This window comes from Talpa europaea (assembly GCF_964194135.1).
Source record: "Talpa europaea genome assembly, chromosome: 7".
Classification (NCBI taxonomy): domain Eukaryota; kingdom Metazoa; phylum Chordata; class Mammalia; order Eulipotyphla; family Talpidae; genus Talpa; species Talpa europaea.
This window is the reverse complement of record NC_140074.1, coordinates 133,294,504-133,361,115: the sequence shown is the minus strand read 5'-3', so window position 1 is coordinate 133,361,115 and position 66,612 is coordinate 133,294,504. Positions and strand designations below refer to the sequence as shown.

The 66,612-nt window shown below is 61.1% G+C and overlaps 4 protein-coding genes across 8 annotated transcripts in view; 1 reads left to right on the top strand and 3 right to left on the bottom strand.

The window, feature by feature from the left end:
- Window positions 1-12,766, bottom strand: part of LLGL2 (LLGL scribble cell polarity complex component 2) — a gene marked incomplete at its 3' end in the record, with an annotated part of 18,603 nt that extends 5,837 nt beyond the window's left edge. Inside the window, exons 1-9 of the mRNA XM_084238075.1 lie at window positions 12,604-12,766; window positions 5,115-5,212; window positions 3,892-3,973; window positions 3,532-3,647; window positions 2,912-3,070; window positions 1,255-1,417; window positions 1,012-1,144; window positions 699-753; window positions 1-128 (exon numbers count right to left, since the gene is read on the bottom strand). The exon at window positions 1-128 is cut by the window's left edge and continues 27 nt beyond it. Coding sequence (XP_084094201.1) covers window positions 1-128; window positions 699-753; window positions 1,012-1,144; window positions 1,255-1,417; window positions 2,912-3,070; window positions 3,532-3,647; window positions 3,892-3,973; window positions 5,115-5,212; window positions 12,604-12,714 — 1,045 coding nt within the window. The 5' untranslated portion in view covers window positions 12,715-12,766. The remainder of the gene's footprint in view (window positions 129-698; window positions 754-1,011; window positions 1,145-1,254; window positions 1,418-2,911; window positions 3,071-3,531; window positions 3,648-3,891; window positions 3,974-5,114; window positions 5,213-12,603) is intronic.
- An 11,302-nt stretch (window positions 12,767-24,068) lies between these two features.
- Window positions 24,069-30,162, bottom strand: TSEN54 (tRNA splicing endonuclease subunit 54; the record flags this gene model as incomplete). The annotated part of the gene is made up of 11 exons (XM_084236722.1): window positions 24,069-24,317; window positions 24,802-24,918; window positions 25,272-25,332; window positions 25,978-26,621; window positions 26,750-26,851; window positions 28,181-28,233; window positions 29,137-29,235; window positions 29,534-29,617; window positions 29,701-29,764; window positions 29,848-30,012; window positions 30,119-30,162. The coding sequence occupies 11 exons, from the start codon at window positions 30,160-30,162 to the stop codon at window positions 24,167-24,169; spliced, it is 1,584 nt and encodes a 527-aa protein (XP_084092848.1). The 3' UTR covers window positions 24,069-24,166.
- A 3,093-nt stretch (window positions 30,163-33,255) lies between these two features.
- Window positions 33,256-44,292, top strand: CASKIN2 (CASK interacting protein 2; the record flags this gene model as incomplete). The annotated part of the gene is made up of 19 exons (XM_084238924.1): window positions 33,256-33,349; window positions 37,250-37,301; window positions 37,838-37,935; window positions 38,341-38,486; window positions 38,576-38,671; window positions 38,756-38,886; window positions 39,062-39,170; window positions 39,478-39,586; window positions 39,790-39,884; window positions 40,328-40,589; window positions 40,703-40,824; window positions 40,909-40,969; window positions 41,073-41,164; window positions 41,286-41,396; window positions 41,475-41,576; window positions 41,676-41,814; window positions 41,965-43,446; window positions 43,533-43,755; window positions 44,141-44,292. The coding sequence occupies 19 exons, from the start codon at window positions 33,256-33,258 to the stop codon at window positions 44,229-44,231; spliced, it is 3,615 nt and encodes a 1,204-aa protein (XP_084095050.1). The 3' UTR covers window positions 44,232-44,292.
- Window positions 44,293-45,844: 1,552 nt separating this feature from the next.
- On the bottom strand, window positions 45,845-66,193 carry TMEM94 (transmembrane protein 94; the record flags this gene model as incomplete). 5 transcript variants are annotated; one of them, XM_084238247.1, is made up of 31 exons in its annotated part: window positions 45,845-45,917; window positions 46,082-46,252; window positions 46,335-46,428; window positions 46,517-46,611; window positions 46,708-46,856; window positions 47,105-47,186; window positions 47,422-47,507; window positions 47,757-47,834; window positions 48,068-48,257; window positions 48,482-48,590; window positions 48,906-49,005; window positions 49,130-49,245; window positions 49,489-49,627; window positions 49,717-49,898; window positions 50,540-50,757; window positions 50,876-50,978; window positions 51,285-51,458; window positions 52,264-52,579; window positions 53,012-53,221; window positions 53,437-53,601; window positions 53,685-53,789; window positions 54,052-54,108; window positions 54,410-54,526; window positions 54,718-54,804; window positions 54,996-55,098; window positions 55,287-55,438; window positions 55,759-55,961; window positions 56,488-56,624; window positions 56,851-56,978; window positions 57,205-57,324; window positions 66,149-66,193. In XM_084238247.1, 31 exons carry the CDS (start codon window positions 66,170-66,172, stop codon window positions 45,845-45,847), a joined length of 4,083 nt encoding a protein of 1,360 aa, XP_084094373.1. The 5 variants fall into 5 exon arrangements, with proteins under 5 accessions (XP_084094373.1, XP_084094371.1, XP_084094372.1 ...); XM_084238245.1 differs by having other exon boundaries at window positions 53,449-53,601; window positions 66,149-66,172; XM_084238246.1 differs by having other exon boundaries at window positions 53,060-53,221; window positions 53,449-53,601; window positions 66,149-66,172.
- Between the last annotated feature and the right edge of the window lie 419 nt (window positions 66,194-66,612).

Below are 66,612 nucleotides of genomic sequence, written 5' to 3'. Positions count from 1 at the left end.
CAGTGAAGTCGATGACGCGGGAGGTGAAGTCGAAGGCAGTGTGCTGGCTGTCGCGCACCACCGAGATGCAGTGGCGGTCCCCGTAGCTGGCCCGGGGCATGCCGCCCTGGAAGATGGTGAAGGGCAACCTGGCCGGCACAGAAGAGCAGGGGATAGGCTGGGCAGCCATTTGGGGGTTTCTGGGACCAGGATCAGTGGCAGGGCTTGGGCGGGGGGGGGGGGGCTCCCGGGTGAGCGCTCACTCAATTCCCAAGGAGGGGCTGGGCGGACCCCATCTCTTCCCAGTCGCACATCCTGGGATAACTAGGGGGTTGGGGAGGTGGATGCAGGCTGATTCTGCAGTCACTCCTGCCTCTAGGGGAGCACCCAACCCCCCTTTCTGCTCAGATGTTGGGTTTCCCAGTACAATTTTGCTAGAAGAAATGGGTTTGCTATAGAGCTGCAGGGTTTGAAGCCTGCTGACCTTAGTCATCCTTCTCGGAGGGTGAAGGGAAAGGATGGGGGTGCTGTGTCAGGCACTGAGCCGTGACAGGGAGGAATGCCCTCTCCCTCCCCTGGAGCCCGAGACCCCCAACATGGAATGCAAAGGTGCAAAAGCATTCACCAGATGCATCTCCCCCAAACAGAGGCCTGAGGGGCCTGTCCTGCCCTCCCAGAAGGCTCTGCAAAGGGAAAAGGACAGAGCATGGGTAACCTACCCCTGCTTGGTGGTCAGCCAGAAGACTTTGGTAATAGCTTTGCAAGGAAAAGGACCTAAAAAGTAAAGGTATTTGCTTCAACAGGTCTTCCCGCCATCAGAGTCAAGGGCTACCCACAGGCCAGACCCCGGACATGCACATCTCAAGGAGACCTGTGCTTTCCAGTCTTGCTCCGAGCACTTCCGAGCAGGCATCAGAAAGCCTGGGTGACTCTGGACAAGCCCAGACGCAGGAGATGCCCGGGGAGCAGAGAGCTCTGGCCCTGCACATGAAAGGCGGGCCCAGGGAGGACGGCGGGCCTCGGGACACTGACCGTAAGGCACGCAGCTGCGCAGGGGCTCCAGAGGCTGGGCGTCCCTGGACACAGGCCACTGGCAGTAGCTGCCGTCGGAATGGCAGCTGACAATCAGGCGGCCATCCCGCTGCCAGCTCACACTCTCCAGCTGCTGTGGGAGTAGAGGGGTGTGTGGGCTGGGACCAGGGCATGGCTCCTCACCACACCCTGTCTCGGCACAGAAGCCATGTGGGATACTTGAGGTCCAGGAGAGCCACCTACCTGGCTGCTGAGGAAGTGGCAGAGCACGAGGCTGCCCTGCAGGTCCCAGACCACAATGAGGCCCCGGCTGTAGCCGATGAGGATCTGGTTGGGGTCCCGAGGGTGTTCCTGCAGAGCCTCCACCATCTCAAACACCCGCCGGTGGCGGGCCTCCTCGGGCAACCTGGGCGAGGGGCAGACAGTGAGCCCAGCGGGCGTGGCACCATGCAGCAGGGGGCCTGGGACTTGCCAGCAGTGGAAACATGGTCAGGGCGCAGCACCAAGGGCAGGAGGAGAAACGTGTAGTGTGAACCCGGAGATGCAAAACCCACACGGAGAAATGCAGGAGGAACAACTCCAAGGAAAGTGGATGTGGGGGTACCTCGGGGGAGGGATTCCTTGGGGGGAATGACAAACTTTGATCTCACACCTGGCTGGCTGCAGGATTACAAGAATCCCCCCAATGCATGTTCATGCTTAGCGCACGACTGTAAAGAGGTGCTATTTCATGACAGAAATGTTTCAAGATGCACAAAGCAAAACTGTATTAGTAAACCTGGCCTTAAGCCTTGCTTGACTCCCTTTTTGCCTCCTTCTCTGGGCCTGGAATGCTGATGTGAAGTCTGGGGGCAATGCAGCCAGCGGAAGACCATGAGGTGGCAGGCATGGGCCCAAGACCTACCACCAGGGATGGAAACAGAACCAGCCCCTCACCTCCGGCCAGACCAAACCTGTCTGCACGAGCCCCCCACAGACCAAGATTATACCCACATACTGCAGCCGCACCTCTCTGGAGTGAGACCGGAGAGCAGGAGGTCAAGGGGCCTTTAACCTGCCCTGGAAAGGTCTCCTTTTTAAACACCGTTCTATCACCATCTACTACTTATATTATTGGAAATAAATTTCTTTTAATCACAAGTAAACAATGCAGGATAACACATCTTGGAAACATCCAGGCGCAGCAGGAAGAACAGCAGAGGGAAGTGTGGCAGGACAGCCACCCCGCGAATCCGCCCTCCAGGTGCTCCTCAGCGAGACTTGGGTTTGCTCGGCCTCCTCCGTTCACTCACGCAACACTGGAATTGTCCTCTAGACGCCGTTTTACAATTTGCTTCCCTCCCCTGCCTGGCACCTAAACAGACCATGGCCGTTTGCCCCTACGTTTGAGTATCTTCAAAATAGTCTTAACACATGTAAGTGATGTCCTTACGGAGACAGGTGGCTAAACGATGAGGCGGTTTCAATTTTTTTGCCACTTAAAAAAAACCCACGCATGCCTTTCCCCCTTAGGACGGAGGCCCCCAGACTTGCTAGACTGAAAGTTTGGATGTTCTAAAGTTTTTTAGACAAGTGCCAAAGTGAACGAGGACATCGATTGGTAGAAGGGGCTCCCAGAACACTGAGGCTGGGAGAGCCAAGTGAGGGGTTGCGAGAAACAGGGTGACCTTACAAAGAACGTCGGTCTAGGAGGTGTGACGTTACCAGACCTTTGCAGCCACATCTTTTCACCCCTGCGAGTGCTGTGATGCTAACACACTAGGGAGTGAGAGTCCCAATTTGGGGGTCAAGTGGGGGTCTGTGTCCCCACAGATTTCTCAGGAGAGAAACAACAAGCACAGGAGATATTCCTGGGGCCCAAGAGGAAACGGGCCACCCCAGCTGCGGGGGCCGGGCTCACCGCTGCAGCACTGAGTCCGAGCTGATGGCGCGCTCCTCCAGCGTGTGGAAGGTGGGCAGCTGCACCACGAACACGTTGCCGCTCTCGGTGCCCAGGTAGAGCAGCTCTCGGGAGGAGTGTGGCAGGGCCACTGTGATCTGCGTGGCGCTGGGGGCAGCCCTGCGACGGGAGGGACAGCTGCCCGTGAGCTGGCTTCTGCCCGGGCAGGGTGGACCCCATGGAGGGGATCCCTGACTCCTGGCTGCCAGCATCTGCCCCTCGGGAGGCCAGGCCCCGGGCAAGCAGGCCCCTGAGGTGCTCTGATGGGTCCCACGGGGTCTCGGGCCTGTACTGGTCAATCACTTTGTGCCAAGACAGGAGGCAGATGGCCGAGAGCTTGGGCGAGGGACATCCCAGCAGAGGCTGCGGGATGCAGGAGGAACGGGAGTCTGGCCAGGACCCACCCCCTCCGCCCAGAGCACCTGCGGGTGGAGGAACATCGGCTCCAAAACCTGCAGTGCTTCGGGCTCAGCAGACACTTCAAAGTGTGAGGTTGAGTGTTGGGTCCACTTCCGGGGAGGGGCCCTTGGCATTGGGGGCACAGCCAGGCTGAATGGGAGAGGAAGGGACGGAATCCTCACCCGGGGGGGCCTCGCAGCGTGAAGCACTCGTCTTCCTGCAGCTCCGACACCCCACCTCGGACCTTCAGGCTCCACAGGTGCAGGCTGTTGTCATCCAGCAGCGTGATCAGCTGGCACTAGGGAGGGAGCGGGCACACAGGGGAGCTGTCTTCTTAGCCAGGGTGGCCAGCAGCCAACCCCAACACAGGGGCGGCCTGGCTCGGGAGTTCCAGAACCAAAAGTCCCCTGGCTGTTCTCAGGGTGGCTGGTGAACTAAGTGGGGTGGGAAGGTGATCACAGAGCCTCCCACTGGCACAAACCCAGGGTTACCAGATACCTGAGCCCCTTCTGGGAGCGAGAGAAGGCCAGGCGGCCCCTCACCTGGCCAGGCAGGAAGTAGATCTGCACCACGGCGTTGTTCTCCCGGTGCAGCCCCATGAACTCCACCCCTGGGGCGCCGTAGCTATGAGGGCGTTCAGGAAAGGCTGCAAAAGGCAGGACACCGCCCACCCCTTGCCCGCCTGGCCCCACACAAGGAGTGCAAACACCAGGCAGCAGACACGGGCCTGCCCTTCCCACCAGACCCTGGTCTGCAGCTGTGGAGAACAGGGGAAGGCCTGGCCTGTGGGCTCCCACCAGTGAGCTGAGCTCCAAGGTTGGGGCCAGCCCCCCAGGGAGAGCTTCCCAACCAGACGGATGGGGCTGACTCCCCAGAGTGGTGAAGCCTCCTGGCAACTGCAGGCTGCTCACTGCACCCCACCCACCTGAGCTGCATCAGTTACCACACGGTGGCACCTGTGAGAAACCACAGGCCACCCTGGGGGATGGAAGGGGTGGCCAGCAGCCATGACCCATGAGTCTTAGCACCAGGGATTGGTAACCAGGATATGGCCGCAGCCTGGCAATGATTAACTGGTCGAGGGAGGGCTGAGCCCTGGCGGGCCCTGGGCCTTCCTGTGTCTCCACTTCTCCAGCAGAGAGCAACGGAGTGAGTTAGAGTGGCTGGAGGAGGGCTGGCTGGGCTCTCCAAGGGTGATCCCCATCTCCCAGTTCCCCTAGGTTTCACGCTGGGGTTCAGGGCAGATTCAAGGGCGGGCGGCTCCCACACTTGTCACCCAGTCCACGCAAGCTAGAGAACCAAGCAGTGACCTTCCAGCCTGGAACCTGGGGTGGCCTCCGCCCCCATCAGCCAAGTGCTTTGGATAAAAAATGACCCGACCGGAACAGGCATTACCTCAGACCAGGGAAGGGGCATCCCTGCCAACTAGGGATTCACTGCACCCCTCTCTGGTGGTGGGGTATGCGCGTGGTGGGACAGAACCTGGAGGAACAGCCACCCGAGCGCTGCTGCTCCTCCGCCCTGGACAGAGTCCTGGGCCAGTGCACTGACTTGCGGGAAAAAGGTTAAAAAAAAACAAAAAACTCGGGCCCATCCCCTGCCTCCGTGCACTACACTCAGGGCTGACTCTTGAGACTTTTTGGAACATCCCAGGGACAAGAGGGGCCATCTTGGTGAAGGTGAGGACTTTTCTGGAATCTTCTGAATGCCCAGGTGCACGCCCTCCAGGGCCCCAGGGTGGGAGCTGGGAGAACAGGAAGGATACAGTTTGACTGCTCCAGAGCGTGTGCCGATGGCCAGGAGGTGCAGCGTGGGGCTGTAGCCAAGGGCGCTGGGCTGGTGCGGGAAGCCATGCTCTACTGTCTGTGGAGAAGCAGGAGGCCGGGCGTCAGGGTCTGCACGCGCTCCTCCACGGCTGGACAGAGGAGGTGCTGCGCAGCTTCCCGGGGGGGGGGGGGGAGGGAGAGTCCAGTCGTGTTCGGGTTCCTACACGGAAAATCCCAGACCCACAGGGCCCACCCTCAGCCCATCTCTGCCCTGTGCGATCCTTCTCCCTGACACCATGGTGGTCACTCGCCCTATAGGAGCTGGGTCTCTCCACCACACACACACTGTGGGTGCCCCAGCCCAGGGGGCTCTGCACAGTGCGGACAGTGGTCACTCTGAAATCCTGTGGCACCATAGCTCCGGCTGGCCCCTGGGGTCTCACGGAACTCCCAGCAGCCCTGCCCAGGAGCTGTCCTTGGCCCTGCTTCCCTGAAAGTCAGCTTTCTTGTCACTGCATTCGCCACCATCCTCCTGGAGGGGAGTTTCTGGAATGTCGTTGAGGACACAGGCTTTTGCTCATGTTTTATTCCAGAAGTAATACACATTGTAGACAACTTGGAACATATAAAGGAGTTTGAAAAAGCCCCAAACAGCCTTTAAAGGTGTAAAGAGCCTCCCCATGTGGAGTGCGCTGGCCTCTGCGGCTGAAGGCTGTGGGCTAGAGGATCCACGATTGCTCACTGCAAGGAGGAGCAACCCTGGGGCTCCTGTCCCTGCCTGCGACTCTGAGTCTTTCTCCTCAGGCAGAAGTCCCTGGATGGGATGGAATTACAGGTTACAAAGGTATAGATTTAGACGAGCAACCTATCTTGGGGAAGGTTTTCGGTTGTTCCTTAATTCGAGAGCCCTAGCCCCATCTCCACCTCCCACCCCGGGATACTGAACCTACAGAGCTTGATCAGGGCCTGGCAAAGGCTGCCAGCCAGAGGCTGCAAATACTCTTTTTTAAAAAAACCAGGGAGGCTCTGCCTACAGGAAAAACTTGCACCAAAGAGGCTGCCCTGTTAGCCTGTTAGGCCGCTAAAGAGCTAAGTCCTGGTGAAATAACAAATTCTACTGCTCGTACCGTCCCGTCCTGACCGGTGATTCGTGGAAGGAGGCCATGCTGGGGTCAAGGCCAGCAGGGAGCACTCCAAAGAGTGCCTAAGCCAGGGACTTGGGGTCACACAGGTGGGGGCCCCCACCCCCACACCAGGCTCTTTGCCAGGAACATGATCTGCCCCACAAATGACTGTACCTGGAACAGCTGGGAGGGCAGAAGTGGCCCTGCAGGACCCTCCTCCCTGCCAACCCCAACCCAGGTTCTCGATCAAGTATGTAAAAAATGCAGAGCGGGAGAAGCCCTGGAGAGATAGCAGAGTATCTGGAATGTAAACATTTTCCAGGAAAGGAGGCAGGGCTCCCGTGGAGAGTGTGAGACCAGCTTCCCCCAGGCTCTGCTGGACTCACCATTCCCAGGTTGCTGCGGCCTTAGGGAGTCGGCAGCCAGAGCTCAGAAAAGGTGACTGTGTCTTCCCGCCCCAGGAGCAGCTCAGGGCCAAGCCTCTAGAACTTACTGGGAAGTCCGACAGGAGCCGGGTGCGGTAGGGGTACCAGCCCCCCACCCTCCACCCACTGCCCAGCACAACAGCTACCGGTCAGTAGATGCCAAGCACCTCCGTATGGCTAGTGGCACCAAGGAACAGAATGTTTAATTTGTCTAATTCTAATCAGCTTACGGTAAAGAATGGGCGCTCAATTCAGGGACTGCAAGACAGTTCAAGTATGTTCTTGGGTCCAAAGGAACAGAGACTAGAGTCAGGCAGGCCAAGCTTTGGACCTTCCTTTCCAGTCAACCTCCCAGACTCTAAATGCAGGCCACGCCCACCGAGTTGAGGTGGGCTGAGAGTGTGAAATACAGCCAGGATGTCAAAGGCTCAGTATGAAAACACAAACACAAACAAAAAACCCACGCCACTAAAATACCTCTTACACTGGAGCGCATGTCAAAATAATCATTAGAATATTTCTAATAATTACTAGAACATTTTAAATCACACGTGTGGCTGGTCCTAGACACCCGGCTTCAGGGCCTGGGTGGTCAAGTCAGAGGTGAAATCCTTTGTGAGGCCCCTACTGAGCCGCGGCGGGGGGACCTCCCTGTACCTCTTTCGCTCCTGTCCACCTCTATGGCCTGGCTTCCCAGAGAGCGATGGACGTCTCCCCATTCCTCACCTCCTTAGGGTCCTGAGCACCCTGGGCCACCTCTCCTGGCCCCGCCCCCTCCTCCTCCACAGGCTGGTTTGTAAAGGGTCCAGGAAGCTTTAAACCCCTCCTGGCCCGGCACCAGCCCCTCTGAGCCTCCAGCCGCTATCAACTCCTGCACTGAGCAGGCGAATGCCCTGGCTCGAGCTCCCTGCAGCTCAAGACCACCCGACGGGCTGGCCGGCTCGGCCTCCAGGGCCTTGTCCATAAGGTGTGGCTCCTTCTTAGGGTCTCTAGCATTCTCCTGCATCTCTTGGTATCCTCGCCTCTCTGGGGGGACCACGGCTCTCCCTCCAAGCAAAACAAAGGGCGGGGATTTCAGTTGACCCTACCTGGCCAAGGGCCAAGTGAGGGAGCTCAAATGTAAATTGTTAGGTGACAGGGGCTCCCCCAGGTCTGAGCCTCCCCCTAAGAGGATGCATATGAGACCCAGAACTCCTTGAACGAAGCAGTGAGGTAAAGTGAGCGCTCTGGATACAGGCTGGACAAGGTGTGGGAGCCCCGGGTGAGGCAGGGGACATCTTGCTGGAAACGGGGAAGGAAGGGATTTGGCCTAAGGACCCAGGTCAATTAAGGAGACAGGGAGGAGCTAGCTACCAAGGCCTGAGCAGCCGGGGGAAGCCGGAAGGTTCCACAAGGCATCTCCGACCAGTGCTTCCTGTGACCCTAACCTTTCCCTTTCCATTCCCTGGGAGTCCCCCCGCTCACAAACTGCTAAATGCCTTTCAAACTCCTGCTCTGGAGTATAAGGGGCAGGAGGGTGGGCTCAGGGGTGCCCTGCTGTGCAGCTTCCCAGGCACAAGGGACCCCCAGGCTGCCCTCTCAGCCTCGACCCCAGCCACCTCCAGCTCAGGTTCAAGCTACTGGGGTGACCACTGGGGCCATCCGGCCCTCTCTCCTGAGCTCAGCACCCAGTCTACCTGGCCCTGCCCCCACCCTGTTACCTGGCTCAGGTGACCTCTGCCAAGGGAGGAGAGAACAATGTGCTCTTTTGATGAGGAGTTGGGAAAGCAGAGCAGAGATGTGTTGGCGCCACCAAATTGCAATACTAGCCTGGTGTGGCAGAGAAAGCCCTGTCTGTCTCTGCTTGCTCCGGGACCCCATTTCTGGCTCCCAGAAGGGAGAGAGTGAGGCTGTCAGAGAGCACAGGGGCTCTTCAGCCTGCCCCACACAAGAGCAGGCCCCGTCCAAGCTCGAGGCATCCCTGGCACTAGTGGGGTGTGGGAGGACGGGCTGCCCAGGGTCCTGGGGGTGGGGGCCCAGCAGGGCTGGGTCGAGAGGCACTTCCCCATGTGGGGTGTGGTCAGCTCAGATTCCAGTTGGTGGCAGCAACCTGGTCCTCCCTGTGTGGCTGTCACCTGACACCAGGGGCCCCACCACTCAAAAGGCAAGACAAAGCCACTGGGCCTGCACTGGCAGCCAGTCAGGACACTGTTCAGGACCTGAGAGTGGGGAGAGTAGGGAGGGTGGGGGAGGTGGGCCCGGCAGGAAGGTCCAGACACTTCTGAGGCAGTGCGGGCTGCACAGGGTGCCCGGTCCATTTCATCAAGGGAGGATCAGGCCTCCAGGGATTTTCAAGGAAGAGCTTTCACTTTGGGGTGAGCTTGTGTCCCTTCCACAGTCACATCCTATGGGGTGGCCCAATGGGTCACACAGTCCCCTTGGGGGTTCTCAGTGTCCCTGTTGTGTGGCTAACTAGTCTGTGCGCCCCACAAGCTCCAGGACCCACCACACACAGCAGGTGAGTATTCCACAGGTAAAGAAACTGAGGCACTGGAGGTGAAGCAAAAGCCATCACGGGTAGAACCCCAAGTCCTGGTTCCCAGCCTGGTTCCCTTCACCATGAGCTCCTGCAGATTGGGACCAACCCCTCTGGGAGGCATCCTGAGGACCAGGCACAGATGGAGTGCCTGGATGGAGTGACCAGCCCGGATGGAGACCCTGGTGACAGCCACTTTGCATGTGGGAAAACAGGAGCAGGGAGGCTGAGACACGTGTACAGCCGCTCAGGGAGCAAGCAGCACAGCGTGTGTAGACACAGGCCTCTGACTCCGAATCCCCACCTCTGACCACTGCACCCCCAACCCTTGGCTTCTTGGCATGGAGCCCTTAGCGAATGGGGCGGGCAGTTCAGAGCATCCGTCTGCAGACACAGCTCCTTCCCAGGTACCAAAGCCAAAGAAACAGGCCGGGCTGCTCCCAGCCCCTAGGACCCCATCCTGCTCTTTGAGGCACCCGCCTGGTGTGGGTGTTGAGGAGTTTGGCCAGAGGTGCTGGGGGAAGAGGCCCTGGCTTAGAAGCTGGTGTCTGGAAGCTGCTTGGGACAAGCCCGTGAGGGTGCCCAGTCCCGCCCCACAGAGCGCACTTCCGGGACAGAGCTCAAATAGGCCCGGCTCCCTGTCCCCAGCAGCCCCACGGGGCTGCATAAGCCACTGCCCCCAAGAGCCTCCTCGCCCAAGGGGCCCAAGGCTCCCCAAACTCAGCCTTAAGCCAGTTAACGTCCACAGAGCTGTCACTGTGGCCACTTGCCGCGAAAGGCCTTTCGACTGATCCATGACGCCATTTTCTCCTTGCCCTGACTCCTGAGAGCATCTCAGAGACACGGGGCTGGGCCAAAGTGACCAGCTGGTCATGCCAGGCAGTCAGGTGCCAGGGTGCCACACCAACCCCTGGACGAAAGCCCCCTTAGTAAATGGAGACCGTCGTGATGCAGCTCTGTCCCCATCGAATCTCATGACTTTCCCTCATCGCCCCGGCTCCCCATCCCAGCACCCAGCACCATTACCCCCCAAGATGAGACCTCAGTCACCTGGACACTCACCTCCCCTCTGCGCCCTTCACTCCCAGGCTCTCATCCACCTCCCTCCCTAAGTGGTTCTCTGGCAGGTGGTCCCCCAGGGGCCAGAGATGCTACCACCTGGTCAGGTCTCCTAAAGGCTCTGAGGTTACCTGCTTCATTTAAATAAAAGGCCCAGGGCAGCCCTGGTGGTGCAGGGGTTAGTCTCAGCACTATGAAGCTATTGGCAGCCACTGCAGTGGCTGCCCAAGTTCGATCCCTGGCCGGCCACGGAGTTGACCCACAGGGCACGGCAGACCTCTCCTGTCTCCCCGCTGCTCCCCTCAGCAGTGTGTTTCCGTGGATCCGCCTGTTCTGTTCCCCACTGTCTCTGGTGAATCCTCTCACCCCCCACACCTCTGGCCTACACCCCAGCTCTTGTATGCATAAACAAATCTTTAAGAAAATAATAATAAAAAAATAAAAGGCCAAGAGTTACCTTCTGTGAGTCCTCAGTCCCCTGCTGCAAACCCACCAGGGTCTGGCACGGCAGGCCCAGCCTCCCTTTACTCTACAGTTCTGGGGGAGGGAAGCCTGAGGCTGGGAGGCACTGGGAAGGGCGGGCACTGGGAAGGGCGGGCCCACCCTTATCGATCAGGCCTCAGCCTCCAATTGTAACCCTCTGGCACTGTTTGCCCAGAGCCTAGGAGACTGACTTCCCTCCCCACCCCCTCAAGATGTTTTTCTGCCACCTCTCTACTCCCAGGAAATAGAATTTCAGACCCTCCCCCACCCACCACACCAGAAAAGTCCTGGAGGGCAAAGGTCTTATCACCTGAGGTTCCCACAGCCCCAGTGTAGTGGGCAGTGTAGACAGTAGGTGCTCAATGCATGTTACTTGCACGTGAATGGAAGGAGAAAGGATTATCCCAGGAGTCTCTCCTCCCCCTTCCCCCCCAAATTTGGGGACCACCAGTTGGGGGGCATAGAGGTGGGGGACACACATTTCTCTACCTCAGCCCCACCCCAGTCTCACCCCACTACAGTCAGAACTTGGGGCGGGGGTTTGCTCCTCTTTGCTGAGCCTGTCTATCCGGTTTGCAGTGAAATTGGCCACCTTTTCAGGGTGTGAGATCCACATGTCTTGAGGGGCCGTGGAGGTGTACCAGGCTTACCCAGGTCCTGGGGCCTTTGTCCCCCCCCCCCAGGATGCTGAGACCTGCACCCATCAACTTCGGTAGCAAGGGCGGCGGGCCCCAGGGGCTCTGAGATTCACCACTCCAGCATTTTCCGGGGCCCCAAGCCCTGCACGCAGGTCCTCTGCAGTGGGGGTCAGCACTCGGGGCAGCTCAGATCCAGCAGAGCCCTGGCCTCCCCACAGGCCACCACACACAGGCCAAGAAAATCAAGAGGGAAACTGCCCGGGAACCTGGGGACCCCACCCACCTCAAAGAAGCTCTCTTTCTAGGGAGGTGGCCCCTCAAAGCAGCAGGGAATGTTCTCTGCATGTGAATGACCCAACTCCCTGTAATCCTCAGAAGCAGGTGTGGGAGAGTCACTCAGTTCCTGAGCTGCAGAGCCGGGTTTGAACCCCACCATCCTGGAGGGGTCCCCTGACCCCCAGGGGAAGAACATCCTATTTCTCCCCACCCTGTGGCCCACTTGCAGGGCAGAAGGCAGCTGAGGCAAAGAGGCCAAGAGCCTAGATCAAAGCAGAGGTAAGAGGCTAATTACCCCAGAGGCCGCAGACTGCAGAGAGGCCGCAGATTGCCAGGTGGCCAGGGCTAGTGGTAACGCCCGCGCCCTCCCAGTCAGGCCTTCTCGGGCACCGGCCCCTGTGAGGAAGCCTGTGCAGCCTCTGAGATCTTGGGGGGTGCCTCAGGGGCAGGTTTGGGGTTGGAGTGGTCAAATGCAAACCGGGGCCCATTCTCCCACTGCCACCGCTGCCCCCTCACACCTGAAACCCACCAGAGGGAAATCTGTCCTACCTGTGGTCAAAGCCGCCTTTCCTCTGGGCACAAGGTGAGGCCCTCGCAGCCGAGGCTTGTGGCCCAGAGCGCCTGGCATTACAGAACATTACACCCCTGGGGTTCACCGTCCTTTCATCTTTCCATTCCCAAGTCTCAACAACCACGTGAGGTGGGAAGCAGGCAGCTTGTTTTAGCCTCATGCCACAGGTGGGGAAACAGAGGCCTGGAGAGATGGGGTGACTGGCCGAGGGCCCAGAGCCAGAGAGAGACCTGGGGGAAGTCCCAGCTCCCGGGCATCCTGCTGCCCTTTCCCGGGAAAGCCCTCTAGCCATACCCCAGCCCCGAGTCAGACTCCGGGGAGGCGTGGCCCGCAGGGGCCAGGGAACCAGAACCAGGTCCTGCTCCCAGTACCGCTGACCGGCGCAGGCTTCCCTTACCTTGTTGAACTGGAAGAGGTCCCGCTTGAGCCGCTCCCGCACAGGGTCAAGTCCCGACCTCAGGAACCGCCTCATCTTGCTCGGTTTGCAGCCCCCTAGAGAAAGGGGCATGGCTGCTGAGCACCGGGGAGCCCCAAGACTGGCCAGTCTCACCGACCGCCCCCTGCATCTCGGCATCCCCAAGCTCCAGGAGAGCCCTGCGCACCTGGAGGCTCTGGCCGGCGTTGGCCTCATAAGCCGCGGGAGAGGCTGGGGGCGGAAGCCATTTAACCTGGCTTTATAGGAACAAGAGGGCCAGGGGCTCTGAGGTTAATTAGCTTAATTGTTAACCTGTTTTCTGAAAAACCATAAAACTCTGGCTAAACAGAAAGGGAAACTTCACAGGGCTCCTGCAGGGCCAGTTGGAAGGTGGAGAAGCAAAGGCTTCCACCTGGGCTCCCACGTGGCTCCCGGATGGGGGCAGGGGAGAGGCGAGCAGTTCCAGCGCTCACTCGCTCACTGCAGGGAAGGCTGTCAAGGGGCGCCAGGCCTAGGCCACGCCCACCAGCCACAGCCGTCAGGAACCTGAGTGGGAGAGCTGCAGCCGGGGTGCCGGCCCATCCCACCCACACCTGGGGCCCACAGCAGACCTGGATCTGACCCCGCGAAGCTGCTGGGGCCTCTGCCACCACAGCTCTAGCCCCGGGCTTCCAGCTGGTCCCTGCCTCCCCCTCTGGCTATCCCAGTGCCAGCTCCCCTGAACTCTCATGGGGTGTACTCAGAGGTTCCCTTTCCCATGGCCCAAGTGGAATAAAATCAGAAGAAAGCTGCTCCCAATAAGGAAACCCGCTCGAGGCCCCCAAACCACCGCCCACCATAGAATACATTCCCAACCCAAGGGGAAACTATTTCTGGATCATCCTTGGGGGAGGGGAGGGCTCATCTATGCTTCGGCTTCCGGCTTCCAGTAGCACGGCCTCCCGCTGACCAATGGGTCCTGGAAGCGGGGCTCAGATCCAGGCCGCCCTGCGGGACTCACTCTGGGTAGGGGCAGGTAAAGGCAGGCCAGTGACAGGCCTGGGGCGGAGGGGGGCAGGGGCACTGGCCCACCTGGGGGAAGAAGGTGACTGAGCTGAGACCTGAAGGATGTCTGAGGTTTCTGGCATGTGAGTTGGGGTGTAGGGCTGGCCTTGCTGGAAGGGGTCACCCCACCGGGCAGACATCCTGGGGTGATCTTACCCTCTTCCAGGTGGGAAAAGGCAGGGACCAAACCTCAGCTCTGTCACCTTCTGCAGACACCGAAAGGGAGGGGATAGGGTGGATAGCGGCGGTTTGTGCCTTCACGAACGTTTTCGGGGAGTCAGAGCAAAGGGCCCCTCTTCCACACAAAACAGCGGGTAGTCATGGGAACTACCAGGTGGCCATTTGACCTGAGGCCCCGCCATTGGTTGAGGGAATGAACATGGTAAAGTGTGGAGGCTCCTGGGAATGAAAACAAACTCCCTGCAGCCGACCTGGGGGGTGGGGGGGCTCCCGCAACATTCCAGCTGTGGGGGAGGGCAGTGGGCACAAGCTCCAAATCAGCCAGTGGGCTCCTGATGTTCCCTTCCCGGCCTGGTCACTGGGTCAGAGGTCAGAGAAAGGGGGGAGGGGAGGGCAGTCCCAGAGGAGAGGAGATGCCCTGGGCTCTCCCCCCAAGACCTGAGCAGGCAGGGTGGCACAGGCCACCTGCCCTAGGACCCAGGCAGGCTCCAGGGCGACATCGCACAGATGGGATGGGAGGAGACAGCTCCACTCGGGAGGGAGGGGTGGGCACCAAGCACCCCAGTGGCCCTCTGTGCAGCTCTGTGGCCCCAGCTCCAGCCCCTTGCATGGGATTTCTATTACTTCTAAAACATTTTGCCCAAGTAATCCACGCTCATGGTAGAGAAAGCAAACAACTGGGAGAAAATCCTCCCTAAATGCCGCCAGCTGGGGCAGGCCCGCCGGCATGCGTCCTGGCCCTCAGCTCACCTGCTCTTGCATATGTGCGTTTGGCACACCTAGATCTCATCCCGGGCATCTGTTCGCCTTCTAGAATCTTCCCTGGAAGATGAGTGGAAGATGCCATTCTTGGCGGACAAGGAAACAGAGGCTGGCAGCTCATTCAAGGTCAGCACGGGGGACCCAGGACTCAGATCTGAGTCCCAGGCTTGCAAACTCCCAGACCTAAGGGTTCTGGGAGGCAGCAAGGTATGGTTATGGCAGGACAGAGGGTGCCTGATCGCACCCCCGTAGCTAAAGGCTGGCCCCGTGCAGGCTCCCCTCACATATGCCTTCAGCTCAGAGTCAACCAAGCCTGGACACTGTTAGAGGGGTGCCGGTGAGGTCTGGCTGGGTAGGGCTGGTGGGCTTTGCGTGAACCTGTGCTCATTCCCAAGCGGGAGAGGGGCTGAGACCCCGTGACATGAGGTGACAGACGGTCCCCGCACCTGTTCTTCACTCCCGCGACTCCTCAGTATAGCTCCCCAAACAGAAATAAATGCCCAGGTCAAGCTGTGAAAAAGCACCACCCCTTCATGAAGGCGGGTGGGGGGACAGGTCTAGCCAGGCTGGACTCACCTCCAGGCAAACCTTGGCCTCCAATCACCCACACCTGGAGGTGTGGAGGCGGCTCAGCCCACTCCCGAAGGAGCGCAGGGAGGCAGGGCATGTAAGGGAAGGAGCCTAGGGCTGGGTGCCAAGAGCCACCGTACAGCCCCTTCATGCTGGGTGGCCATGACAGCCCCCAGCCCCACGAGCTGGTCTGTAAAGAGGGATGCACGCCTTCCCGAACAGGTCTATTGGGAGGCCTGGGAGCAGAGCCAAGTGCCGGGTGCCTGGCATAGAGCAGGCACTGGCCTAGTATCGGGGACAGCAGTGACAGACAGATAGGATCCCTATTCAGGACACTCTAATGGGGAGGCCAATGACTCACTGGGACACAAGTCCGCTGGCAGGATGGTTTCAGACAGCGATCAGGGCCAGCCAGGAAATAAAGGAAGATGCTAAGATAAAGACCTGAGAAGGGGCCTCCCCAGTGGCGCAGCAGGTTGTGCTCAGAGCTGTGAAGCTGCCCGCAGCCTCCACAGCGCGGGTTCGTATTCCTGGCCGGCCAGGGAGAGTCCCACATGGCGCGGCAGACCTCTCCTGTCTCGCCCACTGCTCCCCTCAGCAGTGCCCTCGGTCCATCTGCCTGTTCTGTTCCCCACTCTGTCTCTGGTGAATCCTCTCACCCTCCAGTGCCTCTGGCCTGTACCCCAGCTCTTTTTTTTTTTTTTGTAAATTGTGATCAAATTAGGACTTTTTAAAATTTTTTACTTTTTAAAGATTTATTTATAAAAGAACTGAGGTATAGTCAGAGGCACGCTGTACCCACAGTTGTATAAAAATAAATCTTAAAAAAAAAAAACTGTGTTTAAAAAAATAAAAAAGACCAGAGAAGAAGGCTGGAAGGCTCGTGAACATTCGTCATGTCCCTTCTGCCCGAGATGCTTTTCCTACAGGTACTCACAGGCCTCCTTCACCTCCCGGGACATCCTCTCCTCCACTCCCCGCTTTGCTGTTCTCCTCACCTCGGTCACAATGGACTAGTGAATGGTTTACCGAGTCATCTTGCTTATTACCTGCACAACCCTCCCCAAAAATATGCTTTCTTCTAACTCAGGGGCTTTCTTCTCCCTTCCCACGGTGGCACCCCAAGTGCACAATGAATGAATGAATGAATGGAGGCGGCAGCATCTTTAGCCAGGGACCTGAATGATAGGGACTGGTCAGACTTGGAAGCTCGGGGCAGGGCAAGTCAAGCAGGGAGGGGACGTGCATATTCTGTGGGGGTGAAGACAGTGGAGGGGCCTTTGGAAGCTACAAGGAGATTTGAGGTGGACTAGAATGGGGGGGGGGGCTTCAGTTTCATTCACTGGGAACCAGATAGCACTGAGCAGGCTCTGAAATACCTTCTTGCCTTGCAAGCATCACATCCAATGTCACCTACCAAAAAGCCATCTCAACCATCCCGGCCGCTTTCACTGTCTTGCCTGGGCACCTACCCTCGCCTTATGTTAAATGGCCCCTAAATCACCATGGCCAAGGGCACCTATCCAGGTCCTCCAAGGTCCTCCCCAGCCTTGCTATCCTGGTCACTAATGTGTTGGGAAAAATCAGATGCAACCTAAATGGCCAACAATGGGGTGTGGGGGGGTACCCCATGGAAGGTTCCAGAACTAATGGCCTGGAACCATATTTACCCTAGGGTGGGGGGGGGGAACCTATTAAAAACATTTACCTAAGTAGACAACACAGGGAAGGGTTATGGGATTAGTGGTGTTTTTCTTTACTTTTGGTTTATCTCCCTCCCAGGTAGGGTAGATAAAAGGGTCAAATGGGGGAAGGGTAGAAGCCCCAGGCACTGGTCAGGAGGCCTGGGGCTCAAAGTAAACAGTCCTATGGAGGAATGGGGTTCCTCTCTAGCCATCTTGTCCTGAATAGGGGAGAACTCCCATCCCTCCATGGACACTATGGGATGCAAAGGCAGGGAGGAGTCGGGCAGGTGGAACCAGCTGTATGACTGTGGGCTTCAGGGCCATGACCTGGCAGGGCCAAGGTGAGGCTTCAGGCGGGAGGGCCAGCGGGAGGGTCTGGCAAACTCGGGTGCTGGGTACTTCAATGCTGCTTCTGCTGGGTGGGACCAGGGGGAGGAGACAAATTCTGGGGCCCCACCAACTGAGAAGTCCCCCAAGTCTATGCCAAGAAGGGTCAGGGGCAAGGTCACTGGGGATATGGGGAGCTTTAAGGGTCCTGGCCTCCTGCACCCGGTCACCATCTAGCTACAGCAGGACTCCTGAGAGGGGGCCTCCTAAAAAGAAACATCTCCGGGGCCTCCCCTGGTGGCGCAGGTGGTTGAGCGCCGAGCTGTGAAGCTGTCCGCAGCCTCTGCAGCACTGGTTTGATCCCAGCCTTGGCTGCCTGTCCCTGCCCTCCACAGGGCAGGCGTGGCAGACCTCTCCTGTTGCACCTGCTGCTCCCCTCAGCAGTGTATTTCGTCAGTCTGCCTGTTCTGTTCCCCGCTCTGTCTCTGGTGGATCCTCTTACCCTCCCACGCATCTGGCCTATACCCCGGTTCTTGTATAAATAAATAAATCTTTAAAATATAAATAAAAAGAAACATCTCCTTCACCGCCCCCCACAACTTCTAAAGATTGCCCAGCCTCAGTCTCCCTTTTTGCCCAGGACATCCTCTGTGGTCTGACCCAGCCCTGCTGTGTTTGCTCACGAGCGTGCAGAGCCGTGGTTTCCACACAGGTCCGCCTTGTGATGGGGATGGGGGGAACCAGCCTCAGAGCTCCCTGTGGGCAGCTTATCAGCAAGATCCTTCCCTTCACCCTATCCCAATCATCCACTACACTGCCCATCAGCAAAGAAAGCTGCATTGAGGAACCATATCCCTATACCTCGATGCCCACATGGTTTGGCAACGGGCTAGCAAATTCACACACTGTCTTTCCTTCCCATTCTGCCCAGACCCTGTGCCCCCTGCATATCAAGAGACCAGTGGCAGAGGCAGAAAAAGAGTAACTGTTGGGGTGGGCTTGTCCTGGCCCTGCCCCAGGCAGCAGCTCTGACTGCTCTTGGCATACCTGCACCGTCTGGGATGCCAGCACTAATGTGTCCCCATGAGGCCAAGGCTTGGCCACACTGATCCTGCCTATCCTGGCCCAGACCCCAGCATGGCCCTGAAGAGCGCAGGCATGTGCATAGATCTGCTGGGAGAGGCCACGCTCAGTGGCAGCACCCAGACTTCTCAGACCCAAGGGAGGCAGTCTGGAGCCACACCGGCCACAGTCCAGCCATGCTCATGTGCTCCAGGAGCCCACCCAGCAGAAAGCGAGTCCCAAGCTCCCTTCACCTTTCCCCTCAGCTCAGGCCCCCACAGCTAACTGCTGCTGAGAAGCTGCCCGCCCTTCCCCAACATCCTGTGTGAGGGCTGAATGTGGCTTTAGCCTCCTGCTGACGGCGAGTTGGCTTTTCTACTTCCTAGCGCGGTGAGTGGTGGGACAGAGCGCTAAGCCACTGGGGCAGCTGCTGACCCCTCGGGCATCTGTCCGTGCCAACTCAGATGCTCTTGGCTGCTTTGCAAGTGCCCACGTTGCCCTGGGAAACCCAATCTCCCAGAGGCACCAGACAGGCCCCTGCCAGCAGCTTGGCAACCAAACCTTGGCTAAAAGAGCACCTCCAGGGAGGGGGCTACAATAAAGAGGGGGTGGGTCCAGAGAAGCCTGTCCCTGCCCTCCATAGGTATGCCAAGGGACCGAGAGCGCCTGGTGCCGCTTTAGCACCTCACGTGCGTGGTCTCATGTAATTCCTGCAACTACCTGGGAAGCACCGGGTTCCGGGAGCTATCAAGGCCATGCAGTTAGTAAGAATCCAGCTGACCCCCATCCTGAACCCCAACCTGACCACAGACCCTCCTGCTCATTCAGGCCTCGCTCCCAGGACCAAGGCCTCCTCGCTCACCTGAAAACTCAAAACTTGAATGGCTGTTCCAAGGAGCTTCAGGACAAAGGGCTGGGCCTGCCCCTTCCATGACCTCATGTTTCACTTAAAGAACCCCCTCACTGCCTGCAAGTCAGGGCTCAAATGTGACCTTGCCAGGCCCCACCCCCTGCCCTACCCGCCCACCACAGGGGTCTCAATCCCCCCCCATTAGTCCTTTGCTATAGTGCCTATGGCCTTTTAACACCTAACTTGTGGGGCCTCCCCTGGCGGTGCATTGGTTGAGCGCTGGGTCGTGAAGCTGCCGCAGCCTCTGCAGCACCGGTTCGATCCCCAGCCCCTGCTGAGGGTCCCACATGGTGCACAGACCTCTCCTGCCGCCCAATGCTCCCCTCAGCAGTGTATTTCATCAGTCTGCCTGCTCTGCTCCCGGCTCTGGCTCTGGTGAATTCTCTCACCCTCCCGCGCTTCTGACTGTACCCAGTGCTTGTATGAATAAATAAATCTTTAAAAAAAAAAAAGATTCTCCCATTTAAAACAAAACAAAACCCCTAACTTATTACCTACACTTGTTTTTTGTGCCCCCCATACCCCGTCCTGGAGAGCACAAGTCCTGCCATGGCAGAAGACTGCTTGGGGTTAGGGTTATGCCTGCGCTACGCTGCGCTGGCAAAGAGGCACTGGTAATACTTGTTGAATGAACAGCTAGGACTGAACCGGATTCAGTCTGATTCAACTGGGCTGAGGGCTTCTCCATTTGGGAACCACTGACCCGAAAGAGCACAGGGTTGCTGTCCCACATGGCCCCTCAGGGAACTTCCCCACCCTGTTAAAGTCTCTGGCCAATCAGGGCCATGAGGATGGCATACCTGGCCTCCTGCTGGGGACACCCCATGGGCCCCGCCTCTGGCTGGGGCTCTGGGACACCAACTCCTTGGCAAGGAGAACCCAAGAACGTGACCATCCAGGCCCAGCTGTGCCACTTGTCAAACCCTGGGCCACTGAGTGAGGTGTCTGGAGAGAAGGCTCTGGTGTCGGCTGAATTCCTGAAGGGTAGAGTCAGGTACCTCACAGCTTCCCTGTCCCCACGCCCAGAGGAGCCTCTCCTAGCTCAAGAATTCAGTGTGGTTCCTGGGAAGGCGAAGCAGCGGGTGACTCTTCAAAGGACCAGTTTCCTGAGAGGTATGGGGGGAGAGAAGAGGCCCTAAAGGGAGCCATGCAGAACCCCAAAAGCACCAGCAGTCCCACTGGGAGGAGGGGGGGTTCCCATCTGCTCCCTAGGGCCCTGCTTCTGCAAACCACTCCTGCCAACCAGACCTGCAGGCCTCAGCCTGGAGGAGCGTGGAAGTGACATCCCCATGAGCTGAGTGCTGAGGGTCAGTGGATCCAGGCAGCCAGTGCCTCCTGGGAGCAGGGAGACCACCCTGGCCCCTGATTCAGGTATCTCAACAGCTACCTGTGGCACATCTGGATGGACCAGGACGGCTGAGCAAGCCTTCAGGAAACGCTTGCTGCTCCTGGAGACGTGGGCCCAGGATGCTCACTGTCTCCAACAGGTAGACAGAGGGCAGAGACTGATGACAGGGGCTCCAGGCACCGCTTTCTCTGGGGTGAGGGGGGTTCCTGGGACCAGGAAGTCCTAGCAAGAGAAAGGACACGCCTTCTCTAGGCCAGGTGGAGAAGCAGCACTACAGCGTTTGCAGAAAATCCCTAATGAGACAGAGAGCACCTGTGCTCCCTGCCCCAGTCCCCAGCAGGGCCCCTCCCCTGGCCAAGCCCCGCCCCCCCAGAAAGCAGATTAGATTCTACACCCCACCCCCACCTTAGGGAATGGCCCCCAGCTGGGATCTGGCCTTCAGGTCTCACCCTTGGGAGGAGGTACCAAGGGCCACCAAGGCTTAGGGAGAAGTTGGGACAAGGCGCTGCCCCTGCAACTCCCCCAACTCCCGAGAAGTGATGTGCCCATTTTCAAAGTTCTGACTTCCAGACACTTGAAATACAGTGACCCCTTGGCTAATTTCTGGGCAGACAAGCCAAATTCTCTCACCACGCATCAGGCACACCCAAAAGGTGTGAAAACCCTGCTGAGGGTGAGCATGATTATGCATCAAGCCAAGGTCAGGCAGCAAGAACGCAGAAGCACAATTCCCAGCTCCACCTGACTGATGTCTGGAAAGGCAAAGAGCCTGGAGGACCACTTCAGACGAGGGAAGACCCAGGCAAGAGGGAGGATTCCCTCTTGCACTTTTTGAAACCCTATTTCTCCACCATGGGCTCCTCCTTCGGTGCCTTATAACTTTTAATTTTAACCCAACAGGGCTCATCTGGGATTACAAGCTTTTAAAAACTGCCATTGTGTATTAAAAAGTTACTAAGTACTAAGTTACTAAGTAATTAAGATTATATTACTCTGCCTTCAAAGGGGCCACTCCATTGCCTCCAGGAGGAGCAGGAGGGATGCCCCAGACCCTGGAGGCCAGAGCTCCCAGAGACCGGGTTCTACTTTGGGGGACAGGAGGGAGTCCTAGCCAGAGTCCTCAGAACCAGTTTTGAGTCCAAGAAAAGTAAACCCAAGCTCCCTTTCCATAAAATAAAAAAGCTGGACACCTGTCTGGGGGCCCTTCCACACCTGAGCTCACACACACCCAGACTGTCTTCCTCAAAAGCCGCCGCTGACCTTGGCCTCCCCTCTGCCTCAGTGGCTGTGTTCTTCCCCCCTGGGGTTTCGCGTCTGGACACACCCATCTTCCTCCCAGCTCCGAATTCCCTCTGCAGACGCGAGGCAGGTCCTCGAGTTCTAAACGTTGCAGAAGGTCCCTGGAGCCCAGGTTAGAGCCCCAGCACCTGCACGTGGATCCCCGCGGGAAGGGGCTCCAGGACGCGGCTCCGCCCACCTGGCCCTGAGCTCACCTGCGGCAGGTGAGAGCCTCAGGGGGCGCACCGCGGTTCTCCCGGTTACGGCCAGTTCCCCCCACAGCCAAGGCTCGACCTGTCCACGAACCCTGCCGCTGGAGCAAACTTTACCCGCTCGTGTTGGCAAAACATAATTTTTCACTTTTCCCAAGTCCCGACGTACCATAGCGCGACCCCACGCCGTCGCCGTGAAAAGGAGTGGGGCTCAGCACCGTCGCCTAAAGGTGCCCCAAATGTCCTCACCCCCCCCCCCCAAAGGCCCCGAGACCGAAGTCCCTCCCGCCGGCTTCCTGCGCCCGGGGATTAGGAGGCACAAAGGGCCGGCGGGGAGGGCGCCCCGGGGGTGGGGGCCCGGCCGCCGAGGGGACGCGCGCCAGCCCCCGCGGCCGGGGATCCGGCCCCCGCCACGCGCGCCGCGCGCCCCCCGCCGTGCACGTGGGGCTCGGGCCGGGGACGCGGTCTCCGCCCGCGGAGCCTCCGCGCCCGGGCGCGCCCGGCACCTGTCTCCCCGCTCCCGAAGCCGACGCTATTGTGCAAGCCCGAAACCCACACTCTGCAATCGCGGGCGGACGGGGCCGAGAAAGTTCCCGGCGGCACCGGCCACAGGTGTCCGCGTCCCGCGTGCGGCGCGGCGCCGGCCTCCAGCGCGAGGCGAAGGACCCGGCGGCGCCCTCCGCGGGGCTCCCGAGGCCGAGGGTCCCGGCCGCGCACGCCTCCCGCCCCGGCGGCGGCGCCCCGAGGGGGCGGCCCCGGCTCGGTGGCCCCGGCCCGCTCCTCACCTGGAGGCCCCGGCCGGCCCCCGCCCGAGGCCTCGGCGTCCCTCGGCCGCCGCGCCGACCCCGCTCGCTCGCCGCGCCGGCCCAGGCAGCCGGGCCGCGTCTCCTTCCTGCTCACCTCGGCGCGGGCGGGGCCGCCGTATTTACATAAGGGGCGCGCCTCGCCGGCCGGGCCCCGGCGGCCCGCCCCCCGCTCGCCCCGCCCCCCGCCCTGCGCCGCCGGGGCGGGCGCGCGCCGAGGTGCCCTCGGGGGGCGGGGGCCGCGCGCGGGCCAATCCCGGCCCCGGGAGGCGCGGGGCGGGGCGGGGCGGCGGGAGTGCGCGGGGCCCGGCCGCCCTCGCCTCACCTGCGCGCACCTGGCCGCAGAGCCGCGCGCCGCGCCCAGTGCCCCGCCGCCTCCCGCGGGGGAAATAGTTCCCGGACGCGCCGGCCCGGGTCGCCGCCCGCCCGGGGAGCCGGCCCGCCCACTCCCGGCCCGGGCCGCCGGCGGGGGGGTGGTGGGCGGGGCCCGGCCGGCTCCCCGCGCGCCCCACCCAATCGGAGCGGGCGACGGGCGGACGCGCAGGGCCGGTTTCGGGACCCAGAGGCGGAGGGGCCCGGGGACGCGGAGTGGCCGAGGCCCCCACGTCGGGGGGGCCCGCGCCCCCACACCCGCCGCCCCGGGCGCTGCGGAGGTCGGCCCGGAGCCCAGGGCAGCGGCCGCGCCGCAGTTGTCAGCACGAGCGAGAGGGGCGCGGGGCCCCGGGCCGCGCAGCTCCCGGCGCCCGGGGCTCCAGCCGCGCCGACGAGGCGGCCCTTCTGCCCGCGCCCGACGGCGCGCCCGCCTCCCTCCGGGCTGCGCTTCGGGAAGCCGAGGCGGCCCAGAGGGCGGACCTGGAAGGTGCCGGGTCGCGTTGCTGCCCTCTGGCGGGTGTCAGTCTCCACGCCAGGGAGCCGCGCCCCTGCGGGTGGGCCAAGCACGGGTGAGGGCCTGGGGCCCACTTTCACAGACAACAGATGGGGGAGGGAGGTGTCGGCGCGCGATTTATCCAGGCACAGCGAAGAGGTACCTATTTTTTAATGGCTTTGGCTTTATGGCATGAAGCAGGCACCCTCTCTTTAAAGGCACTGAGTCCTCTTCTGCCCCACCTCCTGGGTCTCTGAAATCTAGTCCTGAGTTCCAAAGAGGCAGCAACATTAGGTCTGTGGCTTAGAAGCACTGCGGCGGCCAGACAGGGAGCATGGCTTTGCTCTCCTGCAAGCATCAGACACCCAGGGCCAGGCCCTGGCCGGCCCCTGCAGCAGGAAGGGGCAGAGTCTGGGAGTAGCAGGCAGCTGAGCTGGTCCTGAGAGTAGACAGTTCAGGTCCCCCAGAGCCCGCCTGGGGCCCTGCCAGGGCTGTGTGGTCAATGTTCCAGATCCCTGGGCAGTGTGAAGTCCCTGAAGCTGTAGAAGGAGATGTCTCCATGATCCACAAGGGCAAAGATCAGCGGGACATCCCCACTCTGGTAGGACAACCGCTTGAGGGTGTGGAGGTCTGGGACTGGCTCATCAAATCTGCAGGGATAAAGGTGAGACTGAGGCCTGGACACAGCCCCTCCATAAACTGTGAGGTCCCAGGAAGGGGGACTGGAAGACAGAAGTTTGGAACCCCTGAGTTTCTCCCATCTACAAACTGCTCAGCTCTAATAAATTCTTCAAAACAAACCCGGAGCCCTGGCTGCTTAGGGGCCTAGGAAGAGCCAGGGTCTCCCCTCTCTCGGCTGTAAATCCCTCTGACCCACATCCCTCCTGCTGGAAGAGCCCAGGACTAAAATGGCACAGGAGAGAGATGACTGAAAACACTGGGGGTGAAAGCCACGGACTGGGACCTTGGGTTCCACAGCACTAACTAGCAGGTGGTCTTGCTTCCCTCACCTGCTCTCTCTGGACCTTGGGTTCCTCTCAGGGATTGGCAAACTGGCCAGGGGCATGGAAAGGAGGTCCACGTGATTGAAAGAGAACAGGCAGCAACTGGGGGTAGGGGTTGCTAGTTTCATACCCACTAATGCACATCCGGGCATAGGGCTTGCCAGGGTTATTCTTTCGGAACGTGGCCACGGCATCCGCCTGGTAAACATCAAAGGCAATCTCCAAGCCCCCGGACTTCTCCAGCAGCCTAGGAAAGAGTGAGAAACCTTAGGAAACAGGGGCTCTCCGCCCCCACCTTGCTTTTCCTCGCCACCCTTTTCTGCCCCCAACTCCAGGAAGCAGTCTCATCCAGGGGGGCTGAGGGCCTGCTGTGAGGTACGACTTGCAGAGCTGCCCCATCTCAGAACCCTCCCCTCTTACCTGTCACACTGCCCTCTCCCGCAAACACACACATACTAGCGGATGCTTGGAACTAGGCCTGAGGGGGGGTGCCCCCTTGGAACGAGCTTCCTCACAACCAACTTTAAGAGTCAAATCCCAGCTGCGACCTGCTGGTAGTACCAACAGTGCAGTGCGGATGGGCACAGTCTGGAAACTCACCGGGCACCTCCGTCAGCAAGGTGCGTTGTCTGCAGCACGGAGATCTGCTGAAGGACTGTGGCTGCAAGGACAGTGAACATAAGCCTTAGGGAGGGGGAGACCCCACTGTCCGCAGACTCCCAGGCACTTCTGAATCTGCCATCTGCTTGAGCGTTGTCAGATTTAGCCAAAAATAAATTTTTTTAGCATTGATATGTCCCATGCGATATGAGGTATGCGCTTAATTATCAAGATTAGCTGTTTGTCTGGAATTCAAATCTAATCGGCGTGGCAACATTAATATGGTGACTGGCAGTCCACCAAGTTCCCGTAAGGACCCAAGCAGGTCTGAATCTGTTGATGTAATCCTTGTCCTATTAGTTCCCTACCCTTAAGGTGCAAGGCTAAGACATCACTCCTGGTTCCCTTCTAACAGCCAGGAGAACAGGGGGTCACAGGTAGCTGGGGCCGGACCCCCCACATCTTGTTTGTGATTTTAAGCACGCGGGTTTTGTTTGCATCCCACCTTGCTTCTCTCCCTGGGAACTAACTTGCATCGCTAAACCTTCCCACGTGTGTCCTTTTGCTGTTTCCTGGGAGAACAGACTCCACCAAACACACTCTCCTCCCCCCTCTTTCTAAAGCTTCAATCAGCCCTGCTCAGTCTGCGCCTTTCCAAGTCTTCTGATTTCCCAACTGCCAGTGGCCTGTGGAGGGGGGTGGGTACCTGGGGTGTCAGCCTGGCTGGGACTCAACAACGGGGTGACAGGTTGGTCCCACAGATGTGGGGGGCGGGGCTGGATCTTCTGCAGGTGCCGTCTCTGCAGCAGCTCCTTATACTCAGACCAGCTGGAGCAGCGCCGCACCTCGGGGTCCGAATTTATGTCCTCCCGGAAGTGCTGGGCCTCCACCTTTTGCTCCTGTTCCCGCCTGGAAAGCTTCTCCTTCCGCTGGTTCAGCTTCTGGCACCAGGAACCGGCATCTGTCTCCCGCCCGGCAACGTTGGCGGGGAGCAGCTCGTGGGCCGGGGCAGGCAGGAGGGTGTGGGGGCTATCTGCAGCCATGTTGGGGAAGGAGATCTGCTCAAAGTCCCAGCGAGGCTTACGAACCTCCTTGACCCCATTCTCTACTTTGCCACTCTCCTGGCTGTGCTCCGTCCCCATGCTGGCCAGAGCGGGGCAGGACTCCAGGGACCCCTGAAGCTGAAAGAGGTCCCCTGGGCCCGTGACAGGGTTTGATTCCTGGGGTTTCTCCTCTAGGCATCGACTGTCCTGGTTGCTGGGAGGTGGGCTGGAGGTTGCCAGGTTCCTGGGAGTCCCATCCACCCCCTGCAGGGGGTTCTCCAGGGCCTTGGGCTTCTTATTATCAGACCTGAGGGATGAGGGGAGGAAACAGCACACCTGCCTGCCTGCTGGGGTAAGCACCTCCCAGCGCGACCCCATGCGTTCTGAAAGGGCCCGGAGCTCCCGGTGGGGGAATGGCCACGTGGGGAATGTTACCCAGAGCTGGAGCTCCTCCTCTTCCTCTTGCCCTTCCGATCTTCCAAGCGCTGGGCGCTGCCGTCCAAGTTCAACTGCCTTTCATAAGGGGACAGGATGGAGCTGAGGGGTGAGAACAGGTAGGCGACAGGTCACCTGGCAGACCTGCCCCAGGGCACAGAGGGTGAGTCATGGGCCTTTACCCAGGCCGCTGGGCCTCACCAAAGGCACCTCTGAATTGGAATCAGGGCTCCTGCAGCATCAACGATAAATGGTTAATCACTGGTGAGAAAACTTGGAAACTACAGAAAAATAAAGATGGGTGGGCACTACTGTTAACATTTTGGTTTTCTAAGAACATACATTTAACAAAAAAGACACTGTGCTAGCCTGGTGCTTTGTGATTTTTTTTTTTTTAGCGCCTCGCCCATTAGCCTATCATGGACCTGCCCCCTTATTGCTGCAGCTTCCTTTCCTGCCAGGCTGTTTTCATGGCTCTGAGACTTCACTGTCCGATACAGCAGTCACCAGTGAGTTAAAATTAAATCCACTGAAATGAAATCAAACGGAACACTCGGTCTAGCTGCGCGCTACACTGGACAGCACAGAAGGTTTTCATCCCCGCAGAGAGGCCTAAACACAGACCGCTCTAAGGAATCAGCTCTACTCTGTGATCGTGCCTCTGCGTTCTGTTTCCAGGTTCACCGTGGTGATGGCGTTTTGTGTAAGCGCCCTGCTAAATCCAAGTTCCTTGGGGCGGTGATTTTGCTCCCTGCTACCCCTCAGCAGGCAGCACAAAGCCTGGCCCCCAGCAGGTGAAACCCTATCCCCGCAGGGGCACATCTGCACGCACCTATGACCATTTCCTTAGAATACATTCTGCTTTCACAGATTAAAGGATATGCCTGTTCCACAGCTTTCACAACACACTATAAAACCGCAAAGGCCATACCAGAGTCTACTCCCAAGTCTGAAGGCCCATGGCCCTCGGCAATGCTGGGTTACTAAGGCAATGGTCTTTAGAGGCCCCAGAAGAAAAGAACTAACCGAGTAAAAGGAATATGAAACCCTACTCAGCTGTCAATTCCTCACTCAGCCCTTCCTTCATGTGCGCCCTCCACAAATCTGCGTACCGCCTACAGAGCACCAGGCATGTTCTGGTGCTGGCTGCATCGAGGTGCTCACAGCGAGCTCCAGGAGCTCCAGCATTACCTGTGCAGTGACTAGGCTAAAGGTGGGTCTCACTCTGATAACTCAGGAGACACTGAAATGGCCCAAATTCATCCCAACATGCCACACAAGAGAGCACTTCTGGCAGAGGCCCCCAGTCCATGGCCAGGGAGCTGCCACCCAGCCACGGGTTCCTGATAAGGAGAGTCACTTTCCACCCTGGGGCCAGTCAGCCAGGCCCCAGGACTAGAGCAAATGGAAGGGAAACGGGATAGGATTTACCTTGGTTGGAATCTTCGAACTACATAGCCCAGTCTCTTCAAGTGGCTAAAGACCTCGAAAGAAAAAACAAGTGAATGTCAGACACCCACCTTTGAAAACACCCAATGGTTTCTCTAGACAGAAGCCATTCCCCATATCCCCCCTGCACAGCCCAGATTCCAAAGACTGACTGGACCACACTATTATAAACACCCCCCACACACACAAACAGCTAAGGTCTCAGTCTCTAAGTTCCTGCCTCTTGCTTACCTAACTGTGGGCGCAAATGACACTTGGCAGTTTTGGGGTTTAAACACAATCCCAAACAGTTGGTGATGGGCCAGAGAAAGACTAGGCCCCAGTATTTTGATACAAAGGCTGATAAAAATGAAGCCCCTGGCTACAATCTTGACAAGATGAGAGGTGATGGACATTCCCCCATCTCCATTGGCCGTGGCTGTATCGATTACTCGCCGGGCACCAGCAGGAATGTCCCAATCTCTCTGCAGCTGTCAACACAGCTCACCCCTTCTTCCTGAAAAGACCTTCTTCAGGCTTCTGGAATGCCACGTCCCCCTTTTCTCCTTCCTTGCTAGTCACTCCTCCATCTCTATTTCTAGTTCCTTATCTCCCCTCTGACTCCCTCCAGTTGAGTTTCCCAGGCCTCAGAGGAAGCTGGCCTCTGGGCCACTGCCCCATGGTGTTAAATACCATCCGTAGGCTCACGACATCCATGTTTATGTCTCAAGCCTCGAGGACCCCCCACACTCTAGGCCTATTTGCCCAACTGTCTTCATGACAGCCTCACTTGGCTGTCCAAGCCCCTCAAAATGAGCCTTTTGTAAGTGCCATGGGAACATAGCCCTCCTCTGTCTCAGGTTCCCCTTATGAGGCTCTGCGGCTAGTTCCTCATAGGTATTTGTAAATACTCATTGACTCTGGCCGGTGGCTCGGCTTCTGGAAAGGGTGGCAGATACCTGGTACTGCAAGAAAGTCACGGTGTCCTCGGCCAGCAGCAGCTGGTAGGCCTCCTGGACAGACAGTGGCAGGTCTTGGTGGAAAAGCTGGATACAGCCCTGTAAGGGGAGCCAACAGCTCAGCTGTGCACACTCCTTGCCCTGATTTAGCCAGTGGGACAACTTCCCAGCTCCCGCACCTGCCGCCCCCCCCTCCCCGCCCCCCCAGCATCAGGGACAGAACTCAGCCCAGCAGGAAGCGGGGAGAGCAGACCACTCATGGAGGCTGGAATTCCTGCTCCCTGCATGGCATTCCTGTCTTCTGTTCCAGAAGCCGGATAACAAGCCCCCTGAACAGTCCCGCCCTTGTGGTTCCCGGGCCCGAACCCCTTCTGCACCGCGCCGGGGCCCCACTCACACACTCCAGCAGATACAGGGCCTCCTCGGGGTGAAGCCGCTGCCGGCCCTGCTCGGAGAAGCCCATGGTCTGCCAGAATTTGCCCTGCGTGGGCCAGAGCAGAAGTCACAAAGGAGCTGGGGGGGCGCGGAGAAGGCGGGCCCCTGGCCCCCAGCCCCGCCGCTCACCGCGGGCGACTTCAGCTCCACGAAGCCGTCCTCGGGGCTCCACTCCGCGGCCACCAAGCTGCCCCTGGCGAGAAGGGAGAGGCCGGCTCGCGAGGCCCCCGCAAGTTCCCGGGCCCGCCCGCCCGCCCGGCCCGCCCGGCCCCTCACAGGCGCTCCACGCGCTCCTCCGCCAGCAGCTGCCAGAGCTCCTGGCGGCAGCGGCGCAGCCGCTCGGCCTGCGCGGCGGAGCCGTCGGGGAGGAAGTCCTTGGGGCCATGCGAGCGCTGGGGCAGCTTCTGGGACCGCGAGCGGGCGGCGAGCAGCTCCCGGGCGCTGCGGGAGAAGGGCACGCGGGTCAGCGCGCGCGGCGGGGCCGCCCGGAGCCCGGCTCCCCGGCCGCGCCCACCCGCCGGGCCCGGCCTCCCCCGCCGCGCCGCACCTGAGCAGCCGGCCGGCCGGGACCTCCACGGCCGCGGGCTCCATCGGGGCGCCGACTGCGGCTGCGCGCGCCGCCCTCGCCCCGCCCCCCGCCGGCTCCGCGCGGCGCGGGCGCCTCCCGCCCCCCGCGCCAGCCCCGCCCCCGCCAGCCCCGCCCCTCCCCGCTGTGCCTCCCTGGCTGCCCCGGGTCCTAGCGCCGGCCTCCGACCCCGCCCCCCAAGCCCCAGCCCCGCCCCCGCCCGTGCTGGCCTCCCTGGCCGCGCGGGTCCTAGCGCCGACCGACGAGCGGGCGCCGCGATTGGGGGGGGCAGAGAACTTGCAGGTTTCTGCATTTGAGGGAGTTCCCCGCTCCACTTCCCCTCTCCCCTCCGGGCCGCGCTCTAGTAAAATTCGAGGAACTCGGCGTTTAAGATGTAATATGGGGCCTCCCTGGTGGCGCAAGGGGTTGGGACGCAACCTTTGAAGCTGTCCGCAGCCTCTGCAGCACGAGTTCGAGCCCCCACCAGGGAGATACCCACACGGCGCGGCAGACCTCTCCTCGATCCCCGCTGCGCCCCTCAGCCGCGGATTTCGGTCCATCTGCCTGTTCTGCTCCCCACTCTGCCTCTGGTGAATCCTCTACCCCCCTGCACCTCTGGCCTGTACCCCAGCGCTTGTGTGCGCAAATAAATGAATCTTAAAAAAAAAAAAAAAAAAAGAGTGTAACGTGGTCAGAGGCTCGACGCCTCCGCAGCTCCGGGCTGAGTCTCCCCACCCAGGCCGGGTGGGGGGCGCACAGAGGGTTACAGAAGTGAAAGCTGTGGGCCCCCGAATTCCTGCTTCGAAGACTGAAGACCACCGAGGCCGTCAGGTGCGGCCGGGGGAGACTCGGGGGTCTCGAGGCTGCCGCGGGCCGCCGTCCGGGGCCCGGCGCGGGTTCGAGGCCGGGGGCGGGCGGCGCTGTCCGGCCCACGCTAGTGCTGAAGCCCCGGCCCCGCCCGCTCCGGCTCCGCGAGGCCGGGGTCCCGCCGCGCTCCCCACGCCGTCCGCCAGGCGGCGCCACCGGCCGACAGCGTCGCGGGCCGGGCACCGGCCACCGCGGAGGCGGCCCGGCGGGACGAGGGACAAAGAGGACGGCGGCGTCCAGGGGGGCCTCAGCTCCCCACCCTTCGCGGCCCGTCTTCCCCCACCCGGTCGCACCCGGGCCCGCACCCCCGGGTCTGAACGCGGAGCCGCGCTCGCCCGGGACCGCGAACCGCCCGCAGCGGCGCCCACGCGGGGCCCGCCCCGCCCCACGCCCCCTGGGCGCATGCGCCGACCCCCGGGCGGGCCGGGGCGGGGGCGGGGCGGGGCGGCGGGGGCGGGGCTCGCGCGCTGACTGACAGCCCGGCTGCGCGGTCGGGACGGTCCCTCCGCTCCCGATCCGGCGGGAGGGGGGGAGGGGCGGGATTTCCTGCGGGAGGCGCCGAGCCGGCCTTGGGAAAGGAGGAAAGGAGGAGAAAGGGGTTCGGGGGGGCTGCTGGGGCCGCCTTCCAGAGTGCCAGAGGCCGAGCGGGGCGCCGGACCCCCGGCGGGCGGCGGGCAGAGGTGAGACGCGGGCCCGCGGGGCCGCTCCCTGGGGCGCAAACTAACTTTTCTCGGGGGCTCGGCGGACCTTTCCGCCGCCCCGCGCCGTCGGCGCCCGCTCCCCGGTAATCCCCCTCGCGCCTTCACCCCTCGGCGCTGGGCTCCCCGGATCCCTCCCGCCGCTTTGTTCCCGGGGTGGCCTGGCCGGGGCTGGCTGGGGGTGCGCGGCTCGGGACGGGCATTCCGGGGGGCGGGGGAGCCAGTCCGACCCCAGGCACTGCCAGGGGCGCCACCCCCCGGTGTCGGCCGCGGGCCCTGAGCGGGGGTGCCCTCTGGACCGGGCTCGGGGCGTCCTGGAGTGAGGGGTCCCCAGCCAGGGCCCCGGGCCTGCTGGGTCTCCTGCCGCAGGACTCGGGCAGCGAACTTGCGGCCAGCGAGGAACTGACAGAACCTTTCCTGGGGGGAGCTGAGGGGCTGAGCCCGCGTCATCTGGGGGAGCCAGGCAGCCCCCTTTGCCCGCAGTGCCCCAGCTCCTGTCGGTGGTTCTGCCCAGCTGCTTCCCTCTCCCACAGGAGGGGTGCGGATGGGTCAGCAACAGGTGTTATAGAGCCTCTCTATCCAGCAGGCAGACACCCCCCTGCCAGAAATTGGGGGCCAGAAGCTCCCCGCTCCACCTTTAGAATTCATAAAGCGCCCCAAGGCTAGGGCATTCAGTGATTACAGTGAGGCTTAGGCAGGGAGGAGTCTGGGGGCAGGTACATTTCACAGGGAGTGACCCCTGTCCCCGCTGCCTGTGCCTGACCCTCCCCGCCCCACCTCCTGGCCCGCCAGTTGTCTGTGGGTGTCAGAGCCTGGGGCTGTGGAGAACAGGCTGCTGGCCCAGCCTGCCCTAGTGTGTCGTGCGCGGCCCCTTCTGCCCAAGGTTGAGGTGCTGCCAGGTGCCCTGGGGCCTCAGTGACTCAGCTTCCCCCTCCCAGAGCGCCACCTCCCCACTCCATGTACTGCTCTCAAGCATGGCAGCTCTCTCCCCCCCCCTTTGAGTGGCTCAGCCCCTCCTTTGACCCCGAAACGGGTGGATTGGGGGCTCCCTGGAGGCTCTGTCCTGTTCTTCCTCTGAACCCCGCTGCTGGGACTCTTGCAGGCTCTGGCCCAGCCTTCCGGCAGGGGCACTGCACCTTTTCTGGGCCCCTGAGACCTGTCCACACTGCGCCTCGGGCCTGAGGAATGTTGACTGCTCTCCTCGTGGGCACTGGTGCTCCTGAGCCAAAGCCGGGAAGACAGGCAAGCCCAGCCCCGGCCCATCCTGGAGCCGTCGGAAGCTGCAAGCTGATATCCGTCCAGATTTCCACGCAACCTCCGCCCCCTCAGAGATCTGCTTTCCTGCTGGTCGGGGCAGCTCACGAAGCACCTTGAAGTGTGCTCTCCTGTCAGCGCCTGACAAGGAGCCCGCTGCCTGGGGCACCAGACACACTCCCGCTGGAGACTCCTGGCCCTCCGGAGGGCCAAAGCATGGCACCGTGACACCCCATTTTAGGCCCCTCTCCCCACTTCTGCTCTGGTCTCCTGAGCTCAGAGTCCAGCCCAGGGACCAGGATGGGTCGTGAGCAGGACCTGATTCTCGCTGTCAAGAATGGAGACGTGACTGGTGTGCAGAAACTGGTGGCTAAGGTCAAGGCAGCAAAGACAAGTAAGTACTTGCTGGGTGAGCTGTCCCTCTGGAACAATCTGGAGTCCCCCAGCTACAGAAAGGCTTGGGGGGGGGGGTCACTGATTTGGTGACTTGGGATGGGAGGACTATCTTGTTCTAGAAAAGAAGTGTCTCTATGAGGGTGAGCCAGAGAAGGAAGTCGGGCCCCCCTTGCTGTGTGTTCTTAGGCAAATTGCTTAACCTCTCTGGGCCTGTTGCGTCACCTATAAAGTAAAAGGGCTGAAGTACATTGATTCAAGGGTTTTCTGTTTTGTTTTGTTTGTTTTGTTTTGTGTGCCTTTTATGTGCAAGGCCCTGTTCCAGGCACTGGGTCAAGGCAATGAGTAAAGCTGACCAAAATTTTCGCCCTCATGGAGCTGCCTTCTAGCAGGTGGTTTTCCCTGTGTGTTCTTTGGAGCCACAGGGTTTCTGGCAGTGGGTCAGGAAAGATTGAATAGATAGAGCTCCACCCCCCTCCCTGCCCCCTTCACTTCAACCAGAACATCTCCACCTCTGTCTTGGTTTAATGGGGATGCCTGTAAGATAACTAGTTTTCTTTGTGTGTGTTTTTCCTATAAAATAACTTTCCAAGAGGAGAATTCTGCACTTAAAAAGTTCAACACTGTAATGGCTTGCTGAAGCCCCTTTCTCCCTGCTAAGCTCTTTCCTGGGGGTGTGGATAAAGCTAATTTCCTGGAGCCTTCTCTGTGGCCTCATCTCTTGGGCACCTCTGCAGTGAACCCCTAAGATATCAGGCCTTTGGCCTCAGGGTGAGCTCTCTGGGCCATCCCAGGAGGACACTGGACTTATCACCCTGAGTTTCTAAACCAGCTGAGATGGTTCCTGCTACCAGAAGGGGATGGGGTGGGCAGGTCTTCTCTTGAGTGTGGGGTCTTGAGGCCTAAGACACATCTTGGCCCTGTGCAAAGAAAGTCCCAGGTCACCTGAAGACACCTTAATTATCCCCACCCGCACCTGGGAGTGAGGGGTGCCAGCGGAGGGATTTAAGGGCTTGGGAGCCAAGGGCTCCTCCTTGCACACCAGGGCAGGAGGTCCAGGATTTAGGGAGGAGATGGAGCTGTGCCCTCGAAAGTGGATATAACACGGTCATGATGGGGAAGGTGCTAGGGAGGTTCCAGGGCCCAGGTTCCTCCTCTCACCTCTGCGTTGTTCTTGGCGACCTACAGGGCTGCTGCTGGCCTCACAGCCCTGGGGCCTCCAGGTGAGGGCACGTGGGTAGGGCCTGCAGGCTGGCAGCAGGGACTCCAAAGCCAAGGCTTGTGGGCTCCAGGAAGGTCACCTGCTCCCAAAATGAAATGTCTGGGGGAAAGAGGCCCCCCAGGAGACTTGCATGGAGTAAGGGCACAGAGTGACGGGAGCCTATGCCCTGCTACCCAGCCTGTCCTCTGAGAAGCTGGGGAAGCTGGCACCAAAAAAGATTGTCATGTGATATTCGCAGCCCTCACAGTTTTTGACACCTTGTAGTCCCCCAATTCCCTGTAACATGAATGTTTCTGTACCGTGATTTGCAGACAGGGAAACTGAGTCAGGGAGGGTTGGTTTGCCCACCTCACACAGTCGCTGTGTGGGGTTGCTGTGTGGCAGGCCAGAGCCAAGCCTGTCCCTCCTGGGCTTCCACCTCAGCTGCGTCAGAATTGCCTTGGGGTTCTGCTGGAAGTATAGGCTCCCCGTTTGCCCCAGAATTAGAACCGTCACAGAGCTAGGGGCTTTGCTGAAATTACACTGCGTCTGTGGAGATGCCAGAGCAGATCTCAGAAGGGAGACTGGGACCCTGCTCCTTCCCACAGGAAGACAAAGGGAAACTGCCCAAAGGGAGGTGTCAGGGCACCCCTCTTCCTTCTGAGGGGTGGCTTCTGACCGCCCACAGACCAGAGGAGAGGTGCTCCCTCAGCCTCCTCCATCGGAGGCCTGCTCTCTGGGGACTGCGTTCCCTGCCCACCCAGGTGGCTAGAGGGAGCAGGTGGCTGGGAGGAGAGGGGTGCCATTGCCCTGGCCTTGCCCTGCTTCCCTCCCTCCCCCACTCCCTTTTCTGGACCTCCTTCTCTGGCCAGAGGAAGCGGAGTGGGCTGGGGTGGCCGCTGAGCTCACATCCTCTGGCCAGGCCTAAATCAGGAGCGACCCTTCCACCTCCAGAGTCAGCCATGGAAGAAGGTCGAGCTGCTGGGGAAGTGACGAGCCACTGCCAGGAACCCCAACCCTCCGCCAAGGTCCCTAGGTCCCCGGCCCCGTCAATCTGGGCCTCCCCCTGCCGCCTTTCCGGCCATTGTTCTGGAAAGAACAGAACCACCCAGCCTGGCCCTGCCCCTGTTCCCGTCCCTCCTGTCATGTTGTCCTGCCACGTCCCCGGGGTATGGGGGGAGCTTCTCAGCCACACCAGACTGTCCAGGCTGGTGGGGGGCTGGGATGGGATGCAGGACCTTCTGTGTCTCGCCCTTTCTGACCCCCTGTCCTCACTGGGGCTCAGAGTGGTTCCCTAGCTGGCCCAGGTCACACGGCCAGTAAGAGGGGAGAAAGAATTGGAACCATGCACTTCCTGCTTCTAGAACCCACTGTTCTTTCCACTGTTCTCAAGTGACAAGGACTTCCCAAGGGGGCTAGAGGAAGACTGGGGGGACCCGTGTTCCTTCCCGGAGGCCCCGCCCCTCTGCTCTTCATCACTCTTCACTCCTTGACTCTCTATTTACCTTTTTGGTGGCGCGGGATTTGGCTCAGCCCAAAATGTCGCTGTCCCCTCCCTCCCTGGCCCTTGCTCCCCACAGCCAGGTCGGTCCCTCCCTGTTGGAATGAGGTCCTCCCTTGCAGGGGTATTCAGGGGCCCACCAGGGCCTGGGGGGCAGGCCTGGGCCAGTACACTTGGCATCCTGCCAAGCCTGGGTTAAGCCAAGGCCTCCTCCTTCCCGGCAGGGGTGGGTTCCCGCAGGAGGCAGGGGCCGCCTGCATTCCCTTCCCTGCCCCTCCGCATCGCCCGTGGACTTCTGCCCGGTCCCCAGGCAGGCTCGCTTGCGGAGCCCACCTGCATCGTCTGCCCCGTCCTGGCGGGGGAAGGGAGCCGCATACTGCCTGTTCCCCAGTTCCTCTGCCACCACTCAGCAGGGCACCCCGGCCCCCCCCCACCCCCGTGAGGACATCTCACCAGACCCTGCGGGGCAGGCAGCAGAGGCCCCCTGACAGGGGATGTGGGATCTGTCAGCCTTTGCTGAGGGCGGCAGCTCTGGGTCGTGGCTCCAGGCAAGAGGCCCCTCGTCCAGCTCCCATCTTGTGCCCACTGATGGGCTAGGCCTGTGCCCGCCACCCTGGGGGCAGGCTCTGTGGTCGGCCCACATCTCAGAGGGGGACACCGTGCTGGAGAGGTTTAGTGACTCGCATGGTGCCAAGTGCATGGCCAAGCTGGGGCGCCATGTCTGATGCCCCCTCTTCCACCGCACTGCACTCGGGGGGTGTCATGGTGCCAGGCCCCGTGGCCAAGTCCAGCCTGGCGTCTGCCCTTCACGCTCCAGCATCTGGAGCCGCGTTCCTTTGGCTCTCGGCACCCCCAACCCAGGGAGACAATGAGACTCGCTCCGCCCGGCCCGTTCAGGCAGGAATGCAAACCATGTGCTCGTGGGGCTGTCCACTGAGCGCCCGCGTGCCAGTGCCCCCTCCCTGCCTCGCTGGCTGTATAAGCAGGCTGGGCCAGGCACCTCTGCTGAGGGCTCTTGAGCTGACGGGCAGGTGGGCCAGGCTGGGAGCCAGAAGGACAGGAAGGCTGATGGCCATGGGGCAGGTGCTGGCCTGCACACCGAGAGGTCAGCTGGACGGGTGGGGGCAGGGCACTGGATGGGAGTGCAGTGAGGGCGGGTCACCCGAGGGTGCCCTGACGCCTCCTGCTCTCACCCTCAGAGCTCCTCGGCTCCACAAAGAGACTCAACGTCAACTACCAGGATGCTGACGGGTAAGTGTGGCCCCGTCCGGGGAAGCGCTGCGGGCTCGAGGACAAGGGAGGACCTGGGGCCCAGAGTGCCCCCTGCTCTCACGCTTGGTCCTTGGAGTGTGTTTGCCGACAAGCGCTCTGGGTCCCGCCTGTGTCCGGGAGGGGCGGGGGTCCCTCGCCTGCGGAGCTTCCCTGAGCAAGGGAGCGGGCCCGACGGCCTCTCTGAGGGGCCTCCTTGGGTCAGATTCCTGCTGGGCCCCCTTTTCTCCCTGGAGGGTAGGAGCCCTCGGGCTCCTGCTCCCACGGCCCCCTCCCCTGGGCCGGCTGGAAGAGGGGGAGGCCAGACAAACAGGCCTCTCAGCCCAGACACTGAGCCCTTTCATGCCGCGCCGGCCGCCCTGCGCTCCCACGGCGGGGCTAGCAGGGTGGGAGGCTGGGGGTGCAGTGAGCAAGCAGCTCATCGCTGCCAGCGCCCAGGATGGGTCCAGTATGGGAGACCAGGATTTGGGGGTGGGGGTGGCTCACTGACACCCCCACCTTCGGTACCCCCACACCAGCTTCTCTGCTCTCCACCATGCTGCCTTGGGGGGCAGCCTGGAACTCATAGCCTTGCTGCTGGAGGCTCAGGCCACTGTGGACATCAAGGACAGCAATGGTGAGACCCCAGTGTGCCCCCACCTGACCCTTGGGCAGAGCTTGTTGCTGCTGCATGGTGGTGATACCCCAGAGGCCGCCCCCAGCTCCTTGGATTGGCAAATGTTTCACCTTTCGGTATCTCCTGGGGTGGTGGGTGGTGCTGACGTTTATTCCCCTGTTGAGGAGGTTCAAGGTCAGAGAGGTTGTGTGACCACCCTGAGGTCACCAGGTCACCCTTGGTGGGCACAGTGAGATTCTGGCCTCCGCCCTGCACGACTGACCTCTCCCTGACCAAACCACCCCAAGCCAGCGTAGCTTCCCCTAAAGATGTCTCCTGTCAAGCGGGGGTGACTTGGGCCTGCTCCAGGCCTCCCCACCCCACGCCAGCCCAGGGCCGCCCTCAGAGCCCCCTCCTTCCTGCCAGGCATGCGCCCACTGCACTACGCCGCCTGGCAGGGCCGGCTGGAGCCCGTGAGGCTGCTGCTGCGGGCCTCTGCGGCCGTGAACGCCGCCTCGCTGGACGGGCAGATCCCGCTGCACCTGGCCGCCCAGTACGGGCACTACGAGGTGGTACGTGAGCCGAGGCGCTGGAATGGGGGTCTGTGCTGGCACAGGGTTCCTGCCCAGCCAGACCCCTCACTCAGCTTCCCCCACCCCAGTCGGAAATGCTCCTCCAGCATCAGTCCAACCCGTGCCTGGTCAACAAGGCCAAGAAGACACCCCTGGATCTGGCCTGTGAATTCGGGCGGCTCAAGGTGAGGCCTGCAGCCCTGAGGGTGCTGGGGTTGAGCACCCATGGGCCTCAGGAGGAGGCTCTAGCTGGGCGCTGGTTGCTGCAGGTGGCCCAACTGCTACTGAACAGCCACCTGTGTGTGGCGCTGCTGGAGGGTGAAGCCAAGGACCCGTGTGACCCCAACTATACCACGCCCCTGCACTTGGCTGCCAAGAACGGCCACAGAGAGGTCATCAGGTACCCACCAGCACCCGCCCAGCCCCCCCTTAGCCCCTTCCTGTGGGACCGGCAGTATCCTCTGGTGTCCTGCCCTGCTGCCCTCATCACCCCGGCTCCACGTCCATCTCCCAGCCCCCACCCGTCAGTGTCCTCCCTGTCCCCCCACCCCAGTGACTCACCCTCCCCGCCACAGACAGCTCCTGAAAGCTGGGATTGAGATCAACCGCCAGACCAAGACGGGCACGGCCCTCCACGAGGCCGCGCTGTACGGCAAGACCGAGGTGGTGCGGCTGCTCCTGGAGGTGGGTGCAGGCAGGTGTGGGCAGTGCCAGGTTCCGCATCCACTGGGGGCCTGGGAGGGTCTCCCCTCCATGCGGTGTTATGCATGGATGGTTGCTAAGCAGCTGGAGAGCAGATTCATCTGGTTCCAGCCAGACGCCTGCTTCTTGCTATCTGAGTGACCTTGAGCTGGTCCCTAACCCACCGCTGTGTTTCTATTTCCTTCTTTGTAAACTTGGAAAATACTGCCCACCTCCTGGGTCGGGGTGAGGCGGGGGTAGGGGGTGACAGGCACTGTGCTTAGTACATGCCCCGCTGTGCTCTCCCCAGGGCGGGGTGGACGTAAACATTCGGAACACCTATAACCAGACAGCGCTGGACATCGTGAACCAGTTCACCACCTCCCAGGCCAGCCGGGAAATCAAACAGCTGCTGCGGGGTGAGTGCGTGTGTGCAGAGACCCACCCCATGGGCGAGAGCGCCCTTGGGTGCCAAGAAGTGGAGCAGGAACAGATGTCCTGGAGCAGGGGACATGTCAGGGGAGGTGCTGTGGGATGGTGAGTGTCACGAAGGGGACACGAGAGGTGGACTGCGCCCTAACGACCCCCAGATGATGTCTGCCCTCCCCTCCCCTTCTCTCAGAGGCTTCGGGGATCCTGAAGGTCCGAGCACTCAAGGATTTCTGGAACCTCCATGATCCCACTGCCCTCAATGTCCGAGCGGGGGACGTCATCACGGTGAGGACCTGGTGCAGGTGTTTCTGTGCAGACACTAGTGATGCTGTCACTGACCTGGGCAGCTGCTGTGGGTCAGGTTGTGTGGTAAGGTCTTTAGGTGAGACACTGTCTAGTTGAATTCCTCCCAAATCCAGGTAAGGTAAGTGCTCTACTGTTTCCTGTTTTAGAGGTGACAAAGTTGGGGCTTAGTGGAATTAAAGTGGCCATCGAAGTTCATGCAGCTAACAGTGGGGCTGGGATTTGAACCAGTCTGGCTCTGGGCTTGTGCTTGTCAGCCCTGGAGGCACTTGGGGAACGGGGCTGGATGCTGGGTGTGGGGACAGAGCTGTGGGCTTACCTGGGCATCAGCGCCAACTTCTTCTTGGGGGCAGAAGAACTGGAGGGGAGCTGGCTGCCTGCCCTGGCCTGGTGCAGTGAGTGACCCACCTCCCCTGTCTCTGTAGGTGTTAGAGCAGCACCCCGACGGCCGCTGGAAGGGCCACATTCACGAGAGCCAGAGGGGCACGGACCGGGTGGGCTACTTCCCCCCAGGCATCGTTGAGGTTGTCAGCAAGCGGGTTGGCATCCCCACGCCACGCGTCCCCTCTGCACCTGCCCCCCTGCGCCCAGGCTTCTCCCGGACACCACAGACCCCTGCTGATGATCCCCTGCACCCTCTTACCTATGGCCAGCTCCCACGAGGGGACCTCAGCCCAGATAGCCCAGGTACATCCTCCCGGAGGGACGGGCTGGGGTGGGCGTCTGACTTTGGCAGGCTGCCAGTCAGCTGTTGGCAAGGCCACCTTGACCTCGAACCGCTTCGCTTCTTCCCCCTGCAGCAGGTGACAGGAATAGTGTGGGCAGCGAGGGCAGTGTAGGCAGCATCCGCAGTGCTGGCAGCGGGCAGAGCTCCGAGGGCACCAACGGCCATGGCACCAGCCTCCTTATTGAGAATGCCCAGGTAGGCAGAAGGGGGTGTGGTGACCAGGAGAGGGGCCTCCCTTGCTGCCAGTGCCCCCAGCAGTCAGCTCTTCCCTCTCTCCAGCCACTGCCCTCGGCGGGAGAGGACCTGGTACTGCCGGGACTGCACCCCCCACCCCTGGCAGGTAGGAAGGGTGGAGGGAACCGGGCTTAGCAGTGGGGGGGAAGCTAGGGCTTGGCCCCCCTTCATCCCGCCACCTTTGATCCCATTTCTCTCCCTCCTTAAAGACAACCTGAGCCACCGGCCTCTGGCCAGCTACCGCTCAGGGGAGCAGCCTTTCACCCAGGACGTGAGGCCAGAGCAGCTGCTGGAGGGGAAGGTGTGCCGTGTGCGGGGCTGGGCTTTGGATCCCATGGGGGCGGGGCCTCAGGCCGCTAGGAGGCTGGGGCAGAGGGTGGGGTGCAGCCGAAGGGTCAACCTCCGCCCTCCCCCTGCCACAGGATGCTCAGGCCATTCACAACTGGCTGAGTGAGTTCCAGCTGGAGGGCTACACCGCCCACTTTCTGCAGGCTGGTTACGACGTGCCCACCATCAGCCGCATGACGCCCGAGGTAGGGGCTGCTGCAGGAGGGCTGTGGAGGGCCCGGTGGGCAGGGCAGGGGACCTGATGGCCTGCCTCTGTGTGGCAGGACCTGACAGCCATTGGGGTGACCAAGCCGGGGCACAGGAAGAAGATCGCCTCTGAGATCGCGCAGCTCAGCATCGCCGAGTGGCTGCCCAACTACATCCCTGTGAGTGGGTGGCGGGCCCGGGGGGCCCCCGCTCAGCTGTGCTGCTCCCCTGGCTGGGGTGGAGGCGGCGGGCAGGCTCCGACGGTGGCGCTCTTGCAGGCGGACCTGCTGGAGTGGCTGTGTGCTCTGGGGCTGCCGCAGTACCACAAGCAGCTTGTGAGCGGCGGCTACGACTCCATGGGGCTGGTGGCCGACCTCACCTGGGAGGAGCTGCAGGAGATCGGCGTCAATAAGCTCGGTGAGAACTGCTCCTGCTGGGCCCCCGCATGTCTCTGAGGGGCTCCAAAATGTTTTCAGGGTGCAGGCCAAAAGGAAAGGATGGCGACAGTGGGACTAGGTGACCCTGCCCAGCCTCAGCCAACCCTGCCGCCTCTATCCGCCCCTGCAGGTCATCAGAAGAAGCTTATGCTGGGGGTGAAGAGGCTGGCGGAGCTCCGGCGAGGCCTGCTGCAGGGGGAGGCCCCCGGCGAAGGGGGTTGCCGGCCAGCCAGGGGCCCGGAACTGATGACCATTGAGGGTCTAGAGAACGGGGACGGCCCCCCTGTGGCTGGCCCACGTCTCCTCACCTTTCAGGGCAGCGAGCTGAGCCCAGAACTACAGGCGGCCATGGCAGGGGGAGGCCCTGAGCCGCTCCCTCTGCCCCCTGCCCGCTCCCCCAGCCAGGAGAGCATTGGAGCACGCTCACGCGGGTCTGGGCACTCACAGGAACAGCCTGCCACGCAGCCCAGTGGTGGAGACCCCAGCTCTCCCCAGGAGAGGAATCTTCCAGAAGGCATAGAGCGGCCACCTAAACTTTGTTCCCCACTTCCTAGCCAAGGAGCCCCCCCTTATGTTTTTATGTACCCCCAGGGCTCACCCTCCAGCTCAGCCCCAGGGCCTCCTCCTGGTGCACCCCGAGCCTTCTCCTACTTGGCTGGATCCCCTGCTGCTCCTCCAGACCCGCCTCGGCCCAAGCGCCGCTCCCACAGCCTGAGCCGCCCTGGGCCAGCTGAGGGGGAAGCAGAGGGCGAGGTAGACAACGGGCCTGCAGGCAGCACCTTGGGCAGCTACGCCACCCTCACACGGCGACCTGGACGCAGCGCCCTGGCACGGACCAGCCCCAGCCCGACCCCAACCCGAGGGGCTCCTCGTAGCCAGTCCTTCGCCCTCCGGGCACGCCGCAAAGGCCCCCCGCCCCCACCCCCCAAGCGCCTCAGCTCTGTCTCTGGCCCCACCCCTGAGCCTCCACCACTAGATGCAAGCCCCGGGCCCAAGGAAGGGGCGTCAGGACCGCGAAGGCGAACACTGAGTGAACCAGCTGGCCCATCAGAGCCCCCTGGCCCGCTGGCCCCCACGGGCCCTGCATCAGACACAGAGGATGAGGAACCAGGGCCTGAGGGGACACCCCCATCTCGGGGCAGCTCAGGGGAAGGGCTACCGTTTGCAGAGGAGGGGAACCTGACTATCAAACAGCGGCCGAAGCCAGCGGGCCCCCCACCCCGGGAGACGCCTGTGCCTGCTGGCCTCGACTTCAACCTCACAGAGTCCGACACCGTTAAGAGGAGGCCCAAGTGCCGGGAGAGGGAACCGCTGCAGACAGCTCTTCTGGCCTTTGGAGTAGCCAGTGCTACAGCTGGCCCCCCTGCGCCCCCCTCCTCCCAGACCCTCAGCGAGTCCCCCTCGGCTCCCAGCCCGCCCCGGCCTGACCCTAGTGGCCCTCCGGCTCCAGGAGCCCCAGCCCCTGTTTCTCCCAGTCCCTCAAACCAAACCCCCTTGCTCCCTTGCCCTGGGCCGGCTCTGGACAACTCAGCAGGCAGTCGGCGGCATGGGGACACTGAGGCCCCGGCTGTGCCAGCTGCCCCTGCTGCCCTCATCAAGGTGCCTGGAGCAGGTGAGGTGGGGCCTGTGGGAGAGGCTGTGTCGGCGGGCGGACATCCCGCCCAGCTACCTCACAGGCCAACCTTTTTGTCACTGTAGGATCAGCCCCAAAGCCTGTGTCTGTGGCCTGCACCCAGCTGGCATTTTCTGGCCCTAAGCTGGCTCCCCGGCTGGGCCCCCGTCCGGTGCCCCCGCCAAGGCCAGAGAGCACCGGGGCTGCAGGCTGCGGACGGGCACAGCAGAGACTGGAGCAGACCAGCTCCTCCCTGGCAGCTGCACTGAGGGCTGCGGAGAAGAGCATTGGCACTGAGGAGCGAGAAGGGTGAGGGGTGCCGGGTGCTGGCTGTGGGGAGCCACGGCCGTGGGGTGGGAACACTTCCAGATCCCCCTCCGGGGGGTCCTGGGAATGCTGGGGAGCACACCACAGGCAGGTGCTCAGGCTGGGAGGCCCCTGTGGAATGGGAAGAACCCAGGTTCTGTAGTGACCCAGGTCTGACCTACAGGGTACCCTGGTGGCTGCCAAGGGGCAGCAAATGACCTTGGGCTAGTCACTTCCCTCCGAGCTTCGCTTGGCTCTAGGGATGGTGCTACCCACTGCCCCGGGGCTGTAAGAATTAAGATGCACTGGAAGGGCTTGGCCTCAGCCCAAGCTCAGCGCCTCCGAGGCGCAGGCGATCAGCTGACCTGGCCCTCTCCTTCCTCCGCAGCACCCCCGGCACCTCCACCAAGCACATCCTGGATGACATCAGCACCATGTTCGACGCCCTGGCCGACCAGCTGGATGCCATGCTGGACTGAGCTGTGCCTGCAGTGCTGCAGCGTCCACTGCCTTTGCCCAGCACAGAAGATGCCAGCTGCTTGGTCCAGGAGCTGTCAGCGCCGCGGTGCTTGGGGAGCAGCCCCCACGGGGGGCAGGGGACTTGTCAGAACCTGGCCTCTCAGCAAAGCCCCCTCCAATTGTGTAATCTGACCAGACAGCCCTGCCCCTTGCAAGGGGGCCTGGTAAGAACTTCCTCCCCAGGGAGAAAGAGGCGGTTGCATCTGGAGGGCTTTCTCTGGCCCCTGCCCCCAGTCCCGAGTCTCTGTGCCAAGGTGCCCTTGCCACCCGCTCTCCTGGAGCTCTGACAGCGGCAGGTGTGGCGTGCCTGGCAGGTCCCCTACAGGTGTACATAGGACATGTAAATAAGCCACCGGAGGCCCACTCCGGGTGGCAGTGCCCAGGCCAGCCCCTGCTCCTGCAGGGGTGGGGGCACTATGAAGAGAACCCTGAAGTCCAAGCTTTTTCAACTGTAAATGTTATTTTTTAAGCAGAGAGAAATGCATATATTTTAAATGGAATTTATTCTATCTATAACTGCCTGAAAGGACGTAGTGGGGAGGGGCTTTGGATGGCAGCCGGAGTGCCCGCTGCCAGCCTGGGGGCGGGAGCCTGACACCGTGGCCCAGGCCCCAGTTCTGGAACCTTAACCTCTCCCCCGACTAACACCAATGAACGTGTCGTGCCGCACGAGCAGCTGTGTGTCTGGGTCTGTGCCGCCACCGCCGGGCCACGCCGCGCACCACCTCGGATGAGGAGGAAGGCTCGGGTGACCCCCACCCCCGCCGCCTCATCTTTGGGGTTCCCTCACTGGCTGAAGCCTCATGGACCAGTCACAGGTTTTTCTTAAGCAATTTACAAGTTTTAATACAAACCAGTCTACATTCATTCCTAGAAGGCTCATTTCCAGTAAAAAATATACACCAGTAAAAACATTCTCACAGGAGAACTCGGGCAGGGGCCCCCTGGGCTGGGTCCCCAAGACTGACCCCACGGCTCGCTTGAGGGTGGCCACGGGAAGCACTTCCAGGCCCAGGTGAGGGGCTTTCACCTTCTTCGGGTCCCCACAGGTGGAGGGAGGAGAAATGCCTGGCTACACCTCGGCCCCTGCCCCGGGAAGACAGGATGAGGGGTGCGGGGTGGGGCTCCGGCACCCCCGCAGCAGCAGCCGCCCGAGAGAGGCACAACCTCTCATAGCTGCCACCACCGCGCTGGCAAAAAGTTGAGGCACTGCTCCCCCCTGCCCCATATTCACAGCGCTGCCCCAGAGGCCCAAGAGCAGAGGGCACTGGGTTAGAGGACCCTGAAGGGGGCACACACACGGTGGGAGGGGTTGAGGGCCTTCAACTAAGCGCTCAAGATCACACACTCAAGACGCCCCTGCCTAGACCCGGAGGACGCCCGGCAGGCAGACCTGGGGCCCAGGCTCAGCAGCGCCTCCGCGCAACAGATGACAAGCCCTGGGACCGGGGCCTCCAGTGCCATGAGGTGCAGGAGAAAACCCTGAAACGTTCGTGATACCACCCACCCATACCCCAAAACGGGTCTGCTTCAGCCCCAGGGACCAGGGCAACTGGCCTCTGTGGCCCATGGCTCAGAAGGGAGAGTTCATGCCCAGCTTAGTTTCAAACTGCAGCTTCTGTCGCTTCTGGTAGCGGACCCGGACCCTGTGGGAAAGCAATTAGAGTCCAGGTCAGCGCAGACCCCCAGACCAGGGGACGGAGCCGGACGCCAGAAGAGGGCAGGGCGGGCAGCTGGAAGGCGGGGTGCAGGACCCGGGAGGTGGCAGGCTTAGGGAGCCAGCCGGGGCCAAGGGTGGAACCCCGCTCACCGAATCTCATGCAGCTTCACGATCTCGTTGGTGACCACCACGAGGACCAGCGAGAGGCAGCCCAGCAGCCACGTCAGCAGCGGCACGTCCTCCAGGCCAAAGTGCACGTGGCTAGCCCCGTGGGTCCACAGCCGCAGGTCCACCACCGTCTGCACCACCTGCCCCAGCAGCCTGTGGGGAGGGCGCCATTCAGCCTCTGGCCCAAACCCCTCAGAATCAGCCCCTGCCAGCCCCCTAGGCCCGCAGTACTCACACCACGGGCACCGTCAAGGCCCACCAGAGGTTGGTCAAGGGGCTCTTTCTCCACAGGGGCTTGGTGCGGTGCACATGGGTGATAGAAATGAAGACTGGAGAGAAGGGGGTGAAGGAGAGTCAGTCTTCCCACAGCCTGGGCCTGGCCCCAGGCACCCCAACGCCCGTTCTGGGGGCCCTTACCAGTGTGTAGGACGATCAGGGCGGCAGCGAGCTTCTGGGATGTCAGCAGCCCGTTAGCGAAGTCGCCAAACCAGGCTGGAGCCGTGTCGGTGGAGCTGCGGGGCGAGGAAGCAAGGTGTGCTCAGCACACCCCACCACCACCCCCACCCTCCCCCCCGGGGCCAGGAGTAGACGGGCAGGGCGGCACCCACCTGGGCAGCATGATGGAGGAGCAGTTGGTGAGGTTGCGCGCCCGGGCGCTGTCGCAGAAGCTCTGCAGCGTGAAGCCAAAGCAGATGAGGCACGAGCTGATGGTGAGGCTGAACTTGAGCAGGAAGCAGAGCAGGAAGTAGTGCTGGGTCTGAGGGAGAAGGGGGTCTCACTCCCGCACCCAGTGACTTTTCACAAGTAAAACAGGCGACCCAGGAAGTGGGGTGAGAAGAGGGGGTCCGGGCAGGCACTGCCCACTCTAGCGAGGATCTCCCCAGCCCTGCACCAGCACCTCCCCCTTGGCTGGGGAGAAGTTCTGGCGGAAACCCTCTCCGGGCCAGCCCCAGGCACTCACGTTAAGGGGTGAGGCTGGGCTCATGGGGGCTCCTCATCGCTTACCTTCTTAGGGATAGACTGAAGGTTCTTCCCGGTCGCCATGGACATGATGGAGCTGTGAGGGGGCTTCCCCAGCAGAGAGATGCTGAAAAGCAGAGACTGGATGAAGGGTAACGACCATGACCCTTTGTGCCCCCCGACCCCATGTGGGAAGCCTGGCTTGAGTCTTGAGAGTGAGATCAGAGCTGGTGGGCAGATGGGGAGGCAAGGGCGATCCCCCCACTGCCTCCTTGGCAGAGGAGGGGTGCACTGAGCACAGCCCAGAACTTGGGTTCCTGAGATGCTGAGTCACCTCCCAACCGCGGCCGTGTGGCTCTCACCTGAGGAGAGGGTAGCAGAAGCAGGACAGCCACAGGATGTCAGTGGTGCTCAGGAGTGGGGGCAGCTGGACCAAGCAGGAGAGGAACTAGGCAGAGAGGGGCCAAGAGACAGGCCTAAGCTCCGGCCAGCAGTCATGCCGGAGCCCTGGCCAGCTCTCTGCTGTGATGCTCACGTCCTGGCTGGGGAGCTGGGGCCCAAGGGGAAGCTGCCAATGGGGTCATTGCCAAAAGCCCAGGGGCTCTAGGGGCCCCCAGTCTGTCTGCAGCTTCCAATTGTCAACTGGCCTGGAGTGGGTGGGGGCTGGAGGGCAGTGACGGAAGGGGCCCCTCCTCACCTGGATGACCACGAGAGTCAGCTGGCACTGCAGCAGGAAGAGGAAGCACTTGCGGATGCCGTAGGTGGCGTGCCGCGCCTAGGGACCCAGAGGGACAGATTGTGGCCTCTCTCAGGCCTAACAGCTGACAAGCTTCAGCCGAGAGTCAGATGCCTCGGATGCTCCTGCTAGGAAGGGGTGGCAGGAGCTAAACTGCCAGGGAGAACTCCACGTGGAGGTCAACCAGCCCCCGGACACCAGGCAGGTCCTGTGCCATGATGGCCCACCCAAGCAGGTTTGCACCCCTGCTCCTGCCCCAGCCCAGGCCCCACCTGCTCGATGAGGCGGATGATGCTGATGGTCTCTTCCTGGCGGAAGGTCAGGGAGCAGGGCAGGCTGTTCAGCTGCCCGGAGAGCTGCAGGGGCGCAAGGCCATCCGAGGCCTGGGCCATGCTGGTGCTGGTGGCATAGCCAAAGGTCTCCCAGGAGCAGCGGGATGGGTACAGGGGGTCCAGGGCGATGCTGCTCAGTGGGGGAGGGGGAATCAGAGCCATCAGCGGCTCCAGCAAAAACCCTATCTCCCACGGGCGTGAGCAAGTACCTGCTCCCTCTACCTCACTATGCCCAGGTCCCTGGGTCCCAACCAGGGCTAAAGCGGCCATGGACAATGCCCCAACCCCATGCAAGACCGAGCCTGAGGTGTCTGGGAGGCAGAGGCTGACCCAGCTCCAGGGAATCGCCCTGACCTGATATCGCTCTGCAGGAAAAGGCAGCTATTTCGCAGGTTAGCAGAGCTGCCCAGGCAGCAAGTCACCTCCCCATACTCCTGCATGATCTTGATCATCTCGCACATGGCTGGGGGACAGAGAGGGTGGGGGGGCAAAGCCCCGTGTGGGGCGCTGGCCAGGGACTCACAGGACAAGAGAATAGGCGGCGCAAGAAGCATCCCACCCCAGAGCTGGAGATGGTACTAATACTGCCCCTCCTGACTCCCTAGAATGGGCACACCCATGGCTCTGCCCTCCGGACGCTCAGGCTTATCCAGTCCCAGCTCCTTGGCTCTCTGAATGGGAGACAAACTTTCCCTCCCGAGCCTACGGGGCACCCAAGCTCTGGCAGGGCTCAGTGGGACGGACAGGCTGCCTAAGCAGCTGTGGCCCCAGTACTCACTCTCGGGGGTACAGTCAGTGAAGAGGGGTACCAGCAGGGGCACGTTGTCAATGTTTTGCAGATGGGGCCGCACCTGGTGGATGCCCCGGGGCAGCTTGGCCTGGAGAGGGCAGAGATGCCTGCGGCGTCAGGGTGCGGGATGAGGGCCCCTCCATGCTCCCTTCTCAGCCTCGGCCCAGCCTTGCGGCCACCTCCAGTGCCAGGGCACAGGCCCTGTGTCATACCCGGTTGCAGTCCTCCAGGAAGCTGGGAAGGTCGCTATCCGTGGGCTGGAAACTAATGAGGTCAGAGTGACCCTCCTCCTCCATCAGAAGGAGCCCCTCTGCATCATCTCGAGACACTGTGGGGACAAAAATCTGTCCCTCAGCTTGGGTCCAGCCTGCTGGGGGCCTTTCCTTGTCCTGCAGGTGGTACAAGAACCTCCTGCCTCTCCGCCTGTCGACTGGCATTATGCAGGGTTACCAGACCCATTTTCCAAGGGAACGTCCTTTTTGGGAAGGCTCCAGGGAAGCCTTTCCAGCTGTAGCTCTGAGCAGGAGCCTCCCACATGCACCTCATCCCCGCCACAAACCTTTGCCCTCACCCTGATTCAGGTCATCATGCAAGGAGCCCGCGTGGCTGGGACTGGAGGGGGGGATCTCGGAGCCAGGCATGTCCCCATTGGGCGTGAGGGAGATGTGGCAGTTCCAGCCTGTCTCCAGGCCCATCTTCTCTGCAAACACCTGCAGAAGGCAGGTGGCGATGAACAGATGGGCCCCGAGCCGGGGAGAAGGGGCAGGGTGGTGCAGGCACACGGGGAGAGCCCTTCCACCTTGCTTTTGAGCTCATCCTCCAAAGAGAAGTAGACGAAGCGGATGCAAGCGTTGACCAGCCCATCGATGAGGCGCACGATGTCCAGCCGGGCCTGGTACTGGGAGGACACCATGCCCATGAAGATCTGGCCGCTCAGGGCCTGCACGCAGTCTTCCTTCTCCAGCACCTCCCCGATCCCTTCTTCAGGTAGGCATAAGGCACAAAGGCGGGCAGGGACACGACCCAGACAGGACGCCCAGGAACCGGCAGATTCCAGAAGGCAGCCGGGGCCACACACACAGCGACCACACCCCGTCAAGTGAGCACGCAGCCCCAGGGGACCACATGAGGCCAAAGACACACAAAGGAGCCAACAGACACGGGGGAGAGACAAGGAAAGGCACTTGTCAGTCAGGTGGCCGTCAGAAGCGGAGGGACAGAGCCTGACTCTGTCCAGGGCCAGGGGGCCGGCCCTAACCTCAGCCACACCCTCAGTCCTCGGGTCCTAAGACCCCCAGGAATCTGGGTGTTTGGTGACAGGGGCCAGGGTGTGGAGCTGAGTCCCAAGGCCCCAGCAGGGTTTCTGGGCTTCTGTTCAATCCAAATAAGGCTAAAAAGCTATAAATGCAGCTGCTTTATAATTTCCAGAGAAAGCACTTTTCTATACATTATCTCCCTGGAACATCACAGTAAGCTGTGAGCAGGGCAGAGGAGGCCCTGGTTCTAGCGGAGAGGCCTGAGGGGTCTGCCTGGCTGTCCAGGTCCAGAGTTGGCCCACGGCCCCCTCTGCTGCGGCCCATTTGGAGCCCTCCCCATGCAGGCCGCTGCGCCTCCCGCTGTACCGTCGGAGCTCCAGCTGTTGCGGCGGGTGCTCAGCTTGAGCGGGATGGTGCTGGGCAGCTCGCACATGGTGAAGATGCTGCTCTGGCCAGGTGCCTGCACCAGCTCGATGCACTTGCCATTGAGCTGCGAGGACAGGGTGCAACTCATGGGCTTGTAGGCGAAGGCGGAGCAGTAACCAGATAGGCAGGCTCGCTGGTAGAAATCCAGCACTTTCTTTCTGCCAGGGGAGCAGGGGAAGTGAGATGAGCGGTCCTGGGAGCCCCCACGCCCAAGGCTGGGTGGGAGGAGCCCAGGAGCTGACTGCTCTTGCCCCTAGCACATGCATCCTCACCCACCTGTCGGAACCCGAGAGAGGGTAGATGTCAGCTCCATCCCAGAAGTCAGTGCAGGCCTCCAAGACCACATCGGCCGTGCCATGGGACAACATCTGCTCTGTGCCTGAAGGAGAGGGGAGGCCAAACCATGAGTGCCCGGAGCCACCCACCACCTCACAGCTGACACGAGGCATCCTTGAGAAGGGTGCTGCGGCAGGTGGGAATGCCCCAGGCTTCACAGCAAGCCGGTGTGGATCCCTGCTGTGCATTCAACTGCCCATGCTCTGTGGCCACCAACCTCCCAGCGATGGTCCCCAAGGCCACATTTGAGGTCTAGCGCTCATTGGCCCAGCCACCCCTAAAAAGGGACAGGGAAGGACAGAGCCTCTCCTCACCCCCAAGCTCCCGGAAGGTCTGGTGGGGGACTCACTGGTGGTGGTATCCTTGATAAAGAGGCTGATCATGTGGCTGAGGGGAGGGCGTCGCTTGGTGACGCAGGAGAGCCTCCCCAGCGAAGTCTCCTTCACCATCTCGGCACTGGGGAGGCGGTAGAGCGCCAGGTGGTTCTCCTGCTTGAAGAGCTCCTTGGCCCCTGGCGTGAAGCCTGCAAGAGGGACGGGAACTCAGGCCCGTGGGAAGAAGCTCACAGCACCTACACCTCCTTCCCAGCGTGGAAAGAGACCTGGTCAGTTCAGGCTGTTTCTCAAAGTGAGGTCATAGTGCCCTCGAATCCTTAAACCACACAATTCCCACAAAACCTAGCTAACTTTCCTTCCTGCCATTTTTAGACAGAGCAGAGCCTTACGCTTCTCAGAATGTTACAGCTTTGGTGTGTACAGAAGGGATGGGCCCAGGCCCCAAGCCAGCTGAAACTAAGAGGCCGCTGACCGGGACCAAAAATTAAAGGGGAGGGGGCTGCTCGGACTGCATTTAGAAGTGAAGAGTCCCAAGAACCCAGTCATCCAAAAACGCTTCTCCACACGTCTCCACATATGGGCCATTTTACAGCTAAGCGATCAAGTCTCATAGTTCCTTCCTTCCTAATTTTGTCTTCTGCCTAACTCCGCTCCTGTAAAACCTGAGCCTGTTCAGGTCAGAGAGGCAGATTCGAGGTTTTCCTCCTGTCTCCCCAACAGTTCCCTGCAGTAAGCCTTTCTTTCCTCAAAAGCCAGTGTCATGGCATTGGCCTCCACGCGCCCCTGGCACAAGGCTGTTGCCAGGTAACGTGTCCCTCCACCCTTCCATCCCCATAAGCGGCTACTTTCTCAGAGCAGGAGGCACTATCCAGTTGCAGCGCCTGGTGAAAGGGGGATGACCAGGAGCTAAGAGCAGGTTGGCAGTGCCCTCCTGTCAAGGCGCGCCTGGGACTGAGGAGTCTGGAGTCCACGGCCCCACTGGCGTCTGCCTACCAATGAGCCGGGCAAGCTCACAGAGGCCCCAGGGCACGTGCACAGGCAGCACGGCGCTGTGGCTCTCCTGCAGGGCGATGTTGCACAGGTGGTCGGAGAAGCGGCACAGCCGCTCGGTGACGCTGGCGTTGCACAGGTTCAGCAGCACGTTGAGGCCCAGGGGCTTGAGGGAGGTGAGGTGGAGCTGCCAGTTGGAGTCATCAAACTGGATGCAGGAGGGATTCTGCTGGTCCTGCGACAGGCTTAGCATCTCCAGGTGGTAGTCACACACGAAGTCCTCTGTCTCGTAGGGCTCACTCTCCAGCCCAGGCTGGGCCTGGAGGAAACATAGAGAAGGCAGGGGTGGGGATGGAGGCCTGAGAGGAGGCAGCCCTTGCCCAGCAATATGTGCTCCTGCCCATGCTGTCTCTAACCAGTCCCGAAATCCTCTGCCTGTCCTTCCTGGGCTCCTGGAGATGTCTAGTATCTATACCGGCTGACACTGGCAGCATCTAACAGGAGGGGTGGCTAGACTGAGGAGGAAGCAATGGAGGAGCCATTTCAGACAGGGAGAGATTTTAGACAAAGCCACTGGCTCTCTGTCTTCAGAAGGAAAGAGTCTGGTCCCAGCCAGTTACCATGGGGGAGGCGGGGAGACAGGGAAGCAGCAACCACTTCAGGGAAGTTCTGGGCAAGGCCGGGAGCCTGGGCTTCACCCCCCAGGCTAGGCCAGCCTGTCGAGATGGCCACTCTCCACCTCTCTCCTCACCTTTCTGGGCTCTTCATCCCCGCCCTCTATGTCCCGGCTGAAGCTCACGTTGGAGCCGGACGGGTGTTTGCTGCGGCAGTGGGCTTTGTGGTGAGAGTAGGGTTCAGGGGGCTTGGGACCATCTCCAGGCCAGTCGCCACGCTCCTGCTCATTGGAAAGATGCAGGGTCGTGTTCAGGGAGCCCATGAGGAGGGCGTCTCGTTCATGGGGCTGAGGAGAACAAAAAGCACAGGCCTCAGACCAGGGTCCTGTCAAGGCAGCCAGCGCCACGCATGTTCCTTCGAGGCCTGAGGCCTGGCTTGGCAGCTTCACCTGAGCGCTCAGAAGCAGGTCCTCAGGGTGCCTGACCCTCCCTCTGCCTCACCTCACCCTCCCTGGGATTACCGGGCAGATGCCAAGAGCTAAACGGCCTGGCCTGGCCGTACCTCCTCCACTACCTCGGGGTGGCAGAAGGAGCGGGTGGACAGGTCATCCGTGAGGTCCTCGTGGCTGCTGTGGGGCGGCTCCACCTTCCCGCTGAAGAACAGCACGGTCTCTGGGCTGGGGTTTGGCCACGACAGGATCCCTTGCTTGTCCACACAGCACAGGACCTGCAGGAGAGCGGTGGGGTTGGACAGGGGCTTGGCACCCCCCACGCCGCTGAGGTGGGCTCCAGGCTCGAGGTGGCCCTCACCGTGACAGAGCCCAAGCTGTGCAGCAAGCTGGAGCTGCGGCTGAGCGTCGGCGACGTCCCCTGGATCACCCGCAGGAAGTGGGCCCAGATGCAGCGCAGCATCTCCTGGTGGGGGAGAGGGTCCCGTGAGGCAGTCCAGCTTCAGTCACATTCCCTGGAGATGGTTTCTGGAGCCAGCAGGGGTGCTGGGAATTTGGGGTGCAATAAGACCCGCAGGGCAGGGGCTGGGCACTCATACCTTGCCCATGTGAGGTGGGTGATCGAGGGCTCTCAGAGCCTGACTGGGGGCTCAGAGGGAGTAGGGGAGCCCCCCAGCTCCAAAAGGGGCCTGAGGGAGCTGGGGCAGAACCCAACGGGGTGAGAGTACCTGAGTGGAGACAGCTTCTGTGTAGCTGCTGAGTGTGTCCTCCGAGAACTTGGCCAGCTGCACGGACAGAGGGTGTGAGCCTCAGGGAGGAAACGGCCCCTTCCCAGGCCTCTAAGCTGGCCGGGTAGGGGCCCATAGCAGCGGAGCTGCCAGCACCTTCGATAAGGAACCCCACCTAGTGAGGGCCTGGGCGGATGTTCACCCACCCGTGGGCCCCTGGAGGTCCTTCTGGACCACAAGGGCCGAAGCCCTCAGAGGGGTCTGCCGCGCATGGGGCCCTCAGGCTGGACTGGACGCCGCCCCTTTTCCACGGCAGAGCCGACCCTTCTTCCTGTCCCAGACGCCTGGAACAACCTACCAGGGAGCTGGGCGAGGCCTCACTCATCTGGGCCAGGACTCGGGCTTCTCCACAGGCGGTTGCCAGAACCCAGAGGACTGGGAAGAGCAGGGGGAGGATGGGCAGGACGCCATTCACCTGGAAAGAGTGAACCACACCAGCTCCCAAGAGCTGCCAGCCCAGGAGCAGGTGGGCAGTAGGGAGAGGGAGGGCTTCTGTGGCCCAGCAGCCACTGCCTGAGGGCCGACTCCGGGGCTGGAAGGGGAGGGACAGCTGGGCCCAGGATGGGGGAGCTTGGCGGGAAGAACGCAGAGGGAGGGCAGTGCTACCTGCAGCTGGAGCAGGGTGTACTGCCAGGAGGTGACTCCAGGAGCATTCAGAATGAAGCGCAGGGCATTGGTGGTGAAGAAGCCAGCCTGATAGGAACGGGGGCGCTGTAGCCTCAACCCCAGCTCAGGAACCAGGCTCTCAGGCTCCCCTTGCTCCGCCCACTCACACACCCCCGGCTGTTGGGCTCATTCTGGGCCCCAGGCTCACGTAAAGCTGGAAGCCCCGGCCGCCCCCTCCCTCTCCCCCCCCACCCCCCCCAGGACTCTGCCCTGCGCACCAGCACCACGGGCACGGCATAGTGCAGCATCACCGACTGCACCGTGAACCTCTCGTTGTCCAGAGCAGTGACTGGGCGGGACAGGGCCATGTCCAGGCACCACCTGCAGAAGGAGATGGCCCTCAGTCCTGCTCAGGGAGAGGCCGGGAACCCGCCCCTCCGTGAGCATCACTGAGCCCTCATGTGCCCTGGCACCCAGGGGAGGGGTTGCAGCAGCCCCCGAGCCACATCGCCAGAGTTCAGAGTGGGAGGGGAGCCATGGCTCTGCCTAAAGCCAGGCGACACCCCTACCTGACATTGTCGATCACAGGGGTCTCGAGGACGCGGAAGAGCCGGTGCTGCTGGGGGTTCTGTGGGCCTTTCTTCACTTCTCCCCGGGGGGACGGGGGTGGGGAGAAAGGGGGAAACAAGTCTCCCGGCTCCAAGACGATGTGTTCATCATCCTGCCAGCCAGGGAGGGATGAGGGCGCCGGAAGTCAACAGGTGCTATCAGCTACCGCTCTCCCTGACAGTCCCAGCTAGGTGGGGGCATCTCACTGGGCTAGGGACCACCAGTTGGCAAGACTAAGTTGAGCTGGGGCCTGGGGGACTGGATTCCTAGCAGCTTGACAAGGAGGAGAAAGATGTTCCTGCTTTTGTCCTCTCTCCTTGGCCAAGGAGCCCAGGAGCTGGCCGGGAAGCTTCAGAACCAGGCCCTGGGCCCCTCTCGCCATGGCTGTGGGTGTTCCCACAATGTTTCCCGGGGGGGGGAGCCTCACACTACCTTGATCCCCCTCAGAGAGGCAAAAGATTCCTGGCCGGGCCTCAGAGCGATGATGTCTCCTTCCACCAAGAGGCTAACCGGCAGGTTGACCAGATGTCCGTCTCTGTAGGCCCAGTGCAGGGACCAGGACGGTGCAAAGGGCATGTGGAGGTCGGGGTACAAGGCATTTGGCCACTTGAGCTCCTTGCCATCCTTGAGGGCATCTGATGAAATGGGAAAGAGGATGACAACCTCGCCCATGTCCTATACACCAGCCAGGCCCAGGGCACACCTGTGAGCGTTACCACACCCCTTCCTTCCCCAGAAGGCCCACGTCAACCCACGCCACTCACCCCAGCACTTGCCCTGCTGTCCAGGCTGCCTCCCCTATACACCTTTCCAGCCCGGCACTTCCACCTCCTTGTACCCCAGTTCCATTCAATTGCATTACACAGACATGGCCGAGTCTCATGAGGGGTACAAAGGTCAAAGGTGAAGCCGACCTGCTCCCTGGCCTCACTGGGCCAGGTCACTGCCTGGGCACTCACAATGGTCCTGGCGGCTCTCACTTTTCTTACTCTCAAGAGATCAGGCACATTCTAGCTCCTTTCATGGCAGAGGCCCTGGAATGCTGACCACAGGCAAGGCCAGGGGCTGAGCGTGCTGATGGGGGCTCAGGAGGGAAACTCGTGGGGCTCTGATGCACCTGGGGCGTCTTTCCCACCCAACAGGCCTGGGCCTCCGCCTCACCTTGGATTTGGTCAATGATCCCTCGGAGCCTCCGCTCCACCTCACGACGCTTCAGGCGCTCTTGCCGCCCAATGAGGACAAGGTTGAGCAGCAGCAAGAGGAACAGCGCTGAGGCGTTCACCAGCTCCACCCCGTGGCTGGCCAGAAGGTGTGAGGGGGACCAGCAGCAGTGAGAGCCCCTCCAACCACCCAACCCAGGGCCCATGACACCTCTGCCCGCCTCCACCCTGTCGCTCCCAGCAAGTGTCTATTTCTGCAACCCTCCTCCCCGATGCCCATGGTGGGACGGCAGAGACCTCTGCGGGGCAGAGGGACAGGAGGTTGGAGAGGCCAGGAAGAGCCAGCACAGGGCCATGCACTTACCTGCCGGCCGGCTGGCCCCCACAGCAGCCCAGCAGCAGCAGGACAGCCAGAAGCATGAGCGAGGCGCCGGGCCAGTGGAAGCAGGAGCAGCGGTTACTGTGGTGTAGGAAGCTGCTCCTCCACATCTCCTGGAGGGCAGGGGCCGGCAGTGAGAGGCCGGGTGGGCAGCAGGGAGGCGCTACCTCGCCTCCTACCCCCACACTCACTCCACCCAGCCCGGGGGGTCTGCTCTTCTTGCCTTGATCTCAAATGGCGTCAGGACACCCCTCTAAAGGGGAATCCCAGTCGAGGGTGGGTCCCTAGGCTTCTCTGTCACCCCAGCTAGGCTCAGGCCTCCCGCGAAGGACTCTTTACCTTCCACGTGAGACGCTTCTTCCGCTCCTTCAGGTGTCCTTCCAGCACCGCCTCCAGCTGCTCCTTCAGGATGCTGAGGGCCTTCCGCGTGGACAGGCCCAGGGCCAAGGGGGGCTCGCCCTGGGGGGAGACGGGGCAGGGAGGCGCTCAGCCAAGACCATGGTCATCCAGGACTGAGCCGTCCTCTCCCCCCGACCTGCCTCCCTCCTCCAGAACCCCCACCTTATCTTCTGTCCTTCAGGGGAGCGTCCAAATCTCCACCCAATTACAAGACATCCAAGTACTCAGTCCCCCGCTCTTCAAAGTCAAATTTAAAACCAAGAGAACTTGGGCCTCCCTGGTGGCGCAAGGGGCTAAACACAGCACTGTGAAGCTGTCTGCAGCCTCTGCAGCTTGAGTTCCATCCCCGGCCGGCCAGGGAGCAACCCACATGGCACAACAGACCTCCTGTCTGCTCCCCTCAGCAGCGTATTTCAGTAGATCTGCCTATTCTACTCCCTACTCTGTCTCTGGTGAATCCTCTCACCCCCTGCAACTCTGGCCTGTACCCCAGTTCTTGTATGCATAAATAAACAAATCTTTATAAAAAATAAATAACATAAAACCAAGAGAACTTTCTACAGTCAAGGTTTCCTAACTCACCTTCATCTACGGCCACCCACATCTCCTGGCCACTGACCTCAGTGCACCTCCCATTAATGCACCTCCCCAGCCCCATCTTTCAGAGGTCAGGGGCCGCAGGCCCACGTGTATGCACGCACACACACACACACACACACACACAACCTTTTAATATATATAAATTTGGGGGGGAAAAACTTTCAAGTGAGGAGAGGAGAGCTAGGGCAGAGACGGCAGCTTTCACATCTTCCGAGCGGCAACGCCGAGGGCAGAACACCCGTCATCTCTTAGCGGCAGCTCATGGTGGGGAAGCCACTGAGCCCTCACGCGGGAAGGACACTGACAGGAAAGACAGCTGCCCCCAGGAAAGGCCTGTGCACCAGCCACCCCCGCCCCGTCTCCCTGGGACGGCAGGGTGGGGTCCAGGCAACACCAGGGGCCGCCCCCGTTGTCCTTCATGACCCCAGCTGAGAGCCCTGCTCCTGGCTTCACTGCTGTTTTCTCCTTTGACCCTGCTTTTTCTGGGCATCTCCCCCATAGGCCACCTATGACATCTTAACCACGTTAGGTATGTTGCCAGGTCCACCCCGGCCACAGCCAGGGGTTCACCCACCAGTGACAAGCGCACGCCTCCCCTGTCCTCCCTCCAGCCCGGCCGCGGCCCAGGACTCCGGCCATTAGCTAAACCGCTTCCCAGCTGTTTACAGGCCTCCAAACCCTGAAACCACCTGGGCACCCTCACCAGTGTCCACACCCCTCCTGCTGACGCCATCCCACCCAGGCACCTCCCCTGGCTCCCCCCTCCTGCACCCCGCCAATTTCTACCTTTGGTCTCTACTTTTTCCAAAGCAACTGCAACACCCCATCAGAGAAAGTGCGGGTCCGATCAGCTGAGCCCGTCTACCTTTACAACCCAGCCCAGACTCCTGGGTCTGCAGCGGCTTCTCCAGCCTCCCATTCGGCCTTGGCCTGTTCTCCTCATCAAGAGCACGCTCCAGCCGCAGACAACTCTTTCTTCTTCAAGACTCAGCTCAAACATCACCTCCTCTGGGAAAAGTTCCCGAAACCCAGGCTGCACTTAGGAGAGGGGTTTGTGTTCCAATGTACCCTGGGCGGCCTGGGAGGCCTGGCCCAGTCTGCATCGCACAGGATTGTCATTACAGATTTATTTGTCTGGCTCTAGACTGCCAATTCCTTGAAAACAGGTACTGAATTCACACGTCTCCCACCAACTGCTTAGACAGTGCCCGGCACACAGCAGCAGCTCAGTCAATACTTGATGAATGAATGAATGAACGCACAGCTTCAGTGATCCCAATGATACCCTAATCAGGGTCGTTAACCCACAGTCTGTAGCAGATACACCTGGCGTTTGAATAGCAGGGAGGTCCACACTCCTTCCAGGCTGACCACATCAAAAGCTCTGGACAAGGGCCCACCCCAGCTTGACTCTGGTGCACAGATCCCCCCCAGGTTGGGGTCCCTAGGATAAAGAACACCCCTGGGCAGGGCAGTGCCTGGTGAGAACCATGTAAGAGCACCAACGTGAGCTGTCAACAGGAAAAGCCCCTGAGCCAGAGGAGTGGACCCTTAGACATGGGCACAAAGTGAGGAGTCCCGACCAAGGGCCACGGAGCCGGTGACACCCTAGCTGCCCTGTCCTGTCTCGCTGTCCCTCCCATAGCCCACAGGTCTGCTTCCCCCAGGGTCCTGCCCTGGGTTTGCCCACTAACCTTCTGGATTTCTTGCCCCCTGCCTGTCTCCAGTGCCCTCCCCGCCCACCCTGCAGCCTCTCTCACAGGACACTTGACTTCAAGACTAGAGGGGCTGCCGGGTTGGGGGCTGGAAGGATGTGCCTGCATGGAATCCCAACACTGGCTTCCCGCCAGCACCCTGAGAACAGGCTCCAGAGGAAGCCTGGCCCAAGACTTCCGGACCCCTTGACCCTTTGCCTACATCGCACTTGATCCCTGCTCCGCATGGAGGCTTTGCCGGATTAGGAAGCTAAGGGCGGCTTCTTCCCGGAGGGGATAACTGGTCACTTCAGCTCCGGGAGAAAAGACCTTCTGGGCTACAAAGCAACCACCTCCTGGGGCCTCCTGAGGGGCAGGGGTCCAGGACACAGGAATGTCCGCTAAGGCCCCTGGGCAGGAAGAGGAAGCGCAAGGGAAGGGGAGTACAGGCCTTCTCCTGCCCAAGGGGCAGGTCCAGAGAGGGACAAGGCCTGCTCCTGTCATGGCCGGGAAGGAGGGCGTGTGGTAGGGCCAGGGTGAGAACTCAGGGCTGGGCCCCTGCCCCGCCTGCGCTCCCCGCCAGCCCGCCTTCTCCCCCACCCCCACCCGCCAACCCACCTTCTCTGCACAGCAGCACCAGGTGTGTGAGCCTTCCCAGGTGGGCTTGTCCCGGCCAGGCCTGCAAAGGCGCTCCCAGAGACAGGGCTTGGGCAGGAAGAGGGCCGGCCAAGCCTCATGGGGCTGCAAGATCCCCAGGGAAGCTGCTGGGTCTGGAATGAGGAGGCGGCTGGAGAAGGCAGAGAAAGGCTAAGAGGCGCCCTCAGAGAGCCCCAGGGGTGAGCAGTTGTCCCTCCAGGCCGCTAGCCCTGGACACTCAGCAAGGCCCCTCTGCTTGCCTGTGGCCATCCTGCCTCTTCCAGGGACCCCCAAACCTGGCCCAGCAATTGATCAGCCCCCAGGTTCTAGGCCTGCCCATGCTCCTCTCCAGGTGGGGGTGATGGGCTAGCGGGGACCTGCGCAGAGCAGGAGGGCGCCTGCTGAGCTGTCTGCACGCGCCGCCCCGCATGTTGTGTCTGGCCAGGAGCTCCGACTCCAGCCTGGCGATTAAAGACAGCACAGCAGAGGGAAAACAAGCCATTCTGTAATTACACGCCTCCCGAAGGAAGCGCCTGCCCGCACAGGCTGGCCCTGAGGCGAGGACACGGCCTCTGCCCGATCTCCGTGCCCAGCCCCTCCTCCGGCTGCCAGGGCTGCTCACCAAGCCAAAGGGCAAGCCTCGCCCTGTGTGCGGCAGGAGGGTCCCCATGTCCCCCCTTGTGCCCCCACTTCTCCCCCACATGGCAAGGAGCCACTGGGGTGGGGGGGGACTCGGCAGGAGACCTTCACACTTTCCAAGGGAAATTCAGCAGGGCTGGGGGAGCGGGACCTGCCGGCTTTCCCAAAGCAGGAGTCAGGCCGGGCACGCCGGTGTGCCCGGCAGACAGTGGGGAGACCGCACAGGACGGGGACAGTTTGTCTGCGAAATAGGAACCCGAGTCAAACACGTGCAACCCGAGGTCACTGCTCTTGCCGAGCCGGGCAGGGACGACGCCTTAAGCGCCAACGGTAGGAAGGTAGGAAGGTAAGAAGAAGGAAGACCGTTCCTCCCGCTCCCAGGCACTCAGAAGCTCCTCCCCACACCCACCCACCACCAGGCACTTCCAGAGACATTCCTGGCCAGGAGCACACGGGCTGAGCAGGTCTCCACCCTAGAGAGGAGGTGAGGCCCCACTTCTCGCTCCGCAGATGCTTTTCAGGGCGCACCAAGCCCAGCCTGCTGCTCTGCCAGGTTCGACAGGACCCAAGAGCCAGGACCTGGGGCGCCGGGCAACTTCTCCCTGTCCTCGCGGCAAAGGTGGACACTGGCAGGGCACGGAGGCTGGGGGGCAGCAGGATGGTAAAAGCACCAATCCACACATCAGGACCACGAGGCGCTGCTGCAGGGCGGCACCAGCTCGGCAGGGCCGAAGCCGAGCACCTGGGGGCATCTAATGGATCTTCAGGAGCAGGCGCCCAGGTTTCTCGGGTGGCCCAGAACCAAAAATCCCCAGGGCCTGTCCTTCCGACACTCCGCCCGGGTCCCCCAGCCCAGCAGCTGGCCTCCTTCCTGGCCCACCTGCCTAGGGAGCAAGCCCATCAAGGCCCTCAGGAAGGCTCGGGAAGACAGGTTATGAATTTAGGCCTTGACCTTTGGCCATGACAACCACCAATAACCAGTCATTAGGATGGGCTGGCGGGCTGGCTAAGCATCCCACCCCCCCACTCTCCCAACCTTAGTGTTCAGTGCAGGTGGGGAGGGGGCCAAGCTGGACCCCATCATCTGCATCACCAACCACCGTGCCCAGGGTCTTTTTTAGCAGTCTTGGGAAGTCTCTCCTGAGTTTGACCAGGCACGTGGCCAGTCTGCAGCCAGGTAGCCCAGCAGAGACCTCCCTCCCCCCACACCCCCTCCTACTACCCTGCTCATGCTGACCAGGCTCTTTGAAAAGGCTCCTGTCTCAGTGACCCACGTGGGCCAGTGGAAAGAGCCCCCTTGCTGTAGGGGTGGTGTCCAGGCTCGGAGTTTGTCTCCTGCAGATGCAGACCGGGCCCCAGCACACCCCAAGAGGACGCCCCTCTGGGGGACTGGGCTCCAGTCCTCCCCTGGTGAGGCTGGGTCGGCAGCTCCCCAGACACACTGACTTCTGCTCCCTTTCCCAGCCTCCCGGCACGCCCAGCCTCCCCGCCATCTGAGCTGCCGCAGCTCCGCATCCATCTCCAAGACCCTGGCAACCTCCACCCCGCAGCAGACGCGGACCACCACGCCGCCGCCGGGTACTCACTTTGTTGCCTTTGCCCTGGTGGGGCATCCAGAGCTCTGCCTGCTTGAAGAGCATGGTGTGCCTCGGAACTTCCAAGCACAGGGGGAGAGGCAGGGAGGGAAGGAGAGCGGGGAGAGCGGGTGGAGAAGCGGGGCCAGGAAGGAGAGCACAGGAGTGAGTGCGGAGCCGAGCGGTGCTGCAGAGAACCAGAACCAGACACAGCAGAGCGCAGCTTCAATCTGCTGATGAATTCAGCCTATTTCCAGTCACGCTGCAGATTCGGGGAGGAGGCAGCTCTGCACAGCGGCCGTGGGAGGGAGCAGAGGAGGAGGGAGGGAGGGGAGAGGGGCTGAGAGGAGAAAGTTTGTGGGCTGCTCTGCCAGATGTCCAGGAGCTCCCCCATCCATCAGAGAGGCCGCAGGGGGTGAGCTGGTGTGGGGGAGACACAAAGCCGAGGTGTGCAGGAAATTACTGCGGTGGGCCTGGAGCCGGAGAGTGACTGCTGGTATCAGGGGTCCCCAGGCCCTCTTGCCAAACTACTTGGCCTTCACCCCAAGTGGCTGGGCCAAGCGAGGAGCCCCAGAGTGATGGGCCTGCCATCCATGAGAGCACCCGCAAATCACTCAGACTCCCAGCACAGAGCTAAGCCAACAGCAGCTCTTTCCACATTCAAAGCTGCAGGAAGGAGGGAGAGGGGACCAGAGGTTATTAATAGCAGCACATCCTGCGTGGAGGGGGAAGGACCAGCGACTGAGAAACTGGAGCAGGGACTTCTAGGCAGGCAGAGCTGGGGACCAGAAGGAAGCGGAAGAGGGGAACCAGCTGGAAGGAAGGGCTTCTGAGGATTCCCACCAGGTGTTGGGGGTACAGGGGACCCCAAAAGCCTCTGGTCAATGTGAGAACACAGCTGCACTTGACACACAAGCCTAAGTCTGCTGAGACCAGGGGATGGCGTGAGCGCCCAGACCTCACCTCCAGGCTGGAAGCAGGCCAGTGACCCGGGGACCCCTGAGCATCAAGCCCAGTCTGAACATCATCTAGGATCCCAAGTTTGATGCAGAGGAATTTCTCAGTACAGAACCCCTGGGCAGAGAGGGGCAAAAGGCACCAGGAATGGCTGGGCAACTTCTCTGCCTCTTTCCAGGGGCTGCAGCCCCCCAAGGGAGAGGAAAGAGGTCCACTAACTGCAGACCCTGAGGGGGCTTCTGCTCGGCCCTGGTTTCCTAGACAACACAGTCTCTGCTGCAGGGAAGAGTCTCACAAAGTTCAACTGGCTGCTCCCATCCCCCTTCTCTAACACAGCTCCCAATGCCCGTCCCCCTCCCCAACCAAGGGCTGAAAGGGAAAGAAAAGGAGGGGCCAGGCAGCCCAGAGGTTAAGGGCAGGAAGTCTCCATGAGGAGCAGGCCCAGGAAGGAGGGGTCAGTTTCCCAGAACAAGCAGGCCTGCAGCCTTAGCAAACCTCAAGGGGACTCCAGTTCCCTGTCCCTCGCCCCAGATGGCACTTCTCGTGCTCTCTACCTGGGCTCTGCTCTGTGAAGCCACAGTGTGACAGGCCCTACAAAGAACAGCTCTTAGGGTCTCACCTAGGGGGTCTGCAGAGCCCCCAGGGCAGCCCTCTCTCTGTTCTGTCCACTTCCTACTTTGCCCGCTGCAGCCCTGCATCTAGGACGCAACCCCCCAATCAGGAAGGGCTGGAGAGGAAGCTCTGGAGGGGACAGGTGGATGGGGCGGGATGGGGGGGTGTCCCACGGGGTACAGGAAATCAACCAGCTACAGTCAAGCCAATCCTGGGCAGCTGTGGGAGACGACAGACCCCCTTAATCATCAACTACCACCAAGCCAGCGCTCTCACTCCCTCCTCCAAGAAGCCTGGGCTGCCGGAGGTCACAGGGGTTATCTTCAGCTGCCCGTTTGTGCAACTCACAAGCCACCTCAGGTGGGAACCCCAGCAGGTTCTGTGATTTCGCTGCTGGCACCAGCCACTCAACTAGACAGAGACCTCTCGGAACCAAGGGCTGCCTCCCAGGTGCCTGGTGCCACCACCCCAGAGTTAATGTCCACGCACGGCTGATGGGGACAGTGATGATGCTGTCTAGATCAGGACTCACCGAGCCAGATAGACAAAGAAAAGGATATAGGAAAACCTTCCAGAGAAACAAGTTCTTCCTCCAGCTCAAGAAAGAAGCCAGCCCCCTGGATCACAGAATTTCACCGAGGCTGGTGTTTCAGAAATGGGATGGAGGGGCCTCCCTGGTGGCGCAAGGGGTTAAGCACCACATTATGAGGCAATCCACAGCCTCTGTAGCACAAGTTTGATCCCTGGCTACCCACATGGCACAGCAGACCTCTCCTGACTCACCCGCTGCTCCCCTCAGCAGTGTATTTCAGTCAGTCTGCCTGTTCTGTTCCCTACTCTGTCTCTGGTGAATCCTTTCACGCCCCCCTTACACTTCTGGCCTGTACCCCAGCTCTTGTATGCATAAATAAATCTTAAAAAAAAAAAAAAAAGAAAAGAAAAAAGAAAAGAAACGGGATGGAACCGGAGGACAATACTGTCATCTGTTTTGGGGAGAGTCAACCCTGCCCAGACAGACTCCAACATCACACACCATCCTACCCTCAGGGGGTTGCCCCTGGAATAGAACAAGCCCTGGGGGATTGGGGTGCGAGGTGTAGGTTCCCCCTGTGCCCATCACTTCTAGGTAGGTGAACACCAGGGGAGCAGCCAGAGGAATCTGTGTACAGGAGGCTGAGAACACCTGCCACCTGCTCCAAGACCAGGGCTACCAGCTTGCTCCACGGCTGACCCAGAGGGCACGAGGCCTGGAGCTGACAGTGCTGGCCCAGCCCACAGCTCCCTCTTCCAGACCTATAAGATCTCGTGGCAGGAAGATCAAGTCAATAAATATTGTCTAAGCCCTTGGTACATGTCAGGCTGTGCCAGCAGCCAAGGACACCGAGATAAAGTGGGACAGAGTGTGTCCACACAGTGTAGCACACAGGACGGCAGGGCTTCTGTGGGGCTGAGGGGGGCCTGTGGAGGGCTTCCATGGAGAAAGTGATGCCTAAACTGGGTCTGGAAGAAAGAAAAGCAGGAGTTTGCCAGGAAAAGGATGGAGAGCATTTTTGGGCAACAGCCTAAACAGAGGGTGGGGCCTGTGCCTACCCTCTGAAGCCTTGAGAATTACTAGGGGTAAAGGCGTGGGCAGGGGAGGCCAGGGCTATGGGGTGGTGGCAGTAGTGCAGACAGGAGACCAAGGTTCTCCTCCCGGACAGGCTTTGTCACGGGCAAGGTGGCCTCTGCAGAGGCCGGAGTGGCTGGGAGCGGGGCTGGGCCCCCAGCTGCTTACCTCCAGCTGATTCCACAGCTGCGTTTGGAGTCTGACTGGGGAGCTGGTCCCTAACCACAGAGAGGGTGCCTGACAGGGCTCAGCAGGTTGGGGCAGAGCCCAGCAAAGAGCAAACAAACGAAATTACACACCCCTGGGCAAGACGTGGAAGGCTGGCTGGGAGCCCACCCCGGTTAGCCAACGGGTGACCTGGCCCATGCTTTGTCCTTTATTCACAGCTCCCCAGAGTCTGCTTTTCCAGCCTAGACATAGTACCTCCTGGGAGCAGGTCACAGTCATGTACCCCAAACCAGAGCTGCTCCCCTCTCCCTCTGGTCGAGGATCTCCCAGGGCAGCACAAAGAGGGACAGTCCAGCACAGACACTCAATCAACCCCCAGGGGATGGGACGTGGCCTACCACGTGCTTCTCCTTCAGGTCCATGGGCCCAGCGCGCGGCAGGCATGCCCAGATGAGCGCAGTCACCCCCAACAGGCAGGCTCCTCCCCAACATCGACAGACCCCAGTGACTCAATCACAGTCACAGCATCTGGGGAAAAAAGAAAACATAGGCCGTGAGTCTGGGGGACTGGGAGGGGTCCCCATTGTGAAACACACTGTAAACAATAGAGCTGTGCTTGGCCTGGCCAGCAGTGTCCTAGCCGCAAGCCCCCAGCTGTGGGGTGCCCAGTGTTCCCTCTTAACCCTAAGTTTCGGAGGCACTTGTGTCCTGTTGCACACACACGCTTTTACTCACTCACTCCCCTCAGGCAGGAAAAGTCTTGGACTGCCAGCTTTGTTATGTGGAGGTCAGCATTAAGGTAGACTAGAGTGTAGCCACGACTGGAAGGAGCAGAAGGCGGGGAGAGCAGGAGAGATGAGTG